At 39.5% G+C, this 72,089-nt stretch overlaps 1 protein-coding gene across 1 annotated transcript; it reads right to left on the bottom strand.

The window, feature by feature from the left end:
• Positions 1 to 42,022: 42,022 nt before the first annotated feature.
• On the bottom strand, positions 42,023 to 67,910 carry slc7a11 (solute carrier family 7 member 11). The gene is made up of 12 exons (XM_041797681.1): positions 67,480 to 67,910; positions 64,128 to 64,254; positions 59,998 to 60,113; positions 55,601 to 55,726; positions 52,844 to 52,943; positions 52,672 to 52,716; positions 51,926 to 52,049; positions 46,208 to 46,311; positions 45,160 to 45,256; positions 44,642 to 44,791; positions 44,288 to 44,465; positions 42,023 to 43,023 (listed from the first exon to the last, which is right to left on the bottom strand). The coding sequence occupies exons 1-12, from the start codon at positions 67,721 to 67,723 to the stop codon at positions 42,968 to 42,970; spliced, it is 1,467 nt and encodes a 488-aa protein (XP_041653615.1). The 5' UTR covers positions 67,724 to 67,910; the 3' UTR covers positions 42,023 to 42,967.
• Between the last annotated feature and the right edge of the window lie 4,179 nt (positions 67,911 to 72,089).

Raw genomic sequence — 72,089 nt, 5'->3', positions numbered from 1 at the left:
TTTTTAAACTGAAGTTTCAGTCCAAGTGAGAAAGAGGGAGAAAGGGAGCCCCAGCTGCTGCTATGAAAAGTCAATCACCCATTTAAATGCCTTTGATAGATGTTAAAAAGACTACAAAAAAATCAAACCAGCTCCAAAAAAAAAAAAAAAAAAAAAAAAAGACTTCATTCCATACGAGAATTTTGTAGGCCACTGTGGAGGCAGTTCTTTTCCCCTCATGAGGGTCTGGATACTTTTGTCAATGTGATATTTCAGTTTTCATTTTAAATGAATTTGCAAAAATTTGTAAAATTCTGTTTTCAGTTTACTTTGATGGGATGCTAAGTGCAGATTAATGAGAATAAAAATGTTTTTTTTTTTTTTTTAACTGTAGCATCGGGCAACAAAATTTGAATAAATGAAGAGGGTCTGAATACTTTGTGAATGCACTGTATTTCATTTATTTCTTTTCAGCATAAATTTTGGTTGTTTTTTCCAGATCTTAACTTTTTGATCTCATAATCTTGAAAAAATAAAGTTGGTTTTCCCAGAATAATTTGTTAACTTCTGTAGATTGCCAGAAAAACGTGTTAAAATGTACATGGTTCCCCTTGTCATTGTCAAAATGTTTATAAAATTATGATGTTTAGACCGAAGAAAACATAGACATGCATGTCCTATCAGGGCTTCTGCAGTGATTCTTTGAAACATGTTTTTTTGTCTTGTGTCTTTGTTCAGTCATTTTAACCTAAGGTCCAAAAGGCTACATTTCCATGAAATAAATTTGAAAGGTTAAAAGAGGCTAGAGCAGTACTCTCCACACTCTTTTCCATCTTCTGTCTGCCCTTTCAATTGAGCTTTATTTGGAGGTCTGTCTCTGTATTTTTTGTTAACCTGTGTGTGTCATCTCCCTCAGACATAAGATGAAACTAAAGATAAGGAAGATGAGAAAATGAATTAAAACCTCGTATCCACTGTATCCAGACTCTACCGGGTTAGAGCCTGCAGTGTTTTCTTCTTCTACAGCAGTGCCATTAAAAGATTCATTTATCGTGCAGCAGGTGAAACTCAGGTGAAGTATTTTATGAATTAGGATTGCATAACAGTCATCCCTGATATAAAAAAAAATTATCCTGATGAAATTTGGGGCAAGATAAGTGCGGCAGTGGCTCGGTCACACTTTCAAAGTGTGCACCCTGTGGAGATTAAATCAAGGGTGCAAGCCAGCATCTGCTGCTCTCCTCTTCTCTGCACGTCCTGGTGGAGGAACCTGCCTGCAAACACACTTTCAAACACATCATCCATGGTTACATGTTCTTAAGAAGCAAGAGATATCAAGATTATCATAACTAACACAGCATCACATCAGGAAAGCGTGAGAGTGGTATCAGACCAAACATGTACTTCTTAGGAGGGCCTCAGTCACTTCTGTGCTGCTGATACTGATATCAATCACCTATGAGATTTCCTGACACTGATCTTGTTTTATTTTTTGATAATTAAGCTAATTTAGGGGTTGGTCAGTCTACTTAGCTGTATAGTGTACTGAAGGTGGCAGGTGGTAGTGTAATCATACAGTGAATGTGTCTCAAGTGATTGTAGTTGTTAGTATGAGAATATTGTGTTTTACAATGGAATGATGTAACAAAGTTAAGTTTGGCCTAGTTGGCAGGCTACCAGAAATAGTGGTCAAGGAATGTACTTTTATGGAACTGAAGTGGTCACATGGGGTGACTCCCTGGATCGGGCGTCAAGTGTATAAATGACTGTTAATGTGTGCATTCTTTGTCTTTGGCCCGTGAATTTGTCAATGACTGCAGCTGCAAGTAAAATTCTGAGAGAGATCACCAGTCCTCTTGTTTCTGTGAAGTTTCTGAATCTTCCTCTCGTGCCAATACATTTATTTCCACATAACAGTAGTATAAAGACACTTGTGTCTGGGAGATCCAGTAACAGGTTTATAAGTATTCCTGGCTACCATTACACCATGAAGACAAAAGAACACTCCAATCAACTTGTAGAAAATGAAAAGTGCAAGTCAGGGAATGGATATAAAAACATTTCCAACACACTGAAAATCTCCAAGAGTTCAGGTAAATCCATCATCAAGAGATGACACATGTAAAATCTGCCTAGATCAAGCCGCCCCCACAAACTGAATAACTGTGCAAGACGGAGGCAGTGAGAGAGGCCATCAAGACACCTATGACTACTCTGAAGGAGTTACAAGCTTCAACATTTCAAACACAGACATGGTTAATATTAATACAACACTATTTCTATGAGTGTAAAGTGGAAGAAAATCATATATTATTATATTCCAGGCAGACACTCCTGGTGCCTTGTCATCTCCATCTTCCCTTATTCCTTGTCCTCATCAACATAAGTGACAGGCAGGAAAATAGAAACAGGGCAAAAGAGCACGCTGCATCACTTTGCTTTGCTCTACATCACTCTGTTACAATTGTGCCGGAAGGATTACACTGTTTGGATACAGTGACAGGAATCAGTGTAAGAAAACTGATTTTATCGTTGATGCATGCAATTACAACAAGCTAATAGGATTCAGATGACGACAGAGGACAATGGAAGAAATAGCACCCTTTGCACTGCGCTGCTTGCAGACTTTCAGGATGCTACTATAGGAATCACTGTGATTATGTTGATTCTATTGACTACAGTAGTAAGAGACACACTGTAAGAAGTTTAGCACCTGGATATCCAGATGTTCACCTCCTGGCGTTCAAGTGAGCTGTTACTGCTGATTTATTTAACATTTGTACACATTCTCACCTGACTAAAGCTTCTGTTCTTTTGTTGTTTCCTGCTTCAGTGACCAGAGTTGGACTGGACTTAAAGCTGTTTTTTCTGCAGAGTGAGAAACAGGGAAAAAATGAGATGCTCCCGCAGTCCCTCTCCCCATTGTCCTCTAGGCTACTGTGCCAATCCTTCTAATGAGCCCTATGTGTGTGTGTTTTTACGGGTGGGTGTGTGTGCTGCAGGAAAGGTCATGTCTCCCTGGAGGCCTGTGCAGTAATCAGGCTGTTTCCAGCAGATAATAAAACAACAGCAGAGTGGAACCAAAAGCTGCACATGGTCCACCTGGAGGGACATTTAGAGGACGGACTGGGACCCCTGGGCTTCACCCTGGACTGGCAGCCTCATCATCCCCTCACCTTGTATTTGAATCCAGCAGCAGGTTCATGCTTTGGGTCATCACAATGATTTCTGCCCTGTTTTTCCTGAAAAGGATTTTGAAAACATTACATTTTGAATAATAAAATGGGAAAAAAATTATAAATCAACATGGCTTTAAGGCTTTGTACAGAGCTCCTATAAAGCTAAGTGACTCATAGGTGACATTGTAAATGATCATTAAAATGAAGACTAAGGCTGTGTCTAAACCCACATACTAACCTGAGTATGCCAATTGCACGGGACCAATGCTCAATTGCTTGGCTGTATTTAAGTTTAGGGGCTATGTCTGAGCTAGCCCCAAGCTAGCTCGACCTTTTGACTGTTTATAGCAAACTTAATCTGGTACATTTTAATCTGAACATTATATATACTGGATAAAGAGTATTACAGGACAGTTATGTATAATTTTCCTCATTTGATGGCTGGCAAACTCTGCAAATGGATAGACTTAAAGGGATATTTTGGTATTTTTGAAGTTGGGATCTCTCCAGTACTTGTTTGGAGAAGATAGGCTATACAGCGCAACAGATGGGTACAGTTTCACCACGGTATTTAGTGAGTTTGAATTAAAAGTTTTACAAAAGAGCAATGCTGTCTCAATTGTGCGCTTTATCAGAATTTTTTAAGCATTTTATTTCTCAGATGGAGTCTCAGTGGAAAGAGAGAGAAACTTTATTGGAGATCGGTTAGCAGGAGAGCGCTGGTTACCTGCTGGTATAAGAGTGGTATCTGTGAGCCCATGTCCACACAAGCTTCTGTTGTCATGAGTGGGACTTCACCACACTTAATCAGGGCATTTCTGATCAATTTCTCAATCAATCAAAGACGCCTGCAGGCTGCATCCCTGCCCATCCAGAGTTCCCTGCCTTACTGAATGCTGGTGTTTTACAGACATTCTTCTGCCTAGGATAAATTGGAGAAACTGACATGACTAGAAGAGCTGAATGAGAATTCGTCATCCAAGTAAGTTTATGGCTGTTGTTTTATTCTTCTACTAGCTGATAATTAGACAAGTTATGGTCAGTATATCCAACATGGTTACCTAGAAGTGCAATACAAAATTCTGAAAAGTCAGAACTTTTTCACTTCTACAAAGCTAGAGACAAAGTTACATCAACCAAAACATTTTTAAATTTCAACAAAACAAATTTACATGAGCAAAACACTTTTAAAAAAATATTAAACAAATGTAAATTTTACAAAACAAAAGCACAAAAACTCCAGTACAAAATTACAAAGTGTAGAACTTTTACAAAACTTGAAATGAATTCACAAAGTCTGACACAAAACTGCAAAGTCTGAAACACTTTTGACAAAAACAATTTAACATTTCATTAAAAAATGTTATCAAAAAAAGTTACATTTAAAATTTCAAATTTACATTTTACAAAACAAATCTACAAAACACAAAGCCCTTCCCTCTAACACTGCAAGCCAATCACATTTCCCATACCTAAACAATACGCTAGGATATCATCTTATAAAAGCACTAGAAATTTTGATTTTCCTGCAGAAATGTATTCATCAAAACTTAGAAAAATGGCCAAAAATGTGCATAGGGTAAAGGCAACACAGATGCTGTATTTCTGAGAGGCTGGAGTATTAAGTGTATTTTCTCCATTTCCCTTAACTTCATATAAACACAATAAAGCATCCCCTCCAGACATCATGTAGAAGGTCACCTCACAGCAAACTTCAAAATCAAATAAGTAAAATTGGATTAAACTTGTGTTTAGGGTTAGGGTAATGTTTAAGGTAATGGTTAGGATATCAAAAGTTAACAGTTAAAAACCTGACCTGCGGGCGCGCAGATTGCCTAGCGATCTACAGCGCTACCCATGCACGCGGGCAGCCCGGGTTCAATTCCGGCCTGTGGCCCTTTGCTGCATGTCCCTCCCCACTCTCTCCTGTTTCCAGCTCTATCCACTGTCCTCCTTCTATCAAATAAAGGCACAAAAAGGCCAAAAATAAATCTTAAAAAAAAGGCCTGCAAAACCTGATTACAAAACATTTAATAAAGCCAAGTAAACAGTCTGCTTACAGGAAAAAAAAGCTCTTCCACCATGAAAACATTCTAAAGCAGCAAGCGTAGCTTATGTAGCTCCATCAGCTGTGTAAGCTACATAGATAATGAAGCTTTTTGGCTACATAGCTAAAGCTAATAAAAAGCACCTATGTCAATTACACAGCCTAAGAGGCTAAGTTAGCCTTAGCTATGTTTGATAAGGCTCACATTGCTAAAGCTAACTTAGCTATACATAATGAAGCTACAAAGCAAATGTAGCTAAAGCTAAGGTCACAAAGTAGCTAGCCTATGTAAGCTATTTAGATATGTTATAGGTAGCTATGTTAGCTTTAGCTATGTTTGCTAACACTTAAGTTGCAAAAGCTAGATTAGCTACATTGGCTTATGTAGTAACTGTAATCATGTAGCTGGCATAGCTACAATATGTTAGCTTTAGCTAAAGATAACAAAACCAAAAAATAGTCACCGTTTGTTTAAACTACTGTGTAAAATGTGTCTATACATAAATCAGTCCAAGATTAGACCTCTGACCTTTTTCTCCGTTTAGTTTATGAAATGTTGGTTCGTCTGTAATCTTTGCAATGTGGTTATTTCAAGACGTAACTGCCAGACTTTGTTAACCCTTCTTCTTTCTGAGATATATGGCATCTCTGGTGAAGGGCCTGTGAGAGTGGCTGCCAGAGATGTACTGTGTGCAGCCAGACCCCTCTCACAAACTTTGCTACGCAACATCACTGTAAGTTGGCTAAGTACTACTAACATGGCCAACTTCAGTTTTGTGTTTGTTACACCATTTCCGCTTAGTGGTAGTGTTTTTGTTGTTTAATAATCAGACAGTAGTGTTAACTGTAGCCAAAGGTTGGAGTTAAAGCTACCCAACTGAAAACCATTAACACTGACTTGGGCAGAGTGCCAATTGTGTGTCTGAGTGAGCTCAGGGGATGGGGCTTGGTGATAGGTCAATCACAGGTTAGTATTAATAGTATGGCATTATGCAACTCCAGCTATAGCTGGATAATTTATTCCTTGAAAGGTTAATATAATGCAGCTAAAGAGCTACAAAACCTAAATCACCACATATGCATTTTGAGAAAAACTGTAGAGCACAACAGATGTCTCTTTAAATGGTCTCTATAAGTGGCTGCCTTTACTTGCAGTGATTCCACTGGTTTGTTTGTTTGTTTTTATTTTAAAGCAGTTCTGTCAGTGTTAACATGTTCATAGTGTGAGATTGCTTGTGTACAATTTAGTCCCTTCATGCACACTGTAGTTAAGCCATAGTAGTGTTCATGCCACAGCATTGCTGAGAGGATGTTGTAACTCTCCATCTTGCTGAGAATTCTTTTACTACAGGCAGAGAAAACTCCTCATGAGCAGAGAAGAGACCTGTGTGGTTAAATCTGGGGAGAATATCCTAAGTTCACTACAAAACACAAACCCTGTAAGTGTGTCCATAAAAAAAAAATCAAAGGATGATGCAACTGCACGTAGGTCTTCATTGCCTCTTGAGGGCTGAGGAGCTGTTAGTTGTAGTTGTGAGTTTATCCTTGCTGAAAATCCCCACGAGAAGTGAATACAACATGACTCAAGTCGGAGCAGAAGGCTGAGCGGACTGAACATTCACAAACTGCACACAGGGATGGATGGCTGACAGGAAATAAGACAAACAATACAAGGAATGATTCCAACCTGATTCTGATGGGATTTAAAACCCTGCTGCCATTTTTGACATAAAAATTCAGCTGTCACTGAAACCAGCAGTTTCTCTCTTCATCTGTATCTGTTTTTCTACTCTGAGTAGAATTACTAATAAACACAATATACAAGAACTCATGGTATAAAATTGACTTTCAAATTGGCTACAAAAAAACCTTTTGCATCCCACAATCCAGAGCAATCCCCTTAATTAATAGTATAGCTTTAAGACTACACAAATGATAACAGAACAGCTCTTTTCCATGAGATTGAGAATAAACCATGTTTTTATTATCAGGATAAGGTTGCTACCATACAAACACGTGTCCTCTATGGCAGCATACTCTGTTTCATACTCAGGTAGTTTGTGGTAAGTCTACCTTAGATGGTCCAATGACATCAAGGCTAATAATCAAATCCACTAGGAACAAAATGAAAGGGATTTTTACCTCCCTCTGGAACCCCACTGCTGAGCTCTTTAATATTTAAATCCTCTGGGGAGCATCTTCTACTATTCAGTGGCGTCCCTCATCCTCTCCTGCCCCTCCAAGTACTTATCATTGGCTGTCTCAGCTCCCACTGCTTGTGCCAACAGTTCAGACCAGTATGGTTCTGGACCACCGTGGTTGTGACCTATGAGACTCTGAAGGAGAGTCCTTTACTTCAAATCACATTTCTATTGGTAAAGTGTCATTGCTGCTTCTTAAAGCATCATTCATGGCTGAATGACCTAGCCAAACAACCTAGTTTGTGACTGTGTACGAGTGTTGATGATGATTACAACACTGAAGTAATTTAAAGACAAAAAGTGAATTTTCTTGAGTGGTTGAATCAAAGCCTGGACCTCATGTGTGTAACTATTTTTTAGGCTTTATGATTGAAACAATGAAAATCAGTGTGGATTTTTGACAGCTATATTTTTTTCTGGCACTTTTTCCAGGTGTGTCTTTCTAGTGCCTCATATCTAAATACAAGCAGGTGGTGGCTCTTTGGATAAAAGGCTTGGAATCACTGCTGTAGAAAACACAAGTTTGAATTTTATCAACCTGCTTTTAAGAAAAAAATAGGCTTAATTTCAATCTCAGGTAAAAAGAACTACACTACCCATAATCCTAGAGTGTCACAGCATCATTGTTAATTGGTGGAGACTGCTGTGACAACCATAGTTTATCTCTCTGTATTTACTATTGGGGTTTATGATCATGGGCAAAGATGGCAGTAACCGTTGAGTCTATGGTGATGAAAGCTGGTACCATATATGTCACCTGCTTGCAGAGCAGCCAATAAAAAAAACCCACAGTTGCAGTAGCTAGTTTCAGCCTGCAGGGGGCATTCACTATGCATATGCACGACACAAAATTGAGAATTTAATTTTTGTTGCGCTTGATTGCCAAGATGTGGTCCCACATACAGCTAAAAAGTGGTCTGATGGTTTAGGTATTCTTTCAGTACAGTATTTACACACATATTCAGTTTTTCAGCACTCACTGTGACTAACATGGAGCTATGTGCTTGAGTGTGTGTTCGTGCTGCTCTCAGATCTCGGTGGTGTCAGCTGTAGAGGAGTGTAGAAGACAACTGTGACAGGTTGTCACAAACGAGTCACATCTAAAGTCATCAGATTTCCTCTGAAGGTTTCATGTTTTTATGTTTGTGTGTCAAAATACTTCAACCACCAAACTTTCACCAAACCCTGGAGTTCAATACCACGGTAAAAATACAGTATAACCACATCTTTTTTTTTACATAGTGGGGAAACAATATTAGACAAAAAATACAATAAACAGAACAGATCTGAGTTATGAAAAAGTTTTCATTTTTAATTTGATTGAACCTAGGGAAAGCAAATTAACAATAATAATATTATTATTAATAAGGAAAAAAGAAAGGAACACTGATTTATTTTCTATCCCGCATATAAACCTATTCCATGGTCCAACATGATCTGTAGCTAACCAATAGAACCACGGTCTCAAATATTGATCACTCTTTCAATCCTAAATGTTTTACAATTTAATTCACCAGCTTATATATTTGATGGCCAATGCCTGTTTGATTGAAGTGTAAAGTGAGTTTAAACATATGTAAATAATTTCTTTTTCAATCTATTGACTAACATAATATGTGTGGTCTGGGACTGAGCTAGGGAATTCTGGCCCTCAGAAAGAATATTACACAGGGCCCCCCTTAACCTGCTAGCCAAGCAACAAATGTGTCATTTTTTACAAATATCTATGCATTTTAATGTACTTTTGAACCATGGTTAAATTAGATTTACTTGCATTATTTTGCAGCACTGGACTACAAGATTTTGACATTTTAGGGGAGGAGCACCCCCCCCCATTGTATTTCTTTTCTATTTGATAGAAAATTCAGTCCGATGACTAATTCATTTAGTCGCTTCAAATTCAATAATGACACTTGTTACTAAGAACAAAACAAATAAAAACACACTTTTCATAGCAGACTTCTCAGGGGCCCCTCCCTACTCTGTGGGCCCAGGTAATCAACCCCCCCCCCCCCATGTCAGCTCTGTGATTGACTGACGACCAGTCCAGACCCATCCATCAATCCATCCATGGATTCATAAATGCCTGCAGATTGAAGAGTTTGTGTCCATAGGCGGTGCTTTTTGAGCAGACAGCATGCACAACCTCAGTTTCACCTCTCTATGGCATTTATTGCCTCTTTAATGTCATTTTCAAATAGTTCTTTTTTCCAGGAAATTTCCACAGAAAACAGCATAGCAGCAGTCTTCTCCTAGCATTTATAGCAGTGTCTTTAACCCGACCCCTTTAAAAGATGAGTCTGATCCTCCTCTCTTCAGTTGTTGAAGCTGATTTTGACTGGTCAGTGAGGTAGAAGTGACATTGACAAGAAGTAAAACAATTCTCAATAAGGCACACAACCATTTTTCACCAACTACAACAGATAAGTTGGAGATGGTGCATGGAGGAAAATAGCAGTTTGCAGAGCTCAAAATAGCTGCTGTTGAAAATGCACTAAGAATGATACAAAGTATGAGAATATTTTTCATTACATTTTGAATCAAGTCAGGATCATACAAACTAGTTTCTGTGATTCTGTCATAAAAGAAATCCATAACACCTCTGCTCAATGATGTGACTAACGGTTAATTTAGCTTTAAGTTATTAAACACAAGGAGTCTTAGAAATGATATCACAACAAGAAGCCTACAGAGTAGGGTTGGGCATCAGGTACAAGGACGATACGATATGCATCTCGATACAATGTCTCTGATCTGATGTATTAAAGATACATGTGTGGCATTTTGGGATGTAATACAATTGTGCTTTTTTAAAACCTATCCGTCATCTATGTAGTGTGCTGTGACCGTTCCATATGATGCCGTGGCGAAGGATTTCCAGCCATCCACTGTTACAGCAACTCTCTGGGCTTTGCTCAGTGGCTCAGCGATCTCTCTTCTAACTTTGTCGTACAGGGCAGGGATTTGCTTTTCGGAGAATAGTTTTCAGGTCAGTATTTTATAACGAGGCATAGAGGAGGTGTTTGAAGCCTTCGTTCTCTGTGACACTGTAAGGCTGAATATTTTTGCAGATAAAGAAAGCTATAGCATCAGTTATTGCCGTTGAGCACGTGGAGCTGTTTGCAAGACACCTCCATGACAACACCATGTCGCCGCTTCAAGTGAGTTATCATATTAGTCGTACTACCTGTGTATTTTACAGCAGCGCGTCACATTTGGAAATTGCATCTGTCTTGTCAAGTAGTCCGTCTCGCTTGTAAAATCAGTATTGTTGCCAAACTTTAGATTTAAAACTCAGAGGAGAATAAATTCACTCAGGGTCTGACATTTTTGTTTAGCTTACTCCTCACGCTCCTCCACACTAAATCTAGTATTCATCCACAGCAAACGTATCACAGTGCAACCTCCTAGCTGGTGCTTAGTTGGGACATTTCGCTCAAGTTCTCTTGAGTCTCTGCCAAGGACATCTTCATATTAGGCTACATACTTCTGCTATTTCCTTGCTGGAGTGTGACGTGATTTGTGTCATGTGAGCAGGTGCGAATGATCACGTACAAACCAATAGGGTGTCAGAATGGTATTATGTTTATACTTCTCATCCAACCACAATCAAATTCACTCTATCCAGATGGCGTGATTTATCTGGATAGGTTTTAGGGTTTTTTATTTGTTTTTTTTTTAACAATGACAAGCTGAAATGAAATAGAAGTAACAAGGCTATTTTTAAAATGTAAAGAGTAGAAAGAACAGATAATTGCATGAAAATGTAAGGAGTAGAAGTAAAAAGTCGGCTGAAAAATAATTACTCCCCAAATTTCTACTCAAGTAAGGTAACAAAGTATTTGTACTTCGTTACTTGACACCTCTGGTAAAACTTATTAATAAATGTAAAAAACAAAACGTATAAAATGGATCGGATTGTATCGATACAAACATTTAATAACCAATGCATCTCAATATCCCTCCAAAACTGCATTCACTCTCAGCTTACTTCTGTGAAGTGTGTGTGTGCAGTGCAGCATTCCTCCTTAATGATAATTCATGTCTCAGTTTAAGCAGCACACCTCCATCACTGGCTAAAGGTTGTTTAAATCCAGAAATATGTTGATTTCAGTGTATTTCACCCAAAGCTGTGCGGTGGAGTGTCTGTCTGACCTCAAACTGACCGAGGATCCACCGGTCAGCCCACAGAGAGGAGCACCACACACAGGTTTACTGAGCAGCTCACACTGTTGAATGTGTAACAGTGAAGCCATGTGAAGCCGGCGCTGCTGAAGAAGTCAAAAGTGACGCTCAGTCACGGTTTCCGGGATAAGTAAATGTTGGAAAATGAATTGATTTTAATATATTTTCTGGTCTTTAACCTCAATAAGTGGAGCGCAGGTGTAGCTGGAAGGAAATCGAACTGTGCTTTAGTTCAAAGAGCAAAGAGCAGAGCGAGCGCCCGAGGAGTTTCTGCCTTCCTTCAGAGAGACTCCATATTTTTATTCCATATTCAGCTCACTGCTCTGGACCGATGCTCTGTCCATGCTAAAGATTCGAAAATGAGTCTCACATTGGCTATATTTTCACTTCTTCATACAGTATTTGTCCAAACTTTTTTTAAGATATATTTTTGGACTTTTTATGTAGTGGAGAGACATGTGGGAATGGAGTCACTTAAAGTGGCTCTGAGTGCTTCAGATTGTCCTTTATTCAAGGAAACAGCAGCAAAAAATGTGAATAAAATGTCAAGAATTGTGTCTTGTTTTTATGCGTGCAACCTCAATTTGTCCTGCCACTCTGATTGGCCCGTCATGAAAGTGACAGACAGAACATCCCTCCAATCACCTTGTGAGAACTTTTTGAAAAGTCCTACCCTTCCCAAACTTTTTCTAAGATGAATGTGAAATATATCCATGTAATGGGTATGTGAAACAGTCTATCTGATGTGTCAGGTTAGTCAGTTACATGACTAGGTATAAAGGAAGGATTTTGGAGAGGCAGAGTCTCTCAGAAGTGATGTTGGGCAGAGGTTTAGCAACCTGCAGAAGACTGCTTCCAAAAAATGTAGAAGAATTCCAGAAAAATGTGTCTTAATATAAAAATTGTTAAGACTTTCCACCATCCACAGTACATAATACTGTGGAGGAATCTCTGTGCACAAGACAAGTCCAAAGGTCAGTATTGGATGGTTGTAATCTTCAGGCCCTCAGGCAGCACAGGTAAGATTCTGCACAGGAAATCCCTGCATGGGCTTAGGAACACTTCCAGAAATCATTATCCACCAACACAATTTGCCGCGCCATGCAAAAGAAGAAGATATTTGTGAACACAATTCAGAAACACTGCTGACTTCTCTGGGCCAAAGCTCATTTAAAATGGACTGGGGCAAAATGGAAAACTGTTGTGTGGTCTGGTGAATTTAAAATTTAAAGTTCTTTTTTGGAAACCATGGATGGGCCTTCTCTGAGATGGACCAACTGGCTTGTTATCAGCACGTAGTTCAACAGCCTGCATCGTTGTTGGTATGGGGTTGCATTTGGTCCTATGGCAAGGGCAGCTTACACATCTGGAAAGGTACTGAAATGTATATAGAGGTTTTAGGCCTACATATTCTCCCATCCAGACAATGTCTTTTTCTGAGAAGGCCTTGCCTTTTTCAGCAAGGCAATGCTAATCTGCATTTATCACAATGGCACATAACGGTAGCACTGGCCCCCTGGCTAACATTTACCTCCTGGGCCTGGCTCTGAACAGCTTTGGAGCAGATGGATAAAGTTTTTTTGCACATCAGTTCATAGTATGGCAGTACACCCAGTCTTCAAATGAAATGAATTTTCAATTAAAAAAAAAAACTAGAAATAACACCAACCAAAGCTTGTACATAACTAAATCGGAATTGTGATATGTAGCAAATGTATGTATTGTTGTATGTAATGTGTCATTCCTGTACATGGAGAGGAAAGCTAACTGGAGTCAACGTCGTTGTTGCGTAAGCACACTTGGCCGATAAAGCTGATTCTGAGCCCAAGCCCACTCTGTGCCCAGGACACTATGGCCGGTGACCTGTCTAGTCTCAGAAATATATCACAGTCATCTCTCATGCACATCTGCACGAGGTAATGTACTAACTGTAACTGAAATTAGTGTGGTGAAATACCTCACCTCACATGCACGTGTGCACTAATAGATCATACTAACTGTGATGTAAATCACCGTGGTAAAGTGCTGCATATGCGTATGTGTGCCAGGTACACTATTACCAGTGTTGGGAAATTTCATTTTCTACATGAACTACTTCAAAGTTCAGTTCACAGATTTTAAAATGAACTAGTTCAGTTCAAAGTTCATAATTCAAAATTTTGAACTAAGTTCACAGTTCCAAAAATGAACTAGTTCATAGTTCTTTTTTTTTCAATATGTTGCTGCGAGCTATTACCCTTAGAATACTAACAATGAATATTATCATTGTATCTGAGATACTGTGAGAAGGCTACCTCATCCCATACCTCATTTTGCACAAATGAAATGAATGAAATGTGTTATATAATATAAAGCTGCGCGCAGCCTTACATATTGTATACTTCAGATCATGTGTAGTCAGCATTCTTGCAGTCTTTACACATCTTGCAGCCATGCTATCAATAGAAATAGACCTTTATGTACAGTAACAAAATAGTTACACATTTGCTTGGGCCATATTGAAATTCAGTCCTAAACAGTGCTATGTAGCTGTAAGATTTTGCACAATAATTCTGGGTTATAGTCTAATTTGTACTTTTGGATGTAAGATGGGGATCATTCATTTAAAAAAAAATTGATACTGTTATCGATATTCCTTATTGATCCGAGTCCTTGTCAGTACTTAGTTTGGGGTAAAGACAAAATGAGGACAATTACTTACAATAAAAGTGGTACAAACTGAGTTGTGTTTGAGTTAAAATGTCATGATTTAGTCTGTAACATCTCTTTTATATCTCCTAATACAAACAATTTCCTCATGTTCACAGCAGCATTATTGACTTTTCTCATCCAAAACTAACTTTTCCTATTTTTATGGGACATTTTAACATATCATACCATATAGGATACAGTTGTCTTATTTACAGAGATTACCTGAACATACCATATTTTCCGTCTTTCAGCTTGTTAACTTCAATTCTGTTGATTTCAGCAGGGATTTCCACACAGAGTTAATATTTTAACAAACAGGACTTGTTGCAAAGTTTGGGAGCATTTTTCAGCATTTATCTGAGCACATGAAGAAGAAAACTGTCTTGGAGCAATTGAAGAGAGGGCCTTTTACTGCCAGGTGGAGTCTTTCTTCCTCAAGCCGACAGCTACATTTTAATGTGATTCACGTTTAATGTGATGAACAATACTGGTGTGCTTTCAGTTTATTTTCCCTCCTTGCGAGATATCTTAAAAAGACATTACGTCATGGAGCCTGTGAGACTTGATAGCAGTATCGATGAGCCAAAACGTTATTGAGGGTTTTAGAAAAATACATAACTGGGTGTTGATCCCCAAGTCATACTTCCAGTTTTGACCCAGTATACCCTAGAAGTCCTCTGAGAGGTATGAATGATAACTGGAGCAACAGGGCGGGTTGCAAATCGAGACATACATACGTACATACAGACAGCTCTCCAATTATAGTTGTAAGATCTGTATTTTTGTTGCTTCCAAGTAATGGTAGGTATTAGGTTGATATTAGGTGTTTGAAATAACAGGTTATCATTGCTCCAGTTTAGGATGGGCCATGTCTTTGCGAACCTCCATGAGCCCCTCCATGACTCTGGGCCCCAGAAAGATATTCACTTTTTTCCTTCTTATCAACAGCCTTGCATCAAGCGGTATGATAGGGTTAAGGTGAACCCTGCTCATCAGAAGTGAAGTGTGCAGTTATGGGTGACCCGTGAAATGATCTTTGTTTACTCTAGAAAGTCAGTGAGGATTAAATAAAGGAGAGGAGTTGTCTTTTTTAGTGTCAACACTCTTCGACTCCTGGTCTGAATCTCATTTCCCTAACACGAGTTTGTAATGTGTGTCCTCCTAAGCAGCCTTCCTGGGGGCAGTCGGTCTCCTACATCACATGCTATGCAAAACAGGAACGCATCGTCTCTACCAGAGATATCCTTCATCCAGAGCAGGAGACGGGCTGAGATGGACTCGGGCTACAGCGTGTGTGAGAGAGAACGCTCTGATCTCGATGCCGAATCCAAATCAGGAAGCGCTAACAGATTTTCCACGTCACCTTTGAAATACTTTGGAGAAGAAGTGAGCTCAAACTTTATGAAGCCACGGAGAGGAACGCCGACTCCTGCAGGCGAACGTTTCACAGCTGTCTGCTGGAAACTCATATCTCCCTCTCTTGTTTCGGCTGTAGGCGATGTTATTCATGATTTATATCATGAAAATGTTTGAATTGAAGAGGCTATCAAGTTGACTGAGCAAAATATATAACCCACTACAATCCCAATTTATCTATTATTTACATTTAAAACAACAAAAGCTTCTTAAAGTGCTGTAAAATCAAATATAAAGGCAATTAAAACAAGACAAAAAAAAAACAATAAAAGCAATTTAAAGACAGGACATTTAGGCAGTGAAAAACCAGGTACCAGACTCCCACTATAGCTGTCAAATATGCCAAATTATTCATCACCATCTTGGATTTTCGGAAATCTGATTAGCAATTAGCATCTTTAATTCAAGTTACTGTTTGTGTCCAGTGAACCTGCCAATATTCATTGCCTCTACTACCACAGGATCAGCAGAACATTTGAATTCTCAGGTAGATGTTATGGCTGCTTGGCCCTTGGCGTGTTGTACCTCCACCAGTGCCTATTCGGCTGGCTGCAGGGTCATCATCTGTGGACCACTACTCACCGATGTTTCGCCCCTTGCCCCAGAACATCCCCTGTTGGCGGGGCCATAATAACAGGGACATCTCCCTGACGCTTCCTGCAGCCAGCCCTCTTCAAGTTCAGACAAGATGTTATGTTTGGCGGACATTAAACACACCATCCACACTGTAAAGCACGGTGGTGGCAGCATCATGCCGTGGGGATGCTTCTTGGCAGCCAGGCCTAGATGGCTTGTGAAGGTAAGGGGTGAAATGAATGTGACAAGGTGAATGTTCTGGGGTGGACGAGTCGAAGTCCAGACCTCTATCCAAAATAGAATTTGTGGGTGGACTTGAAAAGGGCTGTTTACACCCGATACCCATTATAACTTACTGAGCTTGAGTGGTTTTGCAAAGATGAGTGAAGGAAAGCTGTAGTTTCGTTGTATTTTTCTTTGTTGCTGTTGAAAATATATCTATCCACCCATCCCTGATCTACATAGCTTATCCAGGGGTCACAAGGGGCGTGATCCCAGCTGTCATCGGGTGAGAGGCGGGTTTATACCCTGCACTGGTTGCAGTCAATCACAGGGCTGACATATCGAGACAAACAACCAGTCACAATCACACCTACAGGCTATTTAGAGTCACCAGTTAGCCTAATGAGCATGTCTTTGGACTGTGGGAGGAAGCTCTCTGTGGAAGTATCCACAGAGAACCCACACAACAGAAAGGCTGTGTTTGGACCAAGAACCTTCTTGCTTTTCATTGCTAACACACCTGCTAAAAATGTATCACGTTTTTGGACATTCTGAATCCGTTCAGAGAAGTAGAAATGTAAAGAAATAAATCACTGCTTACATGAAACGGTTGTGAGATCTTACAAGATCCCCCTCCAGTGTGTGAGCGTTTGTGTGTGTAGGTGTTTTCTGTCCTTGCTGGCTTCAGGTCGCTGCTGTAATAACATACATCAACCCTGACACGGCATACATGCAAACAAATCACCGCCACGCGCAGCGAGGGACAGCCTCCGTCTGCTTGCGCACAGGGCAGGAGGGCAGCACCATCTCATTTGGTGCGATGGGCCCGGTATATCACATGTGGGAGGGAGGGTCACTGTGGTAACCTCCATCTTTATTATCAGCTGCATCATGGGAGCAGCAGAGGGGAAGAAAAGGAGTAAACACACTCACACAGAGGGATCGAGCAGTCACTGTATCATTCGTACGTTTTGAGGCTGTTTCTATTGGCTCAGTGTCCAGGCTGCATTCTGCTCTTAAACAGGATAGATGCTCCAGTCATAAATCAATATCCAAAAATCAGCTTGGCGGGAGAAAAACACACACTTACACACGCCGCTACACACTTTGCACAACATATTTGGTTGCTGTGCATCACAGCATAAATAATACAGCAGAAGGTCTATGTATTGTAATAAAGACTGAACACTCTCACACCTACATCTTATTAACCAGAAAACAGCAGATCAAAAATACAGTATGCTGATTCTGCTACTAAGGCAAAGCAATTTTATATGTGAAGCACTTTTTATCAACAAGGCAATTTAAAGTACTTCACATTAGACATCAAAACACAAGGCCTGTTGTCAACAAGAGAAAAGCTTAGTCAACTAAAACTACACCCACACACCAACCAATCAATCTGACATTCAGATTAAAATGTCCATTTTTGTCAAATATAGCCGATTTTTACTACTTTTTATACATTTGTGTCACTTTTAACCCAATTTTAGCCACCTTTTAACCTCTTTTCACCATTTTTTCTGCCCATTTCTTGTGAGTTGATTCATTTCTTGACCCATGTTTGCTTCTTTACTCTTTTCCCTCCCCTTTTAACCAATTTTAGCTGCTTTTTAACCACCTTTCACTATTTTTTTCTGCCCATTGTTTTCTGCCCAATTTTTGTCTTGTTTTATACATTTTTGTCACTTTTGCCCATTTTAGCTACTTTTTAACCATTTTTCACCAAATATGTCTGCTCAAATTGCCAATTTATTCATTTCTTAACCCATATTGCTGCTTTACTCTTTTCTTGGCCCTTTTAATCTTTTTTTGCCATTGGTGATCAAATTTTTAACCTCTTCTAATCATGTTTTGTGCCATTTGCAACTAATAGTCAAATTTGCCACTTTTTATGCATTTTTGTAACGTTTCACACATTTTTGCCACTTTTTGACTTCTTTTCAGCATTTTTAGTGCCCATTTTTACCACTTGCCCCTTTAATACATGTCATTTTTAAACCATTTTAGCCACTTTTTAACCTTTCTTCACCACTTTTATCTGCTCATAATTGGCAATTTATTCCTTTCCTAAACCATAATTGCTGCTTTTTCTCTTTTCTTGCCCCTTTAACCTATTTTTTCCCTTTTAACCTGTTCTTGTCACTTTTTAACCACTTATCGGTACCCTTTTTCTGTCATTTTTTGCCACTTTTGACCAACTTTGGCCACCTTTCAACCTCTTTTTAACATTTTTCTTGCCCATTTTGTCATTTGTTTCCCTTTCTTATCCCATGTTTGCCACTTTATCTGTTTTTGCCCCTTATAACCTAGATTTGCCACTTTTCAATTTTGACACTCTTCAACTGCTTTTCACCAGCTATTACAGCCATTGTTGCCACTTTTTAACTGCTTTTTGCCATTTTAACCACCCATTTTTGCCTTTGAGACAATTTTTCAGCTTTTAATTAATTTCTGTGAATCTTTTATCCTTGTTATGCAATTATTTGATTGCTTTCTTCCTTTACAGCTTTATCAGATTATGCTGCCACCTGTTGGAGGTACCAGAACACTTCAAAGCTAAGTAGACAGACCAACTGCTAAACCAGCAGTCATATCGAAACATAAAAACGATCAGTATCGGCCAACCTCACTCATCTGTGATTGTTTATTGGCAGCAAGGGTAACCTGCTTGTGACATGCCTAGAAAAATCCCAACACTACGACCTTGATTATGTCTGAGTTCTTGTTTCATGTGATTATAAAGACTAAAAGCAAACAAGATGACAGGCAGAGCAAGGAAAACATTTCTTTAATGCACCTTTAAATAGTTTTTTTTATGGTTTTTACCTCAAAATTGTTTTCTTGAAGCGGTGCCACATGAATCAAACTGCTCTTTGATCTGTATTTTGTCTGTTTCATGCTGAGAATCTTTTGCTCTCTGAATGCTTTAATCGTGCTCGCGATTGTGCATAAAATCCACATTGGTCCCTCTGTGTGTGTGTGCGTGTGCATGCTGAGGCAGAGCTCTGGGTGGCTCAGTGGGGATCTTCACCTCGCCTGAGGGTGGATCATCCTCACAATCCAGCTCTTCCTCTGTGGATCAGTCCCAAAGCTCCCACTCAAAGGACCAAATATCCTCTCGGCTCGCGCTCAGCTCGTCCAGCAGAGACACTCAGACTGTTTGGCTGTAGCCTCTCTGTCACGTCTTCTGTTGTTCAACAGGTAAAGGTACAAGTCATCTTTCTGTTTGTGTCATTTAACTTTTAAATAAGCTCAGATTAGACCAGTGAGACGCCAACTTAACAATGAATGTACTGAAAATTTCAAAATTTACATCTTTTGACGACACTGCAGCACCACATAGAGACCATGCTTATCCTCCCAGGACTGTCATTTAATCCTAAATAATCAGCATATTGCACTTTGTATATGAGCTTGTACTGGCGGCCAACAGTAGGTGGCAGTATGACAAAGCAGGATGCTAATATGTAGATGTAATCAGGAAGGGACTGAGATTTATCTTGTTAAATTAGTACAAGATAGATCATTTTATATTTGAGGGATTTATGGCTTCTGGCAGTGGGTGGTGCCACAACAAAACGAACATTTTCTGAAATGAACATTCAGATTTGTAGCGGGGCTGACCCTGATCATACATGTGAGATTTGAAGCCAATCAGATGCTTTATATCACCGGCATCAGGCCAAAACCTTGTATTTCAATATTTCATGATTTTATTTATTTATTTTTTATGAATCAGTGCTTTTGGTCACCCTTTACATCTGTCAGTGTGTTTTAACAAGCTTCAAAGCAATAAAAAGTGTAAAAAAAGACGCTGACTATGACCGTTCACTTTGAGATTAATTGAAAAAATACAGCTTTTTTGTTCATTCCCTAAAAAGTGGTGATTTTGGAGGTATGAGGTTTTGGCATGATACCAGAGATGTGAGAGTTACGATGACTTCCTGTCAAATGGCGAGGAATGGAAATTCTCCCGCCACCAATGAGGCATCCTTCAGTGAATCATGTCAGTGTTGTGGAGAAATATCGAGGCCTTTACTATGAAATCTAAAACTAGATAGATTCAGCACAGTAAAAGGAATACAAATGGCCCATTTGTGGAACTTCCTGATGCCAGCAGGGGGCGCTTTGGTTTTCATGTGTGCGTGTTCTGTGTCATACAGAAAGTGCTTGATCAATGCAAAAGTTATTACAGGTTAAAATCATGTAGCACCAAAGAAATAACTTTATTTTAAAATTGAGATGAGCATGGTGTACTTCCTGTTGGGATTTTGCCATGGGTCCAAGAGGCATTTTTGCTGGTGTAGTAATGTTGCATATGCAGACCAAGCATCTTCTTTGAATTGTATGCAACTGTTTGAAGTGATTTTGAAGGGGGAAAAATAATAATTAGAATTATTAGGGGCCACCCTATGGTGAAACTCAAGCTTTTGCAAACTTAAAAACTAGTTTGTTAAAATGTGAGACCTGTAAAATGTCCCAAAAAAGTCCAAACTTGACCTTTACCCTTCATGATTTCACTTCTGTATGTATTTTTAACTGACAGTAAATTAGTTTATTTGTCTGTACACAGTAAATTTACCTGAGTAAACTTTACTAAAATTGAATACAATTTTACTGTGAAAAATCTAGCATTTGGCCCCAGTCTATTTGGAGTAAAATTCACTCTGCTCGCAGAGTAACGTTTGTAAAGTAGTTTTACTGTGTTTTTATTGAACTCTAAATGATGATTATGTACTCCATGATGAATACAATAAAAACTACTCTTCAGCCACTGTACTTAATATGGAGTTATACAGAACATAGTTCACTTATTATAGAGCGGTTTTCCTCAGTACAGTGTTATATTTAATCCTTTTAGAGCTGTTGAAATGTTTCCAACTCATTTTAGAACAATTTCTTCTCCATAATGAAATGGGTAACACTTTATGGCTAAATAGAAAATTCTGCTGCCTTTATACCTATAAATGGAAAAACAACAAAAGATGTTTTGCCTATAATACACTTAATGTTCTAATATTAAAGAAACAGTTGTGGTGGACATATGGCAAGGACCCAAAAGCAGAGCACAAGACGAGGCAGTATGATTCAAGGAGTTTATTTGACAACAATAGTGCAAACGGTGAGTGTACTATCCTGTGGTTTGTAGAAGCACTGGCAGAGAAGGAGACACTGCAAAAAAAAAAAAAAAAAAAAAAAGAGGATGAAATGTAGTCAGACAAGATAAAAAAAACCCACTAGATTCAAAGGTTAGAGGTGCCAGGTTACCTGATTACGTAGATGCTGTAGTACACAGGTGTCTGAAAGTTCATCACCAGGTGAGGAGATCTTGATTGCCAAGGGTTAGCTGCAGCTGGGGCAGCTAACGAGCTGCAGCAGGACTACCCATGAGTGATAGCAGCTGAAGTTAAACTTAAGTGGGCGTGGTTAAAGTTTTACTCCAGCAGAATTTCATCTGTGTGTTTACTCCAACTCTGGCAGTGGCTGGAAATAAATACACTTTAAAAAAAGTAAATTTTCCTATTTTTGAGTGAACTACTCTGGAAAAATGACTCCCCAGATTTCCTGTGTCCATGATCCATATGTGTACTATTTTTTATGCATGTACCTCAATTGTTGCTAAGGGACCCTTGAAAAAGGATGTTTTTGGCCCCTGTGGAGCCATTTTGTGATGGGAATGCACAAAAGCACTAAACATTTATTTATTTTTAGATTTCCAGGCTGCGATTGACTGGCGACCAGTCCAGGGTGTACCCTGCCTCTCGCCCAATGACAGCTGGGATTGGCTCCAGTCCACCCCCGACCCGGAACGGAATAAGGGGTATAGAAAATGGATGGATGGATGGATTTCCAGGATTTAAGGATCTGTGAATATTGGTGAGTTTTGGGGCATGTTAAGGCCTCCAAATTAGCTATTGATTTGCTGGAATAATAATAAAAGGAAGAATTCCTTCAGTTTAAATAGGGTCCTCACTCCGAGGTTGGTAAAGGGCTTTTACTAAACCCTGAGACATTTTTTTTTAAAGTGGAAACTCATGTATATAGGTATTCAAAGTACTGTTCATCAGTTAAGTCAATTAAGTACAAAATATATGATTTCTGCATAGACTGCGATCTGTAGAGTGAGCGCCCTCTACAGGCAGAAACCCCACCATTGTAACTGTAATTTTTCCACTGGCTGATCTTGAGGCAGGGGACGTATGTGGTGCCAGTTTTTGTCACCATTCAGATTGACAAAGGTTTGGTCGAAAAGCTTTCGTCTGATCAAGATCAAGATCACCCTGTCCAGCCAGTGGGGGGAGTTGGGGGGGCAGAGCAAATGAGAAGCAGTGCGAGCAAACAGCGGACTGATGGAGAGACGCGCTGCTTTCCTTTGATAAGTACCAGACACTCAGTCAATGGACAGAAATCATTATCATGACAGCTACAGTCTTGTTGTTTGGACTAAATTATGTAGCACAAAGATCTGTTCAGAATTCATATGCAGATATGAAAAAAATGATGGGAATATTAATCTTTCCAAAATTGTTAAACTATCAGTTCAGTAAATCAAATCATACGTTAAGTAAGCGGTCGATAGTTGCAATTTGTTACTTCCTCCATTGTGCCAGTTTTCTTGTTCCCTCTCAGTCTTTGCATATTTGTAACAGACTTGCAAACTTTTAAAGCCATGTATCATCATAAAGTGTGGAGTTAGTTGCCCTGGAGCTGGCAGGCTCTGGAGATTTCCCTCCCAACATCCATCTTTTGATTGCACTTCAATGAGAAAAAAGTGAGTGTCAGAAAAAGAAAAATCGTGATGCAGGGAGATGATTCTAAAATGTCATCAGGAAGACTTTTTTGTTTTTTATGTAAATGAGATGTTCTGATGGATTTCTCATTCTGTGATGTTCGCAGGACTTCGTCTCTTTAGCCTCGGGTGGAGAACAGACACGATGATGTGTGGTCCTTTTCCTGGTTCGGCCTCATCAACCCTCCCAGTGCCTTGTGGGAACTGGTGTCCAAACAACACTTGTCTCTGTCATGTGTGAGTTATACAGTATGTATGAGTGATGTGTGCGATCTGTACTGTAAGGCATGGCTGTTGTAAGCCATTAGTCAGAATAACAGATGGATGTAATGTACGGAGAGTGTTTTATGGAGGCCGTCATTATTCACAAAGAGCAGATTAATGCCACAGTGCAGCAAGACCTAATGATCAGTGGGCGGAGAGGCGTTCAAATCCTAAAACAACAAGATTCAGCCCGAGGAACTAGAAATGAATTAACAAAGGGAGAGGGAGAAAGACGCCAAAGAATCCTATCAGCCGCCCGCGCTGATTTCCCCCCAAAACATCATCGAAGGAATGGCGGCCTCTTTCTTTTTCTCCGCCAAAGAGTCTGAAACAATTACAAGCCCAGGATCAGAGGCAGAGCGTTCCTCGAAGCCTCTTTTTCCAGCACGTCCCATTCTCTGGGCCCGCTTTGATTCGTGAACCAATTAAATTGAGACAAGAGCGAGCTTTTGCAGAGGAGAGAGAGACGGCAGAGACTTATTGGGCAAATATTGAAATCGGCGGATCACATCAAAACTTGATCAAACTTGTCTGATGTCTCAGTGGCAGCGCATTAGTCACCGGGGGAATCCAATCAGCCAAACAAAATGAGTTTTTTCTTTTCTACATGTTCCATGAGCTGCAGCTCACACACTGAAACTGATACAGGAAACATCTTAACATTGTTCATCATAACGCAGCAGATTCTCCTCACAGTATGCTGAAAACAGTGCAGGCTGTACTCCCCTCCCTGCTCGCTCAAATCACCACCTTCCATTTCCACCTGCAGTTGCCATGGCGACACACATTTACAGAAATATCAGATGATTGGAAGGGTTTTGCCTCCACAGCTTTCAGGTGATGAAGTAAGTATCATTTTTGGTGCTCAGCTGTTTAAATTTCTGTTGATTTCCTGAGTTTGTTATCACTGATCTAAGACGCTCTACCCTGAAAGTGAAAAAACATTCTCCATGTCAAACTATGAAATTTTGGCGTGTAAGAGCTTGTTGTTTGATGAATACACCCTTGGTGCACTGTGTATCTGGAAATAGGCATGTTTGTTTGAACTGTTTTAACCTAGAGCGTTCAATGAGGAGTGCAATTTACAAAAACCACAACTATTTTTACCATCAGCTGGCCAACACACATCTTTGTATTAACTGAGAAAAGCAAAAGCATCTTTTCCCACTTGAAAGCTTTTGGTGAGGCTCTTTGCTCTTGTAATGGAGAAATGTGGTCAAATTCTATTAAAACTGCCATTGTGGCTACATCCAAGCTAATCACTTCCTTAGAAACCGACTCAGGCCCCGTCCACACGGAGACGATTTCGGGAGTATAAGCAAAAGTTTTTTGTCATATTGGCATTTCATCCACACAAAAAAAAAAACAGCGTTTTGGGAGGCCATAAACGCTACTTTTTGAAACCGGATCCCAGAGTGAACAAATCTGTATATGTTTACTATTTTCTCTGTGTGGACAGCCAACTGCATCTTTCTTTAAATGATCACGTCATACATAGCATAGCCCACTTAAGCACGTGTCAAACCTAAACAACTATGGCAGATTAGAGGGTTGTGTTCGTGCTTCAGAAGCTATTGAGTGTGTTATGGTTTTCATCACCAAATCTGATGCTTCGTTACCACCACCTAGAACAACGTAAATCCACCGCAGAGAACAACCACGAGGGCAACCAGGAGAAAGTTTGTAGCAGTTTTCTGTGATTTTCTCTCTTTTGGTGCATTTACAGGCTTGGCATAGGCCTATGTACTACAGTGTTTTCAGTCATTTCCAGTGGTTCCGTGTTTACGTGGACATTTCCTGAAACGATCCCGTGTTTATGGAAAACTTTTTTAAAACACGTTTTCCAAGGCCTCACATGACAACATCCCCCCTCCCCCGCAACTGTCAAAAACTCATGATGTCTCTGTCAGAACAGAAAAACACGCTAAGACTTAAGAAAAAATTTCTATTAAACTTCCATTTAGGATTAGGATTAGGCTAAGGGTTAAGGTAACAGTTAGGAAACCAAAAGTTGAAAGCCTGACATGCAAAAACTAAGAACAAAACATAAAAATACCCGAGTAAACAGCCTACTTACAGGAAACAAGCTCTTCCACCATGAAAACCTTCTAATGCAGCACATGTAGCTTTATTATCTGCAAAAGCAATGTAGATAATGGAGCTAACATAGCTTATATAAATAACATAAAAAGCTAAAGCTAAGCTCACAAAGCAGCTGAGAAAGCTATGTAGCTGTTATCTACATAGCAACATAGCTATGCTAAAGCTCACATTGCTAAAGCTAACTGAGCTATTGGTTTATGTAGTAATGTTAATTGTGTAGCTAAAATAGCTATGTCAGCCTTAGCTAAAGCTAATGAAGCTAATTACTGTTAGTGTAACTACTCCTAAAAGTAGTATCAAGACAGGTTGATGCATAATCTAGGTCAATAGGTCAATTGCAGTTAATTACATTAATAATAATCTAATGTAAAACAGGTGATTGCATAAAAATTCAACCCCTTTAAAGTGACTGACCTAGTTCAACAGAGGTCCAGCCAGGTGGTAGCTACTAGTTGTCTCACAATTTGTGAAATGGGGATCTCCTGATTGCAGTGATTGCGTCTTAAGTGATAGTATGAAGACACCTGTGTCTAGAAGGTCCACTCACTGGTTAACCCTTTAAATCCTGATACCTCAAATAATAGCCAGAACATTCTCATATTTTGGAACTGAGATGTTTATTAAACCTTCTGCTGAAATCCAACAAAAAGAAACATTGCCAGAAAAATTCCACATAAATATATATTTTTTTCATCACATTTGATGCATTATGAATTTCTAGCAATTGATAATCCACTGGAGGGTGTTTTATCTTTTATTAGATTGTATGCAAAAAAAATCTTAAGGAAGTTATTGATCATATTGATTGGACAGAGGTCTCAGAAAAAAAGTGCATCAAGTATTATACAACTGGCTTTAAAGGGTTTATCAGTATCCCTGGGTACCATTACACCATGAAGACAAAAGAACACTGTAGAGTTCACCAAAAGGCATGTGGGAGACTACATGGTAGAGGATTTCATGCAGTGGTTGGGAGGGCCTTACACCAGAGTCTGCTTAGGGCCTCACTTTGGCCAGAGGCAGTCCTGCTCACATTTATGATATTGCCATAATATAATATAATATAATAAAATATAATAAAGCCTTGCAGATTCTTTGTATCTATCAGCAGCAGGGCTTCTGAAATATTAGCACTTTTTGCCTTCCTATCGTTGGTGTTGACATCAAAATATCCCCTTGATTCTTTGTAATTGAAGATATAAAGTGACAGCAGACTGATGTTCCTCTTTAATAATAAAATTAGAGGAAAATATTTGAAGCACGTTTGTCTTTATCAAAGAACATCTTGTTCACATGCTGTCTGTCAGCTGTAAACCAGGTCAGAGCACTAACTGGGTTAACTGGAGAATTCTCTGTGTATGTAAATTTCCAGTAGTGACTCATGATGTTTGCCTGCTGGCGTGGTCACTGAAAAACAGGAAGCAGCACCTCCGGCAGAGCATTGAATGTCCGACCTGCAGTCAGTCAACCTTACAAGCTCTAGGTTAAATTATTCTTTATGTTTGTGTTTCACAGTGAGGTGGATTTAAAAAGGTCAAAAAATTGTTGTGTTAAAAAATCCTGCAATTGATTTCTTTACTATTATTTGAAATATGCCTCAGTGGATTGATGAATCGATGTTTATAGCCCCTTAACCTTGTATACTCATACACTTTATTTACTCCATTTTCCTTGTAAGTCCTAGTCATTCCAGATAGACTGTTTCACACATCAATGACATATTTCAAAACAATCCAAGCAGCATCTGATAGTTGATGTTGATGTTGATTGTCATGCCAATACATGATTCTTCACTATCAGTGGAGCCAGATGTTCATCTAGCATGGTTCCTTCCTATTCTTTCAATAAGGAAATATCTGGTTCTGATAAAACAGCCACTATAGCTGCCTGCTGTTGCTTCCACTGAACTGTTCCTGTAGCAACTGCCTACTGAACAAATGCACTACTTTGAAACTTTGCAAGGTGGAGCCACACGACGTGCATGAAATATGGAAATAAGTTTTACCTCTGGTGCTTGTTAACCTGCTACACTCAATTATGGGCCCAGTTTGCCCCTTCAGAATGTGGGGGAGCAGGGCTGGATTCAGGATTTACTACCAATTACAAGTGTAAATACTCCTGATTGTGGTGTCAATTTGAGTTGGAACATCCCTAGTGTAATATGTGCATTACATTAACTCAAGTACTCTGTGGGTACTATAGTAATACAATAATAGGCTAGATCAGAAGATCTTAGTTCGACTCTTGGAGTGGAGGGAGAGAGACTGAGACAGGAGTTGGTGGTACCATATATTAAAGACAACAACAGCAAACAAACATGAAAAACGAATGGCCATTCACACAGCATACAAATTCAATAAGTTCATCAAGTTCAAAGAAAAGTCCAGAGGTGCACGGTAGCACACAATAACACTTCAGTTCAGCTTGAAATCGCAAGGCGCAAATATGACAGCTCAAGCGGCTCTAGTGTCCAAGGGAATACGTGAGTGAGTGAGTGAGTGAGTGAGTGAGTGAGTGACAGGCCGCTTCTCCACAAATGAAAACTATCCTAAAATATTTCCCAAATCTTTCAGTCAAATTTTCTGAAAAACCTGAAAGTTGAAATGCAAATTCCCTTGAAAATTTCCCATACTTTTTCCCAAGGGTTTGCAAAGGAATCCCCTGGCTCTTTCATGAAAATTTAGAAAAATACCTAGATATATTCCTCCTCCAGCATTTCTAATCAAATTCATAAATATTTACAAATAAATCCTTCAATTTCCCATGAAAATACCTAAGACTTTAAGAGCAAATTCTTTCAAAATACTGCAAAAAACACAGAAGTATCCCAAATTTTCATGAAAATTCATTTAAATTTTTAAAGCATTATCCCCTCCAAATTCCAAGCAAATTATTTAAACTGCCATGGACAATTATCTAAAATACTCTGACAGCAGAATTCATTACTATCTTGCAAGAAAGCCAAAATCTAATGTCCTTGCATGTGCATGCAGGTCCCAAGAGGTAAATATAGAACACTGGGTGTGACTGTGAACCATGTGGTTTTATCCTTAAAAGGCCAGTCTCATTATTTAAAAGCCATTTCTAATGACAGCATTATGTAAAGGGTGAAATCAGCATATATCTATCACTGGCAAAAAAAAATCTTATGATGTGATGTTTCATTTTAAGCAGAGCTTAATAAATAGTTAATTTATTTAGCACTTTTTCATTTTGGAAACTCATAACAGCTCTCTACCTCTCCATTTGATCATGTGAACCTTCTGTGTTTGCACACAGCCCTGCAGTCTCATGCCCTTATATGGGCATAAAAAAGGGGTTTCTTTATGCAAAGTGTGTAAAAAGGACATTGCCCTCAGATGATGAAATGAGCACCTGCTGCATGGATACAGCGGTTTTTGTTGAGACTTGACTCTTCTTGCTGATGGGTACCCTGTACTCAGGCATGGTTGTATTCACATCTCCTGCAGACTGAGCATGAGAACACATGAATTATGCCAGAGACAACATCTTCAAGTGGACTCAGGCCTGGTGCCTGAGTACAGAGTAGATGTGTACACACTAACGAAAAGAATCCAGACCCCGGGGTCAAGTACTTGCATCTTGGTTGGGTTGCAACCATCCCAAGTACTGTCCATTTATGATTCAGTCATTTATTTCTTTGTATGACCTCCTTGTTGCTAGAAATCACTCAAATCCTACTAAATATTAAAAAAAAAAAATAAAAAATGGAGTATCTATTCTTGTGCAGATATTCCTGAGGAGAAAATATCTTGTTAGTTTGTGTGTAGATATTTGAATAATGTGGTTTTTGTGTGTGTGTTTATGGAGCAGTAATGATGGTGTCTCTGCAGAGCTGTGGTCACTTTGAATTATCAGCTCTGTCTCATCAGCCGGCCTTGCTGCCTCTCTCCTTACTCACTAACCTGAGTCACACACACACAAACACACACTCACAGTGCTCTGTGTGTGTGTCCGTCAGCCTCAGTGACAGCAGCAGCCTCGGGCCTCTCAGCCTCCTCTTCTTCACATTTACATGTAGAAACAAACAGCGAGCAAAGTTCTTCAGAAGGTGAATCCATTCATCCATCGCTGCTGCACTCAAATGCAGTCTTGTCACATCCATTTGGGCCATGAGTAACCCCGTGGGTAGACCTCCTATACCTGAGGGGGTGGTGGGGGGGGTGGGTCTGCTGCTGCCTGTTAATGGGGACGACCCTGGAACCTCGAGGTCCACTACACACCAACGCACGAACACATGCCCCACATGCCCCATTAGTCACACTTTGCCAGAGGAATCACCCCCTCCTCTAACTGAGTCACAGCCACAGTAAAACACCCATATACACATAAAAATCCTTCTGTGTAGTCTTCACCTCATCGCTGACCTCCTCATTCACTATTGGCCAGAGTTGACCTTTGACCCCGCCCTTAGGTGAGCTGTATCCTCTTTATTGATGAGCGCTCAATCATCACTTCCTGTTCATTGAAGCAAAAACAAGCTCTTAAGATGTGTATTATACAAGCAGCAGCCATTTTCCTGTGATGTCACACTCAGAGCAGTAAGCCCAGAGCTGTGATGTCAAACTGTTTTTTAAGGCAGTTTGTCATATAAAAGTCAAGGTTCTGACTATGTTGTTTATTTTATTTTATTTTATTGCTTTTTAATCAAAAGTGTTGAAGATAAGCAATCCTTTAAAATGTAACTGAGCACTCTTTTTCTTGCAGTTTGCAATTTGCAGTTTCATGAACTGGGTGCATATGTTGCATGATTCTGGATGAAACAAAACACATGCTGTGTTCCCACTCATCAAGTTATCTTTTGTATTCCAGACTATTCCAGTCTCCATTTATCTGCCTTGGTAGACAGTAGGAGAAGTTTCATAGCTTATGTTGGTGATTCTCAAACTTCTCAGCCCGCAACCCCCAAAATAAAAGTGCCAGAGACCGGGGACCTCACTGTGCCTGAAGGTGGTTGAACACAGCCATGCACGTTCAAGAACAGTCATGTGTCTACAAGGCCGCCCATGAGGGGGGATAAAAAGGAGAGCTTTCTAGGGCCCGGACAGACTAGTGGTCCATGGAGTCAGCAATAGGGGTCCATTGTAAAGTTGTGATATCCATATTTAATTTGATTTATCCTGAATAATAATAACAATTTTCAAAGTAACAAATATTGCGAGTATCTTTCATTATTCATCTGTGCTGTAGTGGACAGCCTTCATGAAAGTGTAACAGATATGGGTCAAAAATTGGCTAGAATTGGTTAAAAATGGCAAACTGGTGAAAATGGGATTTTAAAAGTAGCAGAAAGGGGTTTGATGTGGCAAAAATTAGACAAAAGTGGTGAAAAAAATGCTAAAAATGACTAAATGGGTTCAAGTGGTAAAAAAGGGCACAAAAAGTAGTCAAAAGGTAGGGGGTTTAAATTTGACAACAGTGGCTTTGAATTGGCAAAAAAAAAAAAAAGAAAAAGAAAAAAAAGATGAAAAGTGGCAAATACTAGTGGCAAACTTTGGTGGGAACAGTGGTTTAAAAGTGGCACAAATAAAAACTTTCAACATTAGAACCCCATAACAGTTTGACACAATTTTCAGCTCCAAAATGAGCCAACACTATTCAGGACACTAGCACCAAAACTACTGATAAAACAGACATGCATTAATATCATCAGTAAATCACAAATGGCCAATGTTAATTTTGTCAGCTATTTTTAATTTTAGTTTTAGTTTTAGTCTTTAGATGAAATGTCTTTTAGTTTTAGTCTAATTTTAGTTGACAAAAACTCAAAAACATGTTAGTCTAGTTTTAGTCCATAAAAGTCCTCACATTTTGGTCCGATCATTTATTTTCTTGCCTTAATCTGATACCAAGTCATGGTAGTATGTTCTATACACTCTGCTTAACCTGGGGTCCCTGCTTTCTACAGCTGAGTGGCAGAAGAGATACAGCTGCGTTGTTTTTTGACAGATTTACCCACAGTGGAGAAATATCATGGATTTTGAATGTCCGATAAAAACAACATTACATTTTAGTCTAATTTCAGTCATCTTGATGAACACTAAATTTACTTTTTGGCAGTTTTAGTCATCACAGATCTGTTTTTGTTAATCTTAGTCTAGTTTTCGTCATAGAAAAAAGGCTGTCGACGAACATTTTTAGTCATAAAAATAGCCAACAAAATTAATACTGCAACTGGCTCAACACTAAGAACATAGCATTTGTAGTCCATTTTTTTTTACCTGTCTCTGTGTGGTGACTCTTGATCCACTGACTTCAATCTCCATCCACTCCTTGTGAAGCTCCCCTAAGTTTTGGAATCTGCTTGTTTGACAATCCTCTGAAGGCTGAGCTCATTCCTGTTGCTTGAGTACCTTTTCTTACCACACTTTTCTCTTCAAGTCAACTTTCAATGAACATGCTTTGACACAGCCTCTAAGAACAGCCTGCCCTTTCAGCAGTGACCTTCTGTGGCTAACCCTCTTTGTTGAGGATGACAATGATTGTCGTCTGGACAACAGTCAAGTCAGCAGTCTTCCCCATGACTGCAGTTGTGTGTACTGAACCAGATTGAGCAACATGAACTTATACATGATATTCTAATTTTTTTAGATGCACCTGTATATTTGGGCCATGGTGTCCATCAAGCACACAGTAACAGAGCAAAGCCATTGTGATCAAGCAGCAAAAAATAATTATTGACAGCCTACCATATGGGAAAACACCAGAGCCATTACTCCATATGATCAGATCCTGCATATGTCAGTGCGCAGAGGGATAGGAAAAAGGGGCAAAGCTGACATTTGATGTTTTGTCCTGTTACTCAGTGTTCTTGAAGTGTGTGAACAACACTGCAACTGTTAATCACTCCCAGCTCCCCTATTATGATCCCTCAGTGCCCTCATTTTGTAGAGATGCATGTAGACAAACGCTTAGTTTGACCTGCTTCTTGTACACAGAAAAACCTCCATACTCAAACCTGCATACTCAAATCAGAGTTAATACTGACACTTTTATATGGGTCCACACCACAGAGTGTTGATTTGAATCTTCTTGGAGAGATGGTACCTTAACACTAATTAAATGTCATTATTGATGCTTTTTGAAGTTAGATTGACTCTTTTGTGACATTTTGAATCGGACATCTGAGGCACAATCAGGTGTTTTTTGATAAGAATGGAGCAAAAAAAAAAAACAGATTTTCCAATTTTTTGGTGAGAATCAGCTCACCTTCCTTTTCATAGAACACTCCTTTCAACTGGCAAGAAGTCAGTAACTCAGTGGATAACTTCACTCATGGTGCAGAGGTGTTTAACATCAAAACAACAATAATCCACCGGAAACATGAGCAAAGGAACCCCAGTAGTGATCACTGTACAACAAGAAACATCTAAACACACATAAGACATTTAGATACACCAAAAACACCTAAAACACAGAGAATTCAACTCTTCATGTTGTTGTGTATCATGTGATTTTGAAATCAAACGGTGATACCTTTTACAGCAGGAACATTTAGGTAAGGTTTAACAGTAAAAACAGGATTCTGCCCATCCTAATGTGTGTCAGCATCTAACTCATGAACTTGAAATGACTTTATGATAACTCTATGAGAAAATAAGTCACTTTTAATTCTTCAATTTTCATTTGAATTATCACTAGTGACTTAAAATGTTTAGTCTTATTTGAACTGCACATCTCTAAAAAAATGTTGTTCATGATAGTATGACAATGTAACAGAACATACATTTTAAAGCCCTAAAAGCTGCTTAAAAGTAGATATAATGGAAAAATGCCATTAAAGGAGTAAGAGGGGAGTGAAGGTAATTAAGTTAGTATTGATTCTGATTTTACTATCCTGTCTCTAAATCATCATAAATATATCTTTTTGCCTTATTATAACCATGTATTTGATAAAATGAGGCTGTTAGGAAAAAGAAACTAGAAAATAAAAACCATCATTTTTGCTCTCTGTCAGTGTTTTCATCTTTGAAGAGAAAAGAATCAATCTCTCAAACATTTTAATAACCTTGCTTTTGTATAAGCCTGAAAGCCATTTAAAGCTTCACTATTGAATCTATAAAACATTCTTTGTTTGTCTGATGGAAAGAAGCTTCCCGCCTGCATCACCACATTTTGAATACAATTTTTTAAATTTTACAGTTTTTTCATTTTTATCAATTTTGAGGTGAGCTCAGAAGTGCAAAAGTCAATCAAAGAATGTGAGCTTATTTTTCTTAATTCTTTCTCTTGGTTGTTATATTCACATAAAAATTCACCTCTTCAGAGACTCAATAATATCTCTTCTTTGTGGTGTTCATGTGTTATTTCAGGTCTCAATGTTAAGTCAGGCTTCATGTTAAAAACTGACATTTGAATAGAAAGGTCCAGACATTTTATGAAGCACTGCAGCACCCCCATGTGGCCATTAAGGGAACTGCTAGAGAGGCAGAGAGGAGGACAGCAAGGAGGAGAAGAGCAACATTGAGTACACACATGCACACAAATTTTAAATTTAATGCCTGCATCAGTTCCAAAAAAGTTGGTATGGGTAACAGGAGCAAGAAAAACCTGGTAAAGTTGTGGAATTGCTCAAAACTACCTGGAACTTTCCACAGGTAAGTAGGATAAATAGTCTCAGGTATTCTATACATATGGTTGCTCTTGAAAGGAGCACTCCTAAACAGCTTGGTTTTTTGTTTAATGATGGGGCTCTTCACTTTACATCTATTTTCTTCTACTTACTAAGGGCTGGGTCATAGCTAATCAAGTCAACCCAGACATCCCTCTCCCCAGCAACATTTTCCTGCTCCTCCTGGGGAATCCTGAGGTGTTCCCAGGTCAGCTGGGATATATAATCCCTCCAGTGATTTACTGGTCTTCTCCCAGTTAGACATGCCCAGAAGACATCCAAAGGTAAGGTACAATGAGGCATCCTGATCAGTCATCTTATTCAGGGTGAAAGCGACTGGCGTTGAAAGTGACCAGTCATAAGAGGGGTGAGAGCCTGCCTTAGCCCGCCTCTAGAGTGTGAAAATCTTTGCTCTGTGCGAGCAGAAATCTGCCTCAAAGGAGGAGAAAGAAAGACAAAGAGAGAGAGAGAGAACAGTTACAGCATCTTACACAGAAGCTGTGTGAGTGTTTGCCAATGAAAATGTTTTTCAAACTTGTTATGTGTGCATGGCAGGTAATATCTGTGAATGTGAAACAATAGATTTGCTTGTGGGTATTGAATTTTTGTGTGTTGTTGTGTCTCTGCATGTGCAACAATATAATTCGTGGATGGTTAATTGCTCTCTAGAGATTTGAAAGAAATGTAAATCCCATAGAACACAGCGAGAAGATTGTTTGCAGTAAAAACAGCCAACAGCAATGTGATTATTGACCACAAAGATAATCTATTTACATTTTTAGTCTAAGCAGGGAGTCATCATTGAATCGTTTTCCTCCCTCTCACAAAGGTAGTTTATTTTTCATATAATGGCTGTTAATAAGAGCTTGTGTGACATTTGGCATTCAGTCCATTTTAAAAGAAGTGACTGTTTTGTGATTTGTAAGTAGAAATAAATAATAAACAAATCTATATATTGTGCATTGAGATTAAGCCAAAATGAAAAAGACACAATTTTTGTGTTTATATTGCCAAGCCCTACTTCCAGTCATTGGATATGCAACCACCATGACATGTAGGTCAAAGGAAAAGTCTTTCTAAGAGTTTTCTTTAATTTTTCTCAAGATTTTTAGGTAGATTTCATAAAGCCATTCTTAACCTGCTGAGTTGTATGCACCTGTGTTCTTAAATTGATCAATGCCATTTTTGACCTATTTTGCAAAGTGAAACACACCTTTGATGCCCATATAAGGGCATGAGACTGCAGGGCTGTCCAAACACAGAGGGCACACAGGATCAAACTAAGAGGTAGAGCGCTGTTGGCGGTCTACAAACTAAAATGAAAAAAAAAATCCTTTGGTAATAATAGTGAACTAAAATAACTAAAATGAAATACCTACATTGCTATGTTAGCAATGTATCTCTGTTAGCTATGTAGCACCATTATCTATTACTAAGTTAGCTTTTGCAGTGTGAGCTTTTGAAAATGCTGCTAAAGCAATCATAGCTACGTAGATAACATACTGTGTCTATAGTTACATAGCTGCTTTGTGAGCTTAGCTTTAGCTACTTAAGCTACGTACCTCCATTTTCTTTAGCCAAGTAAGCCTTAGCAATGTGAGCTAAAGCTAAAACTAACTTAGCTAGGTAGACAACTTGGGTGCGTACCTTATGTAGCCACTTTGTGAGCTCAGCTTTAACAACATTAGCTACATAGTTTTGTTAGCTAGGTAGCTTTATTAGCTATGTACCTCTGTTTGCAATGTAGCTCTGTTATGTATAGCTAAGTTAGCTTTAGCAGTGTGAGCTTTTGCAGATGTTGCTAAAGCAATCAGATATGTAGATAACATCTATGAAAGTTATGTAGCTGCCTTGTGAGCTTAGCTTTAGCTACATAAGCTACGTACCTCCGTTGTCTATGTAGCACCATTTTCTTTAGCCAAGTAAGCCTTCGCAATGTGAGCTAAAGCTAAAGCTAACTTAGCTAGGTAGACAACTTGGGTGCATACCTTATGTAGCCACTTTGTGAGCTTAGCTTTAATTACATTAGCTACATAGTTTTGCTAGCTAGGTAGCTTTATTAGCTACGTACTTTGGTTTTTAATGTAGCTCTTTTATCTATAGCTAAGTTAGCTTTAGCAATGTAAGCTTTAGCTAAGTTAACTAAAGCTAACTTAGCTATGTAGATAACAGATTTGTACCTTATGTAGCTGTTTGGGAGCTTAGTTTTAGCAATGCTTTGCTTCGCTACATAGTTAAAGTAGCTATGTAGCTAAGTAAGCTACATTAGCCTTAGCAATGTTTGACTGTTGTCATGGAGGATGAGCATTTTGTCTTCAAGCCGACTGTGTCCTACGCTTTATTAGACATTTTGAAATCAACGTATAACTTTTGGTATCCTAACCCTTATCTTTACCCTAACCAGAGGTTTAATCCAGTTTTTTAGTTTAAGCATGAATTTCCGTTCTGAGATATACGGCGTCTTGGATGAATCGTCTGTGAGAGTGGCCATCAGTCATGTACAGTCTGCAGCTAGACCGTTTTAAGTTGTAAGCCTGGGCTAGCAAAGCATTTCGTGTTCATATGTGCAGGAAAAGTGCACTGCTACGCTAGAGTGCTATGGACTTTAACCTACACTGGGGGTTTGTTTACAACCTGTGTGATTGTTTGTTTTTGAGTTATTTTTAGATGTTCACAGATCTCTAATCCAAAGCTGACACCACAGACAGGAAGAAGAGCCAGAATAATGAAAAAAAAAAGGCAGAAAATGATCCTTTAAACTGTTGGAAGCAGGATCAAATGTGGTTTTCCTGCTCTTTGATGCTATGTGATAAACACATTATCAGCTGTGTGTGACTGTCAGTGTGTGTGTTTGTTTTTGAATACAGGTTTGTGTGAATACAGTCCAGCTCCCTCTCTATGCAGCCAGGACTGTTTGTGTATACGAGAGAGAAAGAGAGAGATTTAGCCTTTGGTAGTGTGCCAACTCCTGGCCTTTTCTCTGTATCGGTGCGTGTGTATGTGTTATCTTGTAGTGAGCAGTTTGAATGTTCCTGAGCTGACACAGTGTAGTAATAGAGCCATTTCCTCACACTCACAGGCGTGAGAATACACCAGGGTGACAGCCTCATAAAGTCACATCCTCAGGTGGATTCACTCTTCTTCATGTTCCACCTTGAACCTGAATTCTTCTGAGTGTTAATTATCTCCTTCTCTTTGCTCACAGGTGAAATGAAAAAGATCACACCTCTCCTTTCAGAAACATCAGTATGTTTTTATTTGCAGATTTCTTCTCTTCTTCTTCTTTATAAAACACCATTTTTAATGGCATGGCAAGAGTGCTGTGAAGAATGTGGAATGAGCAGTTAAGATGGGTCAGAATCACCAGTCACACACATGTACGGCACACATTTTCCTTTGCTCCTCTATGTTAAAGAATGTAGAGTGTCTACATAAAGTATTCAACCCCTTGAATGTTTTACCAAAATTTAAAACAATCATGGTATGATTTGGCTTTTTAAAGAAAAAAAAAATACTAAAAATCCCCTTTAATGTCAGAGGGAAAACAGATTTCTACAAAGTAATGTCAATTAAATAAAAATATGTAATGTAAATAAATGATCGCATAAAAATTCACCCCCTTCAAAGTGCCTGACCCAGTTCAACAGAGGTCCAGCCAACTGGTGCTAGTTGTCTCAAAATGAGTGAAATGGAGATCACCTGAGTGTAGTGAATGCGTCTCGAGTGATTGTGGTACAAAGACACCTGTGTCTGAAAGGTCCAATCATTGGCTTATCAGTATTCCTGGCAACCATTACACCATGAAGACAAAAGAACACTCCAAGCAACTCAGAGATAGGGCTTTTGAAAGTATAAGTCAGGGAATGGATACAAAAATAAGTCCAGGGCACTGAACATCCCCTAGAGTTCAGTTAAATCCATCATCAAGAAATGGCAGCAATATGTCACGTGTAAATCTGTAGATCAAGCTGTCCTCACAACTTGAGTGACCGTGCAAGAAGGAGACTAGTGAGAGAGGCCACCAAGACACCTATGACTACTCTGAAGGAGTTACAAGCTTCAACAGCTGAGATAGGAGAGATATTGTATACAAATGTTGCCTGGGTTCTTCACCAGCCAAAGCTTTAGAAGAAAACTCAAGTTTACCAAAAGGCACATGGGAGACTCCGTGGTGAAGTGGAAGTAAAATCTTTTGTCTGATGAGGTCAAAATGGTGCCTTTTGGTCACCAGACAAGACACTATGTTACACACAGGGGTGGCAGCATCAAACTGTGGAGATGCTTCTCAGCAGCAGGCACTGGAAGGCTTGCAAAGGAAGAGGGTAAAATAAATGCGGCAAAATACAGGAAAATCCTGGAGGACAATCTTGATCAGTCTGAAAGAGAAATACAGCTTGAGAGAAGATTTATTTTCTAGCAAGACAATGACCCGAAGCACACAGTGAAAGCTACACAGAAATGGTTTCAAGACAACAAGGTGCATGTTCTGGAGTGGATGAGTCAAAGCCCAGACTTCAATCCAATAGAGAACTTGAGGCTGGACTTGAAATGGGCTGTTCACGCCTGATCCCCATTCAGCCTGAAAGAGGTTGAGCAGCATTGCAAAGAAGTAATTGTGTAAAATAGCAGTGTCCAGATGTGCAAGCCTGCTTGAGACCTGTCCACACAGACTCAGTGCTGTGATTGCAGCCAAAGGTGCATCTGTGAAATACTGACTTAAGGGGGTGAATATTTATGCACACTTATTTTACTGTACATATATATTTGCATTACTTTGCAGACATCTGATTTCAATTTACCATGAAAGATTTTTGTGTTTTTTTTTTTGTTTTGTTTTTTTTGTCAACAAAAGCCAAATTACATTGATCCTTATTGATTTATAAAACCAACTAAAGGTTAAAACATCCAAGGAGATGAACACTTTTTACTTGCACTGAATAATTTAATTCTCTAAATCATATCATTGTGAATGATTTTGATTTTTAACTTTTTCTTTATTGTTTATTGATATCATCATGACTTAACTTTTGATTATTTGATGCTTTTGATCATGTTGCTTTATCAATATTGTTTAATTACATTAATGCTTATAAAGCTTGAAATAAAGCAACAGTTAATTTGGCAGTTATTTTAGATTAAGTCCTAATCTTTGAAAAACATACTTGTTACTTCTGGACACATTTTAGTCGTATTCCACTGAGCAACAGAAACATGAATGCATTATATTCCCCTCCTGTGTTAATTAAAGCTGTTGTGAAGTCTTTTGAATAAGTGTTAAAGTGGCAGACATAAACTGAGAGCTACTAGGCGTTTGCCTGCAGAGCGGGCTTGGCTAACTTTGCTCACAAAAAGACTCCAGCTAGCTGACTTTAAGCCAGCATTTTTATGGCTCAGCGCTAAAGTGGAAGCTCTCGGGCATTTTGTCTCCATCCTGCCGTCCTCTCATCAGCAGTAAAAGCCCCCCATTTACAGGACACAGAGCTGAGAGGGACTGCAGCCAGCCACAGGGCAGCGGTTACACAGACAGATTACCTGCAAATCCCACCCGGGGGGAATGGAGAGCAGCCACATCAGCAGACTGCACCACACACACGGTGGAGAAGGACTGTAACCACAGCAGGGCACACAGCAGCGAGCCTCTTCATTCCCGATGCAGGAGGGGAGCGGACAGTGCTGATGCGGTCTGACTGGCTAATGTGAAATGTGAGCGGAGCACCAGGGGAGCAGAGAGTCCACGTCAGGTCAGCGAGGTGATGGAGAGTCATAATAAAGACTGAATCACACGGCAGAGGTCCTAATGGAAGAGCGAGCTGCACCATCTGCATGATAAAACCTGCTGGAGGAGCAAAACAGTGGACTGAAACCAGGAAATCTGCAAAACTTCATTGTTTCTCACACATGTGGAGGGGTTGGCACCCTCTCCTGCATTGTGTGGTGAATGAGGCATGAACTTTCACTCATGGCAGCAGAAGAATATTTGGTTTCTCACAACCATGCTTGAAGTAATAAGCTCCGATAAGGTCATCACACAAAGCCTCATCGCTCCGTATAAGCAGACTACACAAAGCACATAGGACTGGGTTCCTCATTTTTATTGACAGAAACTGTGGCAGCCTGACATTGAAACAAACCTAAAACCAGTGAGACCAGTCTCCATCAGCTATACTGCAGCCAGCCACAAGGGGGCGATTGAGATATTTTAGCCATATATTTCTGCAGCCCTTGTGATGTCAGAAATTTAAGTTTGTACCAAATTACAGAAATACTTGACTTGTGTGCTTCTTGTTTGATAAGTCGCTAGGTTGAAAGAATATTTAACCTGTAAGAGACAAATGTTAAACAATGGCATCCCATAACTTTTCATTCCTAAATTTTCCATTGTAGTTGTACAATGCTTTTGTCAGCATCATCTGATTTCTCTGTCGCCGGGTTTATGTGCAGCCATTCTTGTGTAATCAAACACACTCGCTAGCCTGTTCCAAATGTGTGTTTAGCAGTTGTCAGGGAGGACTCTAGCCTCTGTAGAACCCAGCTCAGAAAGGATCCTTCCTACAGAGGAAGTATCCTGGACGTTTAGAAACAGCATCTGTCTGTATGATAAATATGGTTAAGGTGATGTATAAGTGCTGACCAAACATAAACTTTAACTGAGCATCACAAATTAGTAAATCAACCCTCAAGATTTCTATTTTTGAAGTTGGTGCCAAATGTGATCAATGATTAAGTGCACTGAGCAAAAAAAAAAGTCTCTTATCACATCTCTCCCGTAAATCCTCTTGTCTAACATCAAGTTCTGCCATTGTTTAGTTTCTGAAATTCTGGCTGAACACTGTAAAGGTTCAGTTTTGTTTCTGATTGTGAGTTAATAAACATCCTACTTCCTTTTGCAGATCAGCTGTTTTAAAAATCAGATCACAGGTGAAAAACTTTGGCCAGAGGTGGTCCTGATAACCAGGGCTGACCCAAGCTTACTTGGGGCCCTAAGCAAAGTTTGATTGGGGGCCCCCCAACTGAACATATAACATATAACGTTGCACACATTACTTTAGTTAAACCTGAAGTGATTTGTCTCAGTTGTTTATTTAAATGAGTATAACTAGATTCATGTATTTGACCAGTGTGTATGAACTGTCTTTCTAGTCCACTGATGATCATCCCTGTACATAATGGTAGTGACTATTAGATCCAGACTCATGGCCCACTGACATGCATGCAGTAAACTGAGCTGTGAGTTGGACTGTTGTGGATCTGGAGAGGACTGTGATTGTCTCTGGGAGATCAGGAAGTACTCCACTCCTCTGTCGATGTTCTGGATTTTACATTTATGCACACGTGAAGAAAGTTTCCTGTCTCCCATATTTTTTCTGAACTCTCTGTTAGGAGATGGCTGTGTTGGAGCCCCTTAAGGTCATGAAGTCTGTACGAGTGGACACGTGTGAAGGAGATGAGCTCCTTCCTTTCTTTCTTATCTGTGAGTCATTCTTTTGGTGACCCACCTCTCAGCATGCATTCAAACTTAAAAAAAAAATAAAATCAATCATTTTAATGGTAATAACTTATGCACAAAACACACAGAAATCAGGGGTGGAAAGTAACTAATTACATTCACTCAAGTTTTTTGTAATTGAGTAGCCTTTTTGTGTATTTGTACATTTTTTGAGTACTTTTCAAAATCAGTACTTTTACTTTTACTTAAGTATATTTTGAGAGAAACAGAAATTTTGGGACAAGTTTTTTATTTTATTATCTGTAAAAAAATTCCTAAGAACAGCAAAACAGCAGAATAGAAGACAAAAAAAAGCATTTAAATATTTTTTTTAGGTGTGCGTCTATGATACATTTACCAGAAAAAACTTCCACGCTCCATCAGGACATGTATGACATTTGAACAGTTTATTGTGGAGAACCCTTGGGCTCCATTAGCAATTGTGACCAAAGCCACTTGAATGAAAATACGACCATCATTTCTGTAAATAAAGGAAATGCATAAATGAGCCTCTGCAGCTGCCAACATGACTCCGTTTCCAGGCTACAGAGGCAGCTTGACCCGATGTGTTCACCAATTGTGCTAAACAAAAGTAGCTTCTTCAGGAGCAGTTCATCTCTGAGTTCACATCATAGAGACGCGTTCATTCGAAGTAAAAATAAGTAATCTGGTGACAACATGTCAAATGTGTCTGAGTTAATAACAGATATTAGAGAGCCCTTTTGTTTCGTTTCATTAAATTAATAACTTCTAAGCATGTATTAGACATAACCATTCACTAGTTTTACCATAACACCTGCTCTCCTTTAGCATCATCAACAGTGAAAACTTTAGATTTGTTATCATGCTTCCACTCAAAAGTTCCAGATAAATATGTTTCCTTTGCAAGATGGATCCCCTGATGACAGACATGGAATCTGGACAGCGTAGATTCATGCAGAAGAAGAATCCAGGCTAAAGTGTCTGTATTCAAATAAGCAGGGAATCAAAACAAACTGATGATGGTGATGAGATGCATGCAGATGCAGATTTAACATGACTTTAAGATGATACAACAGGAATCTGTATTTTCACAACACACATAGTAACTGACACGCAGCAAAAGTTCTAACATTTGATATTTGCACTAAATCAGTCTTTGGGTTTAGAGAACAACAAAAGTGTATTTATTATTGTAGTGTGATTCTGTGCTGTTATTCCTCAGCAGGGACGACCTCCATGATGATCTGTAGGGTTCTGTTGAAGGAATCTGAGGACACAAGAGGAAACACATTACTGTCATGATACTTGATGTTGAATAAAAAAATATGATCATGTACTACATGTTATGTTGCCTTTATACAGTGCTTATAAAAAGTATTCATCCTCTTGGATGTTTTACAATTTAATTGATTTTTAAAATCAATGATGGTCAATATAGTTTGGCTTTTTTTGACAAAAAAAAAACACATAGAAAAGCTTCTTTAATGTAAATATAAAAACAGATTTCTACAAAGTGATGTCAATTAATTATATATTGGATTGAGGTCTGGGCTTCAACTGGGCCACTCTCAGCTTTCGCTGCATGCTCAGGTCATTGTCTTGTTGGAAAATAAATCTTCTTAAGGTTGTAGTTTTCCTGCAGACTGACTAAGATTGTCCTCCATGATTATCCTATATTTTCCAGCCTCTTCCTTTACAAGCCCTCCAGGGCCATCTGCCGAGAACCACCCCCCGGCATGATGCTGCCACCACTGTGCGTCACAGTGGGGGTGGTGTGTTTATAGAGATGTGCAGTGTTTGGTGTTAGCGAAACATAGCATCTTGTCTGATGGCCAGAAAGCACCATATTGGTCTCATCAGGCAAAAGAACTTTCTTCCCCTTGACCATGGAGTCTCCTCATTTGGTAAAATCTAGCCAAGATTTGATATGAGTTTTCTTCAACAATGGCTTTCTCTGCCTCCCTTCCATAAAGCTTTGACTTGTGAAGAAACTGGGCAACAGTTATTTTATGCAGAGGTTCCCATCTCAGCTGCTGAAGCAGAGTAGTCTCACTAGTCTTCTAGCACATATTCCTTCCATTTCTTAATGAAGGATTTAACTGAACTCCGGGGGATGTTCAGTGTCTTGGATTTTATTTTGAATCCATCCCCTGACTCATACTTTTTACTAACATCTTCTCTGAGTTGCATGGAGTGTTCTTTTGTCTTCATGGTGTAATGGTGTCCAGAAATACTGAATAACCAGTGACTGGACCTTCCAGATGCAGGTGTTTATACTACATTCACCTGAGACATATTCACTACACTCAGGTGATTCTCTGAAACCTCTGTTGAATATTTTTGTCAAAAATCTAATAATATTGATTGATACATAAAACCAATAAAAGTTTAAAACATCCAGGGGGTGAATACTTTTTGTAGGCACTGTAGTTTACATAGTTTATTTTAAGTTGTGTGAAGTGAACTATGTGAAAGCTCATTTTAAGTGTGAACTTTTACAACACTGCCTACCAGTGTTCCTTAGGACTTACCTAAAGCTCTCTGAAGCCACTTTGGTCTGTCACTGACGTAAATGAAGACATAATAGGCAGGTATCCCCGTAAGAGAAATGGCAAATCCAATCCCCGTGTTAATGGGGTCTGAGTACAGGGACAAAAAGACCATGAAGAAACATGTGAGGGAGAACACCACAGGGATGAAGAGTGGGACCTGCGGACAAGGGGACATGAGTCATGACCATCAGCACAGACTTTAAAAGACACATAGACAGAGCCGACATGGACCATTTAGGAGCATTTCACTGTTACATGACTCACTCCTTTTCTACAAATTAAACAGACAGTTTAACAACGAGGTGAGCGGTGTACAGGTAAGGACAAATGCACCTTAAAGGGGCGGGGCAGGTTGGGTTTTGTATACCGCATATAGATCAAACCCAGAACAACAATGCCGATGAAGAGCCAGCGCAGGAAGCTCATGAGGTTCAGCAGGCTGTAGAGGTCACTGACAAACAGCAGGAGTATCGTCATGGGGTACTGAGTACACACACAAAGAAAACACACACATTTCAGGAGGCACACAAAAAGGCTGCTTTAATTTGTGTATGTTGATAGAAGTGTTTATATGTGGGGGTTAGCCCAAACTTTGAAGGGTCATGGGACGTGCTTCCCCAGACATGTTTTCTTATCAATTTTAAATGAAATTGTAGATTCAAAATACCAACACATACCAAACAAGGCAGTTTAACTATACCAGTCATGGAAAATGATGTAATGATTTCATAACCTTAGCTTTACATATTTTAGTTGTTAAACCTTTTTTTCATATTTTGCGATTTGTTGTTGTAATTATTATTTCATTAACTAAAATAAATGTTTTATGTTTGTTAGCGCAGAGAACTGACCATTATGAGGACAGCAGCCAGTGGAGTGTGTCTGCGGACGTGGACCATCGACAAAACCTCAGGGAGCTGTCCTTCCCGTGACGCCACATAGAACATCCTGTGAACACACACACATATTGACTATTGACAGTTTTGTTTGCTGTATAAACAGACTGAACTTTGCTGAACGTCATGCATGGTGTAAATTTAGAATCAGAATGAAAAAGTGTGAATTAATTCAAAACTTCTTAAACGTGGTTCTAAATTGGTCCATTCTCATGACCGACATCAAATCATTACCCAAAATCCTGTCATTGTTAACCACTCAGAGCTATCAAAATTAAAAATGTTTTATTTTGGACTTTGATGAAAAAAACAAACCATTTGTGATTTTAAAGGAAGTTGGAACAACATGTAAAATGTAAATAAAATCAGAAGACATGATTTGAAAATTTTTAACAGTCTATTTTCAATTGAATATTGCACAAAGACAAGATATTTAATGTTCAATGTGATAAAATTGACTGTTTTTTTGAGCTGTTCATGCTGTCAGAAAAAATCATGAGTCAATAATCAGCAAAAAAACATCCGATATAGGTCACTTTTGACTGCAGTGTGATGTACCCTATTTGTTGAAGTACTAAGTACAGAATTTTCCCCCATTCCTACTTGATGTGCGTTTTAAGTTGCCTAACAGTGTGGCATTTCCATTGTCTTTTTTAACTCTTCATAATGTGTCATTCATTTTCAATGAGGGACAAGTCTGCATGCAGGCCAGCATCCTGCTTATGAAGCAATACTGGCTCTGCTGAAAAAAGCAGGGACATCTTTACAGCCCCCAAAAAATGCATTGTTTTGAGGCATGTTACCCAAAAACCTGCTGTACCTCTCAGTATTAATGGTCCCTTTGCAAGTTACCCATGCCATGGGCACTAATATACCTTCATACCATCATAGATTCTGGCTTTTGAACTTTGTGTTGATAAAAAACCTGGATGGAACAGTGTGGAGTGCACACTGTGCAAATTAACAAGTGAAATTATGTGCAGGAACTAAGGATTATCTTTACCTTGACAGAGCAAAGAGGCAGCCGTTCATGGAGCCGTAGCAGGACAAGGCCACAAACACGGGCACGGCGATGGAGAAGTTCCCTAACAGCTTCTCAGCAAAGGTCTGAGACGAGAAAAAACAGAGGTCAAAGAGAGCAGGAGGTCTTCGTTATTCAGGTGGTGAAATGTTTCATGTTTGTATTTTCAGGTTTCAATCCAGATTTCTATCCATCTGTCCATCTTTCCATCCAGACCATCTTTGCGATTGCAGAACCACAAAAATCCATCATCAAAAAACTGAAGGAATATGGCACATGTTTAAATCTGCCTGGATCAGGCTGTCCTCTCAAACTGAGTGACCATGCAAGAAGGAGACTAGTGAGAGAGGCCACCAAGACACCTATGACTACTCTGAAGGAGTTACAAGCTTCAGCAGCTGAGATGGGAGTTGTAGAGTCAAGCGTTTCAGGGTTTAGGTGTCTTGTTGTCTGATTGTCTGTAACCCACAGACAACCCAACAAGTGGGCATCAAATCACATTAAGTGTCAGACCGCTGACCAGGCTGTGTCACGTGTCTTGCTGGGACACAGAGTGGGCTGCACAAACATCCAAATGTGAAGTCTGCTGCTCTTAATGCTCGACTCTCCTTTATAAAGAGCAGTGAGATTCTGTAATCAAAGTTTCCACTTTCACTTTATTGAATTGTGCTTTGTCTTTTTTCATTAAGTGAGGGTAGTTAGATGGAATTAGAGCCGCTGACTGGGCGGCTGGCAGTAATTGTCATAAATGGGTCATGCAGAAGTGGGAGAAGAAGCTGCTTATTATTCATGAAGCCATTCAGAGATGATTAGTCACAGTCCACGCTCGCACGGACCAGCACGGACTGAAGGGCCGAGAAGGATTTATCTCTTCCATGTGCATTTGTACTCTAATACAAATGGACACGGAAATTATGTTTTTTCTAGGTAACCACTCTATTATGATGCAATAACATTTGGTTTACTTGGCTTTTATAGGAAGATGTGTTTAATGCTCATAAGAAAGCAATGGTGTATAATAATCAGAAAGATTTCAACATGAACGAGAGTTTCATGCATTACGCCACCAGAAACAGGATTATGTAAAAAAATATGTATTTAAATTTTCATAGAAAGCACAAAAATCACCATGTGAGCAGTAATGATAAGAATTTTTTCCTGGAAAAGGCTACCAGCATTACATGGAAGAATTGTTAGTGCTTGTGTCCACTTAATGCCATAATTCAGCAGACTCCTGAATGTAAAAACACCCTTGGCATCAGCTATTAGTTTTTGTCCCTGCACTCACAGCCCTCTCATGTGAAAATAGTTAAACTTTTGGAATTTTTTCTCACTTTTTAACGTTACCTATCCCTCGACAATATTCACTGCCATGTTTGCAATCTATACGCCCCATCAGGCTGGTGGCGCTTCCGGCTCCACTCCCTTTTATTGGCTGTTGTGGGAATTCTATTAGAGGCAGCCTGATCTGGAATAGTAAATATCAAACATGTTTGATATTCAGTATTTGAGATCCGGGAAGCTATGAAATATTCATATTGACCACACACATTTGAGGATTATTTGGACAAGTAATAAGTTGCAAATCGGGCTGACCATGCCAGCATTTTGGGTGTTTCATTGTACAAAAGGAAATGCTTAACCTGACATACCAGATAGGCTGTTTAACATATCTACTGCATGGATGTATTTCACGTTCATCCGAGAAAGCTCAGATAGAGCATTTGGGAAGGGCAGGACTTTTCATGTTCTGTTTGTCACATTCATCATGGGCCAATCAGAGCAATAGGACAAAATGAGGTAGCAGACATGTGCAGCTCCAGTGCTAAACTGAGCTATACAGGATAGCACTGCTGTAGTGTTTGAATGGAAATTCATGCTGAAGCCTATTGGCAGACATGCAAAAGCATGGTCTCTGCTAAGAGAGGCTTTAAGGTGGCTCTTTGCTCTTGGTTTAATAAAGAAGTGTGGTCCAGTTCTGATAAAGCTGCCACTATATTATAGCTACATCCCAGCCAACCGTTACACTGACTCACAGTACAACCCTGCCCATAGCTACTGCCTCGTTCTTCTCAAATGACGCTGATTGGTCAGTTCAGCACAAACTTTGTGGATTGGAGCTTTGCCAGATGAATTTGCCTGATGACAGTCTGGCAAATTCATCTGCTTTGAAGGTTAGGATGCTAGTTTTGAAATAAAGTAAGTACTAGGCCTGCTGTTATGTATACTTTTGTTAAACTGTATTGTAGAGCCATAGGCCTTGTCCACACATCTGCAGGTATTTTCAAAAACAAATGTTTTTCTGTGCAATTTGACCTTCCGTTCACATGCAAATGCAGATTTAGGTCACTGAAAACACACCTTTTCGATGGTTTCACTTTTGTTACCACTGCAATGACGGTGGTAGCCAAACTTGCTGACTGGACTTGCCACACAACTTTAGATATGCTTCCATATCCACACAAAATTACTCAAATCTATAAACAGAGAAGCCTGAATGGACGACGGAGCTCACTGCTGCTTTATGTAACACTAGAGAGACAAAAATGCCGCCGATGAGACCCAATTCAGGTTGATGGGAGCAACTTTGAAAATGAAATGGGCATTACAGAGGAACGGAGAGAGAACTATCACATGTCAAGGGTGTCACTTCTGTCTGCTTCACCCACACTGTAAAGGAAAAACACGTGTTTTTGCATGGCGTGCTCTTTACAGCATTGCATTTCTTGTCTTCTTATGGACGAACATGTTCTTAAAACACTGTATGTGTGGACAGGATTATTTTTGAATACAGATGGGAAAAACTTCCAGTTTTAAAAATACCTGCCTACGTGTGGACGGGGCCTTAAAAACGCAGTGTATTGTGCTTTAATGCAAGGACAAGTCATGACTAAAGAGGAGGTGGTTCTGGTATAACCACGGTGCCATGACATTGAAGCACCAGGTACTGTTCTACAGTGCTGCTCAAGTTTGTCTGTCATGCCATTGTTCTTTTGAAAAAATAAATCAATGTTAGTATCAAAATAATCACACTGACCAGATATTACTGCTGGCAGGCCAGTCCTGGGGACCAACATTAGCTGCACTCTAAACCAGCCTATCAGGCACAATTGTTTCTGAGGGGATAAGAAGTCAGTGGGCCTTATAGCTCCACCATGTGTTCTTGTAAACTTGCTAGTGGTTAACCGCCACCTGGGCTGGGGTGTGGATGCCTTATAACGACTGTGTGCAACAAACTGTGATAGCTGGGGATTAACAAACCCCCAACCATCAGACTAACACTGTTACATCTCTGATATTGTGATTAAATAATTGTTTTTCTTACTCATTAAAGTCTCAAATCTTCCTCACAATATTAAGACTTCTGGCTCTTCAAGACTCAGTTTAATATCTTCTCTTCCATCCATCAGCACGCACACTCAAACTTTATGAGACACACCTGTAATTTATGGCGTCTCATGTTACTAATTGTACCTCGAGGTCAACCTCCTCCAGACAGGTCCTCGTCTGGAGTTTAACTCTGTAATTAAGTTTGAGTTGTAAACTTTTATCATCTGTCTGAGAGAGGAAGAACAGAGTGTAATTCTTTTATTCAATCACAACCTTCAAAGAACACATAAATGCTCTTAACACCTTTCTTAAGGCGCTGCTATCACTCATTGCACACGGGCCAATAAGACTAACCCTATTAGAAAAGATCACACAGCTCTCAGTGAATGAGTCTCCCACAGCTTACAGTAGCACTGATAGCAGCCCTCGCTCTAATAAGGTAAAGTGTGTTATTAGTGGGCATGATTGATGTGATTAGCATTAACAGTACAGGCCTGAAACAATCACGTTAACAGATGCTGGGAAGCCGAGCTGTCAGAGACACTTGGCTCATAATGACGTGTTAAGTGCAGGAAGCTAAGCGGGGTGCTAACATCGCTAGGAGTAAACATCGCTAACAGCAGAGAGATTTCAGGTAAAACACATGTTTTAGCTGTAGAAGAGCTGAAAGGTGAGTCAGTATCAGCAACCAACAGCTAGATGATGGACTGTGGAAAATGTAAAGAGAGAATATTTTCTTGTGTGAGATATAGCAGAGTTGTTATGTTTATCACCTCTGCCTATCATACAGACAGAAACCAGTATTTAGCAGATGCTCCTTTGGCTGCATTCAACATGAACAGCCCTTTTCAAGTCCAGACTGAATGAGATTATCTGCCAGGATTTTCCTATATTTTCCCACACTGATTTTCACCACTACCTTTACAAGTCTTCCAGGGCCGGCTGCTGGGAAGCATTCCCACAGCATGATCCTGCCACCACTGTGCTTCACAGTGGGGTTGGTGTGCTTGCAGTAATGTGCAGTGTTTGGTGTCCACCAAACATTTCATCAGACCAAAGGGCTTTCTTTCACTTGACCATGGAGTCTCCCACATTCCTTTTGGTGAATTCTAGTCAAGATCTAGGCTGAGTTTTTTTCATCATTGACTTTCTCTTTGCCACTCTCCCATAAAGCTTTGCCTGGTTAAGAACCCAGGTAACAGTTGTTGTATGCAGGGTTTTTCCAATCTCATGGAGAGGCGTGCAACTCTTTCAGAGTAGTCATAGGTGTCTTGGTGGCCTCTCTCACTAGTCTCCTTGTTGCACAGTCATTCAGTTTCTGTGGACCACCCGAGGCAGATTTACACATGTGCCATATTCCTTCTGTTTCTTGTTGATAGATTAAACTGAACTCAGGCAAGGCTCAGTGCCTCGAATTTTTTTGTATCCATTCCCTGACTCATACATTTCAATAACCTTTTCTCCAAGTTGCTTGGAGCGTTCTTTTGTCTTCATGGTGTAATAATAGCAACGGTGATTGGACCTTGCAGACACAGGTGTCTTTATACTACAATCACTTGAGACACATTCACTTTACTCAGGCGATCCTTATTTCAGTAATTGTGAAACTACTATCACCAATTGGCTAGACTTTTGTTGAATTTGGTCAGTCACTTTAAAGGGGGTAAATATTTTATGAAAGTGTCATTCATTGCTGTTCAGATCTGCACATACTTGGTTGATGTAACAGCCTGGCTCTTGTTGCTAGCCTTGTCAAATGTAGACTAAGGTTGGCCGTCTTTCAGAAGTATTTTACATTGTTTTTTTGTGGCTTGTCTATGTCATGACACATATTTGACAGCCTTATTATGTTTACAAAAAAATTCTAAATGCTTCTGTATCTTTGTTTTCAGTTTTACTGGAGAAGGATAGAATTTCTCTATGCCTTTGTTTTGATTTGACACATGCTGTGTTGTGCTGTTTGCTTCTTCTGTTTTTCCATCCAACCATTTTCCATTCCGCTTATCCTGTTTGGGGTCACGGGGGGCTGGAGTCTATCCCAGTTGTCATTGGGCAAGAGGCAGGGTACACCCTGGACTGGTCGCCAGTCAATCGCAGGGCTGACATAAAGTATAGAGACGTACAACCAAGCAAGCTCACACTCACACCCTATGGACGTGCATGTCTTTAGTGGTGGGAGGAAGCCGGAGTACCAGGAGAGAACCTACGCATGAACAGGGAGAATATGCAAACTCCACACAGAAAGACCCTGACCGGGAAGTGCTAACCCCTGCACCGCCGTGCAGTTTTATTTATTTATTTATTTATTTAATTCAAGCACAGCCGTAATGCCCATGATTCTTTCCGTCACAAACAAAAAGTTTTTCTTACCACAGCAACGGCTTCAGAGGCCAACAGCTCCTCAGCGGTCATCACAGTGTAGTAAGCCACGTTAGTCAGCACATAACAGGAAGTCACTATCCCCATGGAAATACAGATCGCTAAAGGCACAGTCCTGAGGGTAGAAGTATAAATGTCATTCATTCACATGGGTCTGTTTCACATTTATTTCACCTCCATTATGACCTCACATTCTGTTTATTATCTTTTTTTCTTCACAGAAATTTTACTGTAAGGCAAAGCTATGCTGCTGTAGGCTGCAAAAACACTGAGCTAACAGAGTTCAGGGAGTGAAATATTTATAAAACATGCTGTGTTAATAACATTATGTAGCACAAAGACGAGCTCTGTACTAAGAAATCTCATGGAGAGATTCAGTATGATCTTTTTAAAATTTTATCTTGTTTTTATGAGCATACTGAGGCTGACAGCATAAACCTTTCAATCACGATGTAACTTATGTCCAATATTAAAGTATTCCTTTTTTTGAACAGTGCTTATTATGTGCTATTTTGTTTCCATGGTAACATCTTCATGCTCTCACAGTGATATAAAATGAGGACACTCGCACTTCTTAGAATATCTCATTTCAATCCATTTGACCTTATTTGATTCACTAATCATCCCACCTGGAACAGTTGATGAAGGATTTCAATATGGACTCAAAAATTAGAAATTAAAAAAATCAGTCTTAAACATTAAAAAAAAAACTGATTAATCCTGATTATGAAACGTACCGTTCTGGCCTCTCCACCTCCTCTGTCACAAAGTTGAGATAAAACCTGTAGGGGGAACGTGTTGTTAAAATGGTGTAATGAGTTTCATTGTTCAAAATGACTAAATTAACTCAATGTAGTGTTAGTTCTGTGTGTGTGTGTGTGTGTGTGTGTGTGTGAGGACCATACCTACCACCCAGCATATGCATACATCCCTGAGTAAAAGGCCAGAGGCATCCCGGAGAGTTGGATATCCTTCAGCTCAAAGGCACTCTCAAAGTTGCTGGTCTCACCTACAAAAACACCAATCAGAAAACCCCCAGTTTCATATGTCATTGTATCTTATGTCATATTGTTATATGTTACCTGTAGACTCATGTAAAAAAATCAGAATACACATGATTTATGTGGTTTATTTTCTAGATTAATCTCATACAAAGTGAAACATTTAAAGAGCGTTTTTTGTTTATGTTTTGATGATTACAGTTTACAGCTCACACAAAAATAATCCAGTATCTCAGAAATATTGATGTGGAAAAGTCCAATTGGCTAAGACTTCCTGCCCCTTTATTGTCTCACTCTGGTTCAGTACACACAGCTGTAATTATGTGACCCAAGGTGCTTGAAGTCCAGCGGGAAGTTTTCAGTCAGTGATGGCCTGGGGTGCCATGTCATCTGCTGCTGTTGGTCTACACTGTACTGTGACTTTAGAGTATTTTATGCTTCCATCTGCTGAGAAGCTTTATGGAGATACTGATTTCTTTTTTCCAGGAGGACTTGGCGCCTGCCAACAGTGAAGCCAAAACTAAAATAAAAATGAATGAGCTGACCTGAACCTCATAGAGAACCTCTGAGGAAATGTCAAGAGGAAGATCAGAGACACAAGACTCAACAATACAGTCAAGCTGAAGGCTGCTACCAGAGCAACCTGTACTTAACACCCCAGCAGTGCCACAGACTGATTGGCTCCATGCCACATCTAAAATTAAGAGATAGTAGTTTTTTGATCTTTGTAAGGTGTAAGCCATAATCATCAAGACCCCCCCTCGCACACACACACACCCCCCACACACAACTACACACTCCAGTGTTAATTTTGGCAGCTACTTTTAATTTCAGTTTTAGTTTTAGTCTTTAAATGAAATGCATTTTAGTTTTGGTCCCATTTTAGTCATGTCTACCCTTTTTCCTTTTTGTCTAGTTTTAGTCGACGGAAACTCACAACATTTTAGTCTAGTTTAAAAGTCTTCACATTTTAGTCTTTACTTTTAGTCCAAGCATTTATTTTCTTGCCTAAATTTGATATCAAATCATGGTAGTGTGTTTTCTGCACCCTGCCAAACCTGGGGTCCCTGATTTCTACAGCTAAGAGGCAGAATAGCTACAGATGCATTGCATTTTGACAGATTTACCCACAGTGGAGAAATATCACAGATTTTGAATGTCAAACGAAAACCAAATTAAATTTTAGTCTAGTTATAGTCATTTTGACGAAACTAAACATAGTTTTTGTCAGTTTTAGCCATCAGAGATCCATTTTTGTTAGTTTTAATCTAGTTTTTTCATGGAAATAAGGCTGTTGACGAATAGTTTTAGTCATAGTTTTAGTCAACGAAATTAACACTGACACACACACACACACACAAACAAAGTCTTGATATACAGTATTTTACTTTGTATGAGATTAATCTGTTATATATCGCTGGTATCTGACCAACACCTAGCAACTCCAACATCACAAAATTTAAAATAAAATTAAAAAACTCTTTTCATCAAATATAACATACAACAAGGAAATCAGCTGGAAGCTGGCGCTGATCAAAATAATCTGAAAACCACTGTTGGTCACAAGGGTTCTAGAGGTTTTATATCTGATCTAGTACAGCCAGATTCATGCTGCAAAGCGAGTCCACTCTGAGCAGAAAATGTGCATACACAAGCTCAGACCGGGTGTGAAATTCAAGCATATCGTACATACGTTACAGCTAGATTGACAGATGCAGATCTGTGCATAGAAATTACCATACACCCAGGTTTCTGTCATATGCACGTTTGATAAATAAGGGCCATTGACTTCTTCTTTGGATACAGACCTGATTTTACTTTGAAAGGAAAACAGGAATTTTAGATAGATCTAATATCATATCACTTATATGACAGGGAAAAGGGAACCTGTTATGGGTTGGAGAGGAAATAAAAGAACAGTAAAAAGGTAAATGCAAATGACTTTAGACTTGTGCACTGAGCTGTCTTCAAATTTGTTAAAGTGAAATGAGACATTAGGAGCACTGGTGGACTCATTCTCTATCTTTGTAGATGTAGGAAGACTTTCTAGTGGCCTAATCATCTTTTCTTATTTTATCCCCTCTGTTCTGTTCTGTTCACAGCATGAGCCTTTGAATGCATGTGTCCTGGAAACCTCCAGAGGCTGATCTTTCTTTGCATTTGTTTTAGACAGAGTATAGCATTAAATAAATAAATAAAAAATCCTTTATCACATATTGGAGTTCTATAATCAACAGACTCAAAGGAACATTTTGGTTTTAATTTGTGTGATGGGCAAAAACTGTGTAAAAGATTGGAGTGGTATTTGTAGTTGTAGTGTGTAGTTTCTACCTGATATGAAGTAATAACTAGAGAAAATGTCGTATTATTCTAAGTGTTCACCATGCTTTATAAACAGTGTGAGTCCAACAGCTGAGGTGACATGGATGTGTCTCCGGCCTCTCTACTGCCCGCTGTGAGGACACTGTGACACGTCAGAGTTGTGGCTCGCTGTGAGCAGCTGTGTGTCTTTGCCCTCATCAAGGCCTCGGGGTTATATTTACAGTCTTGTGTAAGTCAAAGCACACCATGTTATAATTGTTTCAGCTGAGTGCTCTGTTTGAAGTCACAGACTGTTCCTGAACAACACTTAAGAGGGTTTTCAGAGGTTATAGTGGCAACTCACCTTTGAACAGTTGGTACATCCCTGGCACGATGATGATGGCGATGGCCAGGAGCTTGCTGAAGGTGAGAAAGATCTGAATCCTTGTGGTCCACGTCACGCTCATACTGTTCAGATACATGACAGAGGCTGCAGAGACACAGAGGAATTTATGTGTATTATCAATTTATATTCTGTTGTTCATGTTTCGTTTGGTTGATATCTGTGTTTCTTTAAATGGAATTGTATTTGAAATCTAGACTAAACTAAACTCAAACTACAGGACTTTTAAAATTTTAACATAAACCATTAGAAACGGGAATCAGTCTTTAAATATGAAGACATCACAATAGAGCTCCCCCTGCTGACTAGATGCTCTGTAGGCCACAATTTCCCTGTTCACAGATGGAAATACACATCAAATGAAATTTTCTCTAACATGTTTCCTGTCATTGCATCCTGGTTGCCTCCCAGTGGGTGCCTTTCAGAGAGACCTTGGGTTAGACCCAGGACTCGCCCACCCAAGTGCCCCACTAAGAAAGGAATATTTTGCTATTTTTTAAGTCAGGTTGTATGAGCTACTTGGCGAAGTAGTGCCAAAAGCTTTCAGAAATTCAACCAAGTATTGCCCCTTCAAACAGGACACACTATAGGAAGCTAGGCTATATAGCACCACATGGGTATAGCTGCTCTGCATAATTTAGAAGGTTAAAATTGACCAAAACACAATGCTGGCTCAGTTGCATGCTATATTGAAAATTTTTGAAGCATTTTATTTTTCACCCAGAAAGGCTTTGTGTTTGGCACTTTTTTGCAATGCAAGCTCTGGCTACTGACTACATGCTCTTCTGCCTCAGCATATCTGAGCTGCTGTCTGCTTATGCGGGCTTCAGTTCCTCTGGTCGGGGTCAGTTTCTCCCACATATCTGCAGAAAGTTGGAACGAGGTTCCTAAAACACTGGCATTTACTAAGACAGGGAACTCTGGATGGGGAGTGATGCAGGTTGCAGGTGTCTATGAGCTGGAATCCTCAATCAGAAATGTCCCGAAGAAGTGTTGTGAAGTCCCACTGACAACAGTAGCTCTTGTGGGCATGGGCTCACAGTTTCCACACCTACACCAGGTAAGCTCACCAGTCTCCTTTATAGTGCCTTTCCAGTGAACAAAATAAAAAGTTCCCTTCCCTACTCTGAACAAGCCCCTTAAAAATAGTGTATATGAAGCTGCTTCAAAAGACAGGCCCTCTGAACTTATGCCACTACCCATTAAGAGGGACACACCTGTTGGGAACCAGACATGTGGACAACAGAGACTCAGGCTTGTTTTTGTAGATTGGAGGGAAAATTTCATCCAAAAGACTTATCTTCCCAGTAGCCCTTGAAAGTCTGGCACAGTTAGTCGTTAGCAAGCTGAGTACAAGAGTTATTTCCTTCCTCTGATGCCCTCAGACAGGAGTGCTGCAGAAGGCCCAACTCCAAAGAGGGACACACAACTCTTCTTCTACCTCAGAAGGACAACACAAGCCCTGCTTTCCCCCTAAAGCTGAATCTTGATGCCATAAGACTTTTAACTTGCTGGAACCATGGAAGGAACATTAATGGACTGACCTCTGCTCACTTCTGGATCTGTTGGACATCAGGCTGGAAGAATTTAATGTGCATTCATTGAAAGCTGCATTTGCTGTCTTAATGTCTTTGCTTTGTGTTGTAGATTTGCTTTGCTGTGTCCACATTTATCCAGTACAGTGCCTTCACCTACACGAACATTAGTGACTGTGATATCATGACTCAACAGGCCAGGGAATGTGCTTTGCAATCCCATACAGTCCAATTTTGGTGAGCTTGTGTGACTTGTAGCCTCAATTTCTTGATCTTAGCTGACAAGAGTAGTGTGGTCTGCTGTTGTAGCTCATCTGATTCAAGGTGTTGTTCGTTCAGAGATAACCTTGGAGCCTCATGTACAAACTGACAAAAGGTAATACTTCAAGTGTCACTCACACTAACTAAAGTTTTTTCCTGAATTGCACTGTCGATGATGAACTGATGAAATCCTGGAGAAAATATAACAATGCCAAACCTAAAAACCACAACCAGGATCCAATGTACTCACACCCTTATGCCTGCAGGATGTAACACTGACACATGTTACATCATCTTTAAACTAATGAAAACATTTCACCTGTTAGTGTTGGCATATACTCTAATTAAAGCTCCAGACAAGTCGCCGCAAGTGGTATTACTCATGTTAATAATGCCTCTGAGTGTCTGCTCATGTCCAGGAATGTTTTTTATCAGTTAGAAGGACTTTTTTAAAATTATGTATAGCTGGCATCAGTCCTTCCTCCTCCTCGCTCTGCACCTTTCACAGCCTGCCATCATGAAAGTGTTCTGTTAATTACACACCAGGTTACAATGGGCTAAATGTCATCCTGCTATGTTCCCACACTCAGCATGTTAAAATGAAGATGGAAAAAAACTACTGTTTTAGTCTGAATAAAACTGAGCACTACATGGATGTTAACTTGTTATTCTGACTGAAATAGAAGTTTATGTTGAATCTGGGTGTCACCTTTACATCCAGGATGGAACAGACAGAAGTTTAAAAAGCCAAACTTATCCATGCAATATGAACACAAGTTGGAATAGTGATATGCAAATCCTTGTGAACTTCAACTGAATACAGCACAAAAACAATATATTAAATGTTCAAATCAATAAACTTAATTCATTATTTTCAAATTGACACATTTTCTGAATTTGATGCCAGCAACATGTCCCAAAAAAGTTGGGACAGTAGCATGCTTGGGAGCTTTATCTTGGACTCTGTGCTACACACATACAGCTGCCACCACAGCCAAAAGTTAGAACATTACATGAACTTTTTTCCTTGTAACACTCTAGGAGTCCAGGGACTGAAGACAGGGGCGATGTCTGAGATCACTCCCTAATTACTATATAGTGCACTCATTCTTTCCCACAATGCATTTTTAAAAGTAGTGAACAAACGGTGGTCATATCTCTGCAATATTTACCATCATACATCGCGGTTGCTGCTCTCAAACATGAATTTTGAGGTTAAAAATTATTTTAATCCATTATGGAATAAGGCTGTAACAATAAAAAAATTTGGAAAATTAAAGCACTGTGAATACTTTCTGGATGCACTGTACATTTGTAGATGCAGTGATGTACCTTTATAACTGACAATGGTTTTCAGAAGTGTTCCTTAGGCCATGTTATAAAATCCTTTACATAATGATGTTTTTTAATGCAGTAGTGCCTGTGGGGGCCAAAGGTCACAGGAATTCAGTATTGGTTTTCAGATTCTCTGAATATTTTGATGATAAAATGAACTGTAGATGGTGAAACGTTTTCATTCCCCGCAGCTGCATGTTGAGAATTGTTATTCATGAACTGTCTGACTATTTGTCGGGTCAGGTCAGGCATGGGAGCATATGTCAGTTCAGCACTTGGCAACGTCACCATTGGTCCTGCACTGCTCAGACCTCTTGATGGTCATTGTCCAGGCCTGGGCCAGGCTCATGCCCCAACTCGCCTGGAATCTTCCCAGCTGACCCCTCTACAACAAATGCAGCGCCCCTGGACACCGACATAAGTATCATTAGACCAAGAGGACCAAAGACTGAAAGAACTTGACTTTCATGTGCACAATCAGATACCAGGAACACCACACTGTCTTGTCCAGCAAACCCATCACTCCATGTGCGAGTCAAAGTCTGTGGCTGAACTCAGCCTCACAGTCATCAGATCGATGGATTACACTGCCAAGGTAGGTGTGTTGCTCTACAAAAGCCCTCACTATCCACAGACAATGATTCAATGGCAGTATCTAAGGCATCCCCAAATGCTTGGATCTTTGTTTTGGCCCAGGAGTCGTGCATTTCTAATGCTCCAGCCTCCTCACTCAGCAAGTTAAGTGCCCCCTACACTCTGCAAGGATCACAGATCAGTGATCTGGACATCGCTTCTGTTACCCTCCTCATTATTTGTCCACACAGTCATTTAAAAATCGGGAACCTCACACCATTGCTAAGTGTGAATAACTAAGCCTTTAAGAAATGTTCCTTTTATGCCAGATCATGGCACTATAAGCTATTATTACCAACCAACCTACTTACCTGTGGAATGTTCTTAGTTTATTTGAGCATCCCATAGTAGTATTTCCTTGCATCTGTCCCAACTATTTTGGAACATTTTAAATGCGTTAAATTTAAAATTTGTTTAAATGTTCAAAAAAAAAAAAGTTTGAACATTTGATATCTTGTTATGTGCTGTATTCGACTGAATATAAGTTGAAAAGGATTTGTAAACTGTATTCTTTGTTCTTTCACATTTTATATAATGTCCCAACTTTTTTGGATTGGGTTTGTGTCAATTAAACATTAGTCCAGGTTTACGTACTGATGCCGATGGCGGCGGTCAGTTTAACAGCAATAGGTGGGATCCCACAGGGCATGAACAGTGGCTCCAGGACGTACTGACCAAACGCCAGAGTGATGACGGCCATCCCTGCAGGCCTGGGAGACACACAAGAGCACAGACACAAATACATCAGTGCTGGTAAACAACAAGATGAATATATGCCTGCTATTACATGTAAAATAACAGAGAAAGCATCATAATGAAAGCTTGGCAGACAGTTACCATCACAGCAGGTGGTAAACAAGGCAGTTCAATCATGGACACAACAGATAAGGGTTTAAAGGCAGAGCTAGCATTGTGTTGTAAAAACAATTACAACCAGAGCCTTTTCTCTTAGGCTTAAATATATACAGTGCATCACAAATTTATTAGACCACCTGTCTCAGAGACCATCCAGCATCATGAAGTGCTTTAATGCGGGCTCTTTCATTTTCAGTGAGCTCTCCACGTTTTACCATTTTGGACAGGAATGAGGAATTTCAAACTGAACCCAAATTTGAGCCGGTTCACCGGGCTTCTCTGAGAAGTCAGAAATTAATCAAGCATAACATTCAACCACAAAAACTAATTTTTCTGTTCAGGAATGCAAGCAAATAACTATATTTTACATATTAATCAAGAAATATTAATGTGCTTTACTATTTTTTCAGTTTTTTGTAAATCAGTAAATATGAAAATTCATGGATAACAATAATAATGATATTTTAGCATTAAAAATATCATTTCTGTTAAAGAGCTTCTACATATTGGTGTATTAACCATTGGAGAAACATAGAACATGTTTTCTGGTTTTACCAGTTTTTACCAATGCTGTTAATTTAGGGCAGCTGTGGCATAAACCTGTCTTTGGGTGGTGGTCTAATAAATTTGTTAAGCACTGTATGTTAAAAGTTCATGTTGGAATTTTTATGATAAGGCATCTTTCATTTTGTATGTCCATGACAATGTAATGTAAATGATTAACAAATGGCTGAATGCTACCATTAGCTTTGATGTGATGGTGGCCAGGGGTCAAAGAGATCACGTTACCCTGGTTTTGGGGTTTAGTACAGGTTTGCTTTAACAGAAACAAAAGTAATAAGAAGTCATAGCCAGTGTTGGGAGTAACGCATTACTGACGCATTACAGTAACTCTGTTACTTTTGATGGTAACTAGTGGTGTAATGCGTTTCTTTTTAAAATTATTAACGCCGTTACAATTACTTAGGATTTAAATCATGTTACTCGTTACTTTTACAGCCAACAACTCGTTGATGAAGGTTAGTAAACATCTGGTTCGGCGGACAACGTAACAGGACTGTAAGCATGTCAGCATCCTGTGAGAGAATAGAGCCTCTGCAGACACACACAAATAGACACAGGCACTGACGCGCGCACTCACATCATGGCTGAGCACTCGAGCGTGAGCTCTCTGTCTTGGAAACACCAGCATTACTTTTCCCTCCTCGGATAAAGGACGAAAAAGAACAGGGAAGTAAACTTTCCCACTGCCTAGAACAGTTATACCAACCTTACGAAGTACTGAGTTAAACACACGCTACAGCTAAGCTAGTTTCCACAGAACCAGATGCTACAAACACCGGTAACCCAGGTACAGCACACGTTAGCCCAGCAGACCAAGGAGGAGCCACTCCCTGTAAACAACCACGGCTGGATTTTAGATCACCGCCAGCTGCACAGACTGTCACGAAGGCAGCACTAACGGACTAATAGCAAGGTATGTTGTTAAAGACAGGCTGATATGAGCTGTAGAGTCCGTTGCCTTCAGAGAAATAATGAGAAAAAAAAAACACAAGATGAGAGATAGGACTGTGATGCAAAAGAAATTTAGAGAGCAGCTGGGATTTAATCTGCACTGTCAACAGAGTACAGCTTTTTAAGACTTCTTTAACAGTGTGCAAATGCTTAGTGTCAAAAGTTAAAAACATTTCAACTGTGTTTTATTGCTTCACCACTTCACAACATAATGATAATGGCTACAATGTTATATGAAAATACATTTATTTCCTCTCACTCTGCCACAACAACACAAATCAATGTGATGTGTAGGCTACAATGAGGACTGAAGTAAAAATAAGTAATGCCTGAGTTACCTTTCAAAGTAACTAATTACTTTTACAAAGCAGTAACTCAGTTACTTTTTGCAAGCAGTAACTAGTAACTGTAACTAGTTACTATTTTTCAGGAACTTGCCCAACACTGGTCATGACATGTTTCTAGGTTTCACTAATTTATTATGTTCCAGTTTGTTCTGTCTCCCTGTGATAGTTGGTATGTGAATGGAACATTACCCAAAAAATGGAGAGACAGTTCATCCGAGAGCCACGCTCACAGACCATACATCTGAGATGTATCATATATCTGTGAAAGGAAGTGCCGTAATTTGCTTGTGAAACATATTTCCAGGTTTAGATTTTTTTTAATTCAACTTTTTTCATAAACGAAGGGTGGTTCATGAACTAGCCACATTGCAGACATCAAAGACTAAGGAACATTTCGTTAAAAAGTCATACAAAATGGTCAGAGGTCTAATCAGAGATTAATATATATAAATATAGCCAATTTAGAATTAGTTACACAAATGTTGGTTTACTTTAGTTTTGTTAGCTTCAGCCAAAGCAAACATATCTATGCTAGCTACATAATTACCATGACTACATAAGCCAATAAAGCTAAGTTGTCTCTAGCAATGTGAGCTTCAGCAAACATAGCTAACATGAACGTTTCTATGCAGATAACATAGCTATGTAGCTTAAAGAGCTGCTTTTTGCGCTTAGCTTTAGCCTTGTTCACTTTCTATGTTAGCTGCATCGTTCTATTACCTAGGGCTAAATTAGCTTTAGCAACATGAGCTTAGGCAAACTTAGATAAAGCTGACATTTCTACAAAGATAAAAGATACGTAGCTTACATTGCTGCTTTGGAAGCTTAGCTTTAGCTACAGTAGCCATGTAGCTGGATTATCTATGGCTGATTTAGCTTTAGCAATGTAAGATTTAGCAAACATGGCTAAAACTAACTTTTGTGTGTAGAAAATGTAGTTATGTAGCTTACATTACTGCTTCATGAGCTTAGCTTTAGCCATGTAGCTACATTAGCCACGATGCTCTGTCATTATAGCTAAAATAGCTTGAGCAACATGTACTTTAGTAAACACAGCTAAAGATAACTTTAATATGTAGATAACATAAAAAGCTTAAGTAGCTGCTTTGAGAGCATATCTTTAGCTATGTCAGCAACATTAGCTGCATTGCTATGTTTTCTGCATAGCTTACATTGCTAATGGTGCTACGTAAGCTACATTTGCTCCATTACAATGTTATATGGAGGACAAGCTTTTTTTTTCCTGCAAGCAGACTATTTACTCAGCTTTATGTTTTGTAATCAGGTTGTCCAGGTCAGGCTTTTTACTTTTAAATTTGTGCTCCTTACCATTACCTTAACCCTTTCCTTAAGGGATGTTTAAAAATGATTTCATTGATGTTTGAACTGTCTCTGGATTTGTGGTGTCCATTGTTTTTAATGTCATCTTCCAATCAGGGAACAATAGAATAAAACCAGTCACCAGACTCTTTATATGAATTGGCTTCAGTAAAGATCAAATCATTTTGGCGGCTCCCAGTGGCTCATCTCTCAGTATTTATCTCCTCATTTTTCACAGCATCGGGGGAGATCAGTCTTTGTGTTTTCATTGCCTGCCTTCATTTCCCAGAGCTTCCAGTGAGTCCCCCTCGCCCGAGGCCAGCATTACAAATCGGGTAGCTTAGGATGGCCACTAGACTGTTTTTACTGCCCTGCCTCGGCTGTGTACACACATACAGAGCTGTACGGTGAGCATTTTCTCACCTCACTGCTCTCCACTAAACTCAGAACCCCCTCACAAGGTCACAGCCTGGTTTAAACGTCTGGTGTTGCGGCCTAGTGACCAAAAGTGAAAAATATAGAATCTAAATTCACACTGACAACATTCCAGTGATTTTTTTTTTTTCCAGAAAAAAATAAAGCTCACAATCACACCTACATGCAATTTAGAGTCCCCAGTTTAGGACCAGTGGTTTAGGGGTCCATGCAAAAGTGGGCATACTCTTGAATTGAGGATGCAGGCTTTACCTTATGGCAATTAGATCAGACCACAGTCGTATGAAAGCCATCTGAGGTCCAAACGCTTCCATGATGTACGTGTAGTGCCCACCAGACTTTTTGATACAGGTCCCCAGCTCGGCGTAGGACAGTGCTCCTGCAGGGACAGTAGTGACAGATAGTCTCAGACAGTGGGCACAGGGCTGTAAAAGTGTCTAAGCCACATCTATAAAGCTGCACTGTCCCTCCCCGGGCCCCATCATCACCCTGATATATTACAGTGGGAGCCTTTCAGGGTCTCAGCCCATAACTTAAGAAAGAAAGATTTAGGTGGACGGATTTTAATTACAAGTTTAGGGAATAAGACTTCAGGGCGCAGGAAAGGGGTTAAGGAAGGGAACTGGAGGATAATGTGCTTGGAATTTTCATTACATCGCAGAAACGGGGGGATTTACGGATTCTGCAACAATACATGCAACAATATACAGATGTGCAGCACAAGACATCTTCTCTGGCTCCTAGAAAACAAGTGTGTCAACATTTAATAAAGAAATGCCTATAAATCATACGTGTTATTTAATCTCACAGTGGAAATAAACATAATAACAACTTGCAGGCAGCATTTAGGAATGAAGCGATGACAACAGATCAAACCCTTGAATGTTGAATTTTTATAGACAGAAGGGAAACAGAAATGGCTTAATGTGTAAAGGTAAATTTAAAATAATGTTTTTTCTTTAATTTGAATAGATACTTCTTGTACTTAAGGTTTTGAATCTCTGCTGTAAGCAAACAGTAAGTACATTCCTCTATTGCCAGGGGGAAGGGGGGGCTCTCAATCGAAGCAATAGCAAAAGAAAGTCTTGAGGGGAGAACAGTGGTAGATATTTATTACTACCCCCCCCCCCCCCCATCTAAAAACTAAGCAACCCCCTGAAACACTTGAAAAACAATCAAACATTTATTTTATTTTTTTCAAAATAAAAAATGTATTAGAGCCACTCTAGAAAAAAATTAAAAGGAGGATCTGGTAATTTTTTTCAAGAAAAAAACCCCCCTCAAAATTCCCACATATTGAAAACATGTATATATTTTTTACTTTAAAAGTTTTCTATGTACGTGAATCAAAACTTAAGACAATAAAGTCTAAAAATCCAACCACTTGTTGTCAGTTTGGTTTCTTGTCCATTTTGTTTTTTTACTATACACTGTTGTAACTTAACATTTTTAAATAAAAGTTTCAGGGTTTTTTCCTGTAAATTTCCTACTTTTGATTGAGTTTGATTTCTTTTAAATTTAAGAACATCATGATTTCAAACATTTTTTGCACAAAAGATATCAGATTCTCTTCTGTTAATCATCTTTTAGACTGGCTCTTATACGTAAGGCTTCTCATGATCAGTTAAAAATATGCATACATACAATTTGGGCAAAGAGCGGACAGGATCCCGTGCCCAGCTTACTTACACATCTATGCCTTACCTCATCCTCAGGTTTTGGCCCTAAAAGATCTGTGCATAGTTCATATAGTTCATTATAAGTTGTGTAAATATAGCATATGAACTTAGCACAAAAGGACATTTTTGGTAGATTATTTCTTTGTGCAACAATGCATCTTGGCAATAAATCTTACACCTTTAGACAGCCAGTTTATTTCCCTTTTAAATGGAACCACATTTGTAAGCACCATGCATTTGTGGGATGAGCAGCACAGCTGAGTATGTGGGTTGTGCCATTAAAAAAATTGGCGAATTTTCTTTGCCAATGCCAATCAGCATATTCTGCTTTTGCTATTGACTCTTGTTTTGAGCATCTGATACCCCCAGGTGCTGACAATCAGGTGCCTGACTGGAACCTGATTGGCAGCACATGTGAGCACAAGCCCTGCTACTGTGGTTAGTAGGTGTCTCCTCCAAGAATCGGCATAACACTTTGACTGATCTGGATCAGGCCCATAAGAGGGCAACTTCAAACTCATTCAGCGATGAGTTCACACGCTACTGAGACACCTGTTTTTTAATTAATAACGTGTTGAATTGCCAACATGTCTTGTTCGTCTTGTATTCAGATATCAATCACCCAACACCAAACAAGAGTCAGTGGCAGAATAAGCTGATGGCACTGGCAAAGAAGATCTGGCAAATTATTTCATGGGTGACACCCACATACTCAGCTCTGTTGTTCATACCACAAATGCATGTTCTTTGCTAATGTGGCACCATTTTAAAGGTACAATTTGTAAAATTTAGCGACATCTAGCATTAAGATTTTAGAATGAGCCAATCTGTTACCAAAACGTCACATCACTAAGCGCCAAGAGCCTGTGAAGACCAAAAAGGATTGTGAGCTGGACATCAATTACAGCAGTGAGGAGGTGAGGGTTTATTCATTCATTTTTGTAACCATTATTTTTATAGATTATAGATCAGTCTTCTTCTCCACCTGCCTTCCTGGTAGCTTTCAGGACTGGCGGGCAGGTTCGTATTTGAAAATCGCATTTCGCTCTTTCTGTCCCCAAAACGTTGCCGTAGACAACATGGCGGTTTCTTATGTCAGCCTCCAAGAGGGCGACCCACGGTAATGCAAATTTAAAAAGCTTTTTTCTAATTTTGTGAAAACAAAATGAAAGTTTAAAGGGGATGATTGTGCACTTATTTTAACATACTTCACATAGATATATAAACGTTATATCCCATATACACCGTTTCTGTTCGGCGAAATGCAGCCAAATTTTACACATTGTACCTTTAAAGATAAATAGGCTTTTCAACAGTCTATGATTTATTGCCGAGAAGAATTGTTACCTTAGAATAACCCATAAAATTGTCTCACAATCCAGCCCTATCTGCACTGATTTAAATCCAGCTAATTGCACGGTGCAGGGTGTAACCTCTTGCCCAGTGACTGTGGCTCTAACCCCCAGTGACCCCAACAGGATAAGCTGTGTAGATAATAGATGTGAGAGTGGACATGATTCTTCCCTCTTTCCTTTTTTATTAGTCCACAAGATAAGTAAAAATCCAAAAACTGTAAACATGTTCATGTTTTGGGCCATAATTTTGGGTTAAACTATTGATAAAATAATGACTGTAAGGACTCCTTAAACTGAAAACAAGAGGTTTGGTGCAGAAAGGAAAGAGAATTCAATCTGTTTTAGTTTTGTGCTTTGTTGAATGAGAAAAAAAAAACCTCAAAGTTGGAAGTACAGTGGTCATTTACACATAAAAGAGCTATAAATTGACGTGTTTTGTGACATGCCATAGTCAACTGCAATCACATAAAACATCATTTTCCACCATCAAAGGGACTGTCAGGCCCTACTTTCTCCTCTAAACAGGATTTGCAGACTCACTTGTTCTTACACATGTGAGAACAGACTCACCAAAGAGTGACAGCACCCCGCATGCGATCCACACGATCAGTGACATTCCTGTGCTGCCTGAATATTTGAGAATGCCCTTTGGGGAGATGAAGATCCCAGCTCCGATGATGGTGCCGATGATCATGGCGATCCCTCTGAGCAGGGTCACCTTCTTGCCCAGTCCCACTTTCTTCTTCTTCTCCTTGTCCTGCAGAGCCCCATTCTGGGAAGCTTTGTGTCTGTTGGATGCAGACTCTTTTGTCATTTTTGGGAAAACATATAGACAAACACAGTCTCTCCGCAGTGTCCCTCTGGACTCACTCTGTCTGTGTGATCACTGTAGCCAAAGTTAAAAATGTGGGAGTAAATTCCAGGGAGGGCAGACCTCCTCACACACCCCGCTCTCTTTCATTCATGCTCCACTCACTAATCTGTCCAGCCCTGCAGGCCTGCTCCTCACCTCAGCGACTTCACCAAACTTTTCTCTCTGTCTTCTTGTCTGTTTCACTGTCTCATGCTGTTTGGTTTTCCATTGTCCCTCCCTCCACGTCTCAGGCTTTTTATTTACTTCTGCCTCTCCTCTTAAACCAGCTGTGACTCACGTGGGAGAGACGTCAAGCACACTAATCATGACACAGCAAAGAAGGGCTGCTACCTGTTCTCACCGCCCCTTCTACTAGCGGAAGAGACGCTCCCCCTCCTGATCCTTTTTTGTCCTGTTTGAGTCCGGATCTGGCTCTGATATCAGCCTGCTCATGTTTGATGCTTTAACATGACAGCAGAAGTGTTTTCATTCCCAAGATGTGAACAGAACCCTGGGAAGTTTTGAAAACTCCTCAACAAGTGCAAGAAAACATCTGTGTGTAGGAAGATAAAAACACAAAATGCTGCACTAATTAAGAGAATATAACAACTGGGAGAACTTGATTTTTTTATATTGCAAAAAAGTTTTTCTCAAAAATTGATGTGTTTGTCTTGCCCCCACATCCTTATATATTTCTGTTTGTAGCCCTAAGCGGAAAAAAAGTTTGGACAACCCCTGATGCAAGGTCATCATGACACAACAATTTGTGCCCATAATGATGTGTTTTGGCTGCTTGTTTACATGACAACAGCATATTAATCATCAAACTCTGATGACCACTGAAGAGTCACAGGGTTACATCAATGAGCATTCAACAGTCAGAGTTACCCTGATGAGCACTCAACAGTCACAGAGTAACTCTGATGACCTCTCAACAGTCACAGAGTTACCCTAATGAGCATTCAGCAGTCACAGAGTTACTCTGATGAGCACTCAACAGTCACAGTTACCCTGAAGACCACTCAGCAGTCACAGAGTCACTCTGATGTCCACTTAACAGTCACAGAGTTACTCTGATGACTGCTCAACAGTCACAGTTACTCTGATGACCACTCAATAGTCACAGAGTCACTCTGATGACCACTCAGCAGTCACAGTTACTCTGATGTACACTCAAAAGTCAGAGAGTCACTTTGAATACCACTGGCTTCTCCTCTGTTTGATGCCACTGATTTACTATCTTCTGAATCGTTTTCTTCTTAACAGAGCCTTAACCCTGCAAATCTGATGGATTGTCCAGAATCTCTGTCTATCTTCAGGCTGATCCGTCTTGTAAAGCTTCAATATGATTCCTCTCTTGTCAGTGAATAACTGGACACGTCAGCATCATTTGAAGAGAAAGATGCAGCAACTATGGGTGAGGTTCAGCTGAAAAGACTACAAGCTATAAACAATGATGGCCGACGAACACATAAGCGTAGATGCACCTAAACCAACAGTCTTATCAGATTATTTATTACAGAAGAGAGCTGAACTGCATTGAAAGCTTTTCATGATGGAAAAGATTTTTTTGCTCTTCTCTAGACTGGCTCTGGCCATTGAATTTACCAATTGGGTTCACTGATGGTGAACGATCTTGCATTTAGATAACATTTACATAACATGGATATGTGAAACAGTCTATCTGGTATGCTAGGTACAGCCTTAGTCAAATATTTTTTGTGTGTAATCATGAGAAATAGATGGATGGTTAGCTTGACTTTTCTTCTTCTAACTCTGCTGATGATGTTTAAGTCGAGAGGCATCTCTAGGGTTTCTGGACCCCATTAGAAGATGTTAGATTAGGACCCTTACACCACACCAGCATTACACAAATGACCCAATAAAAGCTTAAATTCGAGGTTGTCAGAATGTTTCTTTTACCAATACTTACCACACCACTCTTTCAAATAGATACATTTCTTTTTGGGGCTATCAAAAAGTGCCACAGCTTTATTAAAAAACCTCCCATTTTCATGAGAAGAGTGTGTAAGAGAAGAGTGACGTCTTCAACAATTGTGGGCAAAATTCTGCACACTGTCTACATTGTACTAAGACATCGACATTATTTCAGAGCTGACACTTTGCCAAAGGCAACCGGAGAGACATTTAAGGGACACGAGGCTTATTGTGACCCTCTCTTAATTTGTGGCCTAGAGCGTCTGTCGAGTTAATCTCACCCTGCAGACAAACGTGGCGATGAGAGCAGAGATAAGACGCACATCTCACCATCAGAGCTCTGTCTGAATGTCATGTTCCAGCTTGAATGACTGTCAGCTTTATGGGCTCATTCTCAGCACAGATAATGGCTTTTCTAATGGCTCTAAAACAAGGAGACTGCATGTTCCTACATGCTATATTTGCTGTATAGATCTGTCTGAAAATAACGTCATTATAAACCAGTGTGATGGGTGTCGTAATAATACATAGTCAGTTAGAAGGAAATTTCCTTGATTTCATAATCTGGGGTTTATTTTAATTTCCAAAGTTGCAAAATAACCTTTATACTTCCAAAGTTGTATTGCACAACCTGTTTCTGGTAAAAGATGACTCTCCCATAGTTTTTGGTTAATTGTAATTGAACCAAGGAGCTAATTTCACAAAGCAGCTACGTAAGCTACAGAGACAGGTTTTCTATGTAGCTATGTTATCTACGTAGCTATGTTAGCCCTATCAACTTTTGCTAAATGTCACATTGCTAAAGCTAACTTAGCTACGTTGACTTTTGGTGGTTGGTTTGGTGGTTATGGTTATTATTATGGCTAGCGTAGCTATGTTATCTTAAGTTAAGCTTACAAAGCTAAAGCAAACCGCTGCTAGTGTAACTTCTAAAACAGGTCTACATGGAGTTTTAACCCGTAACAGACCTCTGATCTTTTGTCTCTCTATTTTATTTATAAAATTTTTCTTAACCTGTAATGTTTGCACTTTGGTTATGTCATAAATTTAACTGCCAGACTTTGTTTGTAAATAAAGTTGAATTAAAAAAAATCGAAAACTGGAAATATATTCCATATTATATATACTATAATATAACGACGAGGTTGATTCCTTTATTTTTGCTGTAGACTGAATACATTTGAGTTTGACAAAAAGCTCAATATGAGACAAAAGATCAACATTTCAGCTTTAATTTCCAGGTATTGACATCTCAATCTGATACACAACTTACAAGTCAGCACCTTTTGTTTGAACCCACCCATTTTTCATGTGAGCAAAAGTATTGGAACATGTGACTGAAAGGTGTGTTTGTTGCACAGGTGTGTCCTATTACATTGATTATTCACACAATAAGTGGTGCTGAATGTCCACAATTAGTTTCAGATTTGGGTGTTGCCTGTGCAGACTGCATTTATAGTTAGAGGTGTAAACAATATGAAAACCTGAGAGATGTCTATGGGTGAAGAACAAGCAACCGTGAAGCTGAGAGAAGATGGAAGATCATTCAGAGTCATTGCCAGTACAACCATTTGGACCGTCCTGCTGAAGAATTAAACCACTGGTGTAGAAAGAACCAGACGTCAAATGGATAAACCAAGGAAAACAGCAGCAGTTGACGACAGAAGCACTGAGTTGTAAAAAAAAAAAAAAAAGAAAGACCCTAAAACTAGTGACATCAGCAATGACCTCCAAAGGGCAGGAGTGAAGGTATCACTATCTACTATAGGCAGAAGACTTCATGAACAAAAGTACAGAGGCTACACCAGAGGATGCAAACCACTCATTAGCAAGAAGAATAGAAAGGCCAGGCTGGAATTTCCCAAAAAGTACAGAGACTTGGGCTTGCATGGCTTCTTCTGGGACAGGCTCATTAATCTTCATTTATTGTGTAACACATGATGGCAGCAGCAAAAGGAACCCAGAAGTCTACAGAAACATTTTGTCTTTCAAGAAAGATGCAACCAAACTGGTGAGGAGATCCTTCATCCTGCAGGGGCAAGAAGTGGAAGATTTTAGACTGGCCAAGTCAATCTCCAGACTTGAACCCTATAGAGCATGCATTTTACCTTCTAAAGAAGGGACAGAAGGGAGTAAGCCCCCTAAACAAACAACAAGTGAAAGATGCCTGGAAAAGCATCACCAAAGAAGAATGCCAAAGTTTGGTAATGTCAGTGATTGATGCAGTTATTGCAAGTGAAGGATTTACAACTAAATGTTAAATCTTATTCATTTGAATAAATTTTAAGTCTATTTTAAGTCTATCTCTTCCAACACTTTTGCTCACCTAAAAATGTGGTGTTCGGTTACAAATAAAGCTATCTCCTAAGTCACGTATCAGATCCAGATG

Source organism: Cheilinus undulatus, linkage group 10 (assembly GCF_018320785.1).
Source record: "Cheilinus undulatus linkage group 10, ASM1832078v1, whole genome shotgun sequence".
In the NCBI taxonomy this organism is placed as follows: domain Eukaryota; kingdom Metazoa; phylum Chordata; class Actinopteri; order Labriformes; family Labridae; genus Cheilinus; species Cheilinus undulatus.
This window is presented reverse-complemented; position numbering and strand designations above follow the sequence as displayed.

Bases quoted from the DNA above. Each gene is read 5' to 3' on its own strand.
- slc7a11 (XM_041797681.1), bottom strand. From the start codon at position 67,723: ATGACAAAAGAGTCTGCATCCAACAGACACAAAGCTTCCCAGAATGGG. The intron at 60,114-64,127 runs GTAAAGCCTGCA...TGTGTCTCCCAG, and splicing joins TCTGATCTAATTGCCATAAG to GCCTGCAGGGATGGCCGTCA. The intron at 44,466-44,641 runs GTGCATTTGTCC...CCTTGTCCGCAG, and splicing joins ACCTGCCCCGCCCCTTTAAG to GTCCCACTCTTCATCCCTGT.